A 70,618-nucleotide genomic window follows, 5' to 3' on the forward strand; every position below is an offset into this window, starting at 1 on the left:
TTTAATCAATAATGCATAGGTATTAGGTATGATTTCTTTTGACAAAGCACAAATATTATCAACGGCTTCCAAGGCTAAGAAAATGACACCTGTTACTTTTGGCGGTCAGCAGGATCATAGGATCACTGCAAGTCAGTAGATTACCTGTATTGCTCTGAGGCTCAGCATATTGGAGGGCAAGTTAACGGTGGCCTTGTGACTGAAGACAGTTTATTTGGAGAATGCTTGCATCTACCCTTCATCTATGGCCTTCAACTTACTATGATAACTACATGTCATCTACTAATGGCATTGTTTTAAAGGTCAAATGTCAGGGTCATTATGACTTCTGTTTGTATAGGTCAATATGTCAAGGCCAATTCTAATGATTACTTGAAACTGAAAATACACAAAGTAACCTCCCGCAGTAGTGAAGCAGTACATTAATTTTTAATACCTTCCGCAGAAGTGAAGAGCACATTATTACAGAATAGTACCTGAACAAGCAGGGAGGCTTTCATAGCTTTTAGCATGTTTTCTTATTTATTTTGTTGGGTTTAACGTTGCACCGAAACAATTATGTCATATTGCGACTTTCCAGCTTTGATGGTGGAGAAAGACCCTAGCTGTCCCTCTGTGCATTATTTCATCACGAGCGGGAACCTGTGTAGAACCACCGACCTTCCGTAAGCCAACTGGATGGCTTCCTCACATGAAGAATACAACGCCCCAGAGCCAGGCTCAAACTGCACGTTTTCCATTTGGCTTGAAATACTAGTTTCAATAAGCCTTATTTGCTATACTGTTTTCAATAATGCTTGAATTGTCATAGTGGTTTTAATCTGGTATGACTGCTATAAATGTTTCAGTAAGGCTTCACATACTGGTGTCAAAAAGGTTAGGTCTGGCTTAAATGCCATACTGGTTTCAGTAAGGCTTGATATGCTGGTTTCAAAAAGACGTCTGACTTGACTGCCATACATGTTTCAGTAAGGCTTGACATACTGATGTCAAAAGGCCTTTAGTCTGCCTTGACTGACATACTGGTTTCATTAAGGCTTGACATATTGGTGTCAAAAAGGCTTTCGGTCTGACTTGACTACCATACTGGTTTCAGTAAGTCTTGACATACTGGTTTCAAAAAGACTTTCCGCCTGACTTGATTGCCATTCATGTTTCAGTAAGGCTTGACCTACTAGTGTCAAAAAGGCTTTCGGTCTGGCTCCACTGCCATACTGGTTCCAGTAAGACTTGACATACTGGTTTCAAAAAGACTTTTCGTCCGACTTGACTGCCATATATGTTTCAGTAAGGCTTGACATACTGCTGTCAAAACTCAAAAAGGTTTTCGGGATGGCTTGACTGACATACTGGTTTCAGGAAGGCTTGATATATTGGTGTCAAAAAGGGTTTTGCTCTGGCTTGACTGCCATACATGTTTCAGTAAGGCTTGGCATACTGGTGTCAAAAAAGGCTTTTGGTATGGCTTGACTAACATACTGGTTTCAGGTAAGGCTTGACATACTGGTGTCAAAAAGGCTTTTGGTCTGGCTTGACTGACAGACTGGTTTCAATAAGGCTTGACGTACTGGTGTCAGAAAGGCTTTCGGTCTGGCATAACTGACATACTGGTTTCAGTAAGGCTTGGCATACTGGTGTCAAAAAGGCTTTCAGTCTGGCTTGACTGACATACTGGTTTTCAGTCTGGCTTGACTGACATATATGTTTCAGTAAGGCTTGACATACTGATGTCAAAAAGGCTTTTGGTCTGGCTTGACTGACATACTAGCGTCAAAAAGGAATTTTGATTCGACCTGATTGACATACTGGTTTCAGTAAGGCTGGATATACTGGTGTTAAAAAGTCTTTCGGTCTGGCTTGACTGACATACTGGTTTCAGTAAAGCTTGACATACTGGTGTCAAAAAGGCTTTCGGTCTGGCTTGACTGACATATTGGTTTCAAGCAAAGCAAATACTTTACTCTCTTTTTTATGTACAATACTTCAAAACAAACAACAAACATTTTTATTCTGCTATGCTTTTATTATTGAGAATCAGCGAATAAACAACTGAATTAAATGTTGTTGTTTGTCAACAAATTGGAAAAAAACATAGTCTAGAAATTTTCAACAAAGATGTTTAAATCCATTGAAATAATGTTAACTACTGGTAGTCTGTTAATTTGCACTGAAATTGTAATATTCTTCTGAATTTTCCTGTTTTCAAGTCCTCCAATGTCCTCCTCAGCTAGATAACTGTACGAAAATAGTTAGAACCCATTTCAAACAGTATTTTTATGTTTTGATATACACACATATTAATATCATGATATCACATAAATAAAATTACGTTTCTTTTGTACAGTTTGCAATTTTGGCATAGATTTATAATTAAACAAGCAAATCCGGTGAATTTATATCCCCTGCCAAGTAAGTTGTTTTGTGAATGAGGAGACTATTTAATTTCCAGATATACACAAAAGGACTGTCCAATTCTTTGTTGGTTCCTATTTTTACAAAATCAAAATCCATCAGTAGGTTACTTTGTATAGTGAGATTTTTGAGATTTAAGACAATTAAAGGGCAATAACCCTGCAGCTACTGAAGAGATCTTGATGGAAGATATGCTTGCACCACTGCCCTATAATGAACTGTATTTGTGTGAAATGTCATGAAGATCCATCAATGGACTAAGTACTTTGCTATGTGGGAATTTATGGATTGTATATAATTAAAGGACGGTGACTCTGATTATGATGTAATCCTGAAGAAATTGCACATTCACCACCATGATCATGATCTGCTCTGTTTGTTATTCAGCCAGTATCTTTTTGGTAAGCACCCTTTTTAACAGTTTATGGTAGAGCTACTATCCAAATTAGAAGACGGACAAGTTCATTATAAAAATTTAGCAGGGTTAGGGTGTTAAAACAGTAGATACAATCAAACTTTCTACTATGTTCATCAATATTCAAACCGTTGTCAACCGTTGTCAAATATTAGAAGAAAGAATTTTTAAAAACAGGGTTTAACAAGAAATTAAGATATTTTATACACATAATGGAAACGTGGCAGCAACATTTTAAAGAAAGGCATTTTGAGCCTGTAACATAAAATTTCTGTGGTTCCGCAATTGAACTGTTTGCGTGACTATTTCTAGTCCTTTGGAAATATACCCTCTTTTGTTCTTATGTTGACCAAACTATATCCAGTTTGTCCGCGCAGCGTCACGTGCATGGCATCATGATGTCATATTGTCATGAGGTCAGGATATCTTTGTAGAAAAACTGTAAATAATTCTATCACCTTTCCTGATTTCTTTTACATTTCATAATTATAGAATGTATATACTTATAATCCTGTAAGTATTTTTATACATCGATATCGTTACTGAAGTATTTTTGCAAGTAATTTTCTATCATTTATAATTAAGAAATAATAAATCTGTTCCTATATTTTATCAGTTAATAAAATATGGGCAGGAGTTTGGATGCGTAATAATTAAATCACTCGTGCTACGCACTCGTGCTACGCACTCGTGATTTAATTATTCGCATCCAAACGCCTGCCCATGTTTTATTAATTGATAAAATTATTGGAACATATTTATTATTACGATTCTAACAACGCAAATAATTTGCATTTTTACAGTACTACATTTTCAGCGTAATACGTCATTCGGGTCATATGCTGTTACAATTTCCCCCTATTGTTAGAAAGTGTTTCATAGCCAATGGAACGTATAGATATTTGTTTCTTTTTTATCAGAATTTTGAGAAATATTTATAAATTAGTAATCTAACAGCTCGCAAACTAATTATGAACAGAATCATCAAATTAGGCGAGTTGACCAAGTGTTACGAGTGACGAACTTAACTATTATATTACGTCACATCATTTTGACGTCATACTTTATATCATACATTTATGACGTCACCGCTGAATCATAATTGAGCTAATTGAATTCGCTCGTAGTAGTGAGTAGGTTATAGGAAAAAGATATTTCCTTTTGTGAAGAAAGCACCAAACTTTGTATGTAACTATTTAGAAGTATGCTGAATCCAAAAAAAGGAGGAGACACGCAGTTCGCTAACCTTAATTAGCTTAAAATGAGGCCCCAAAAAGGGACCTATATTTTTTTTATTTTAATCATATTTTTTTGAAAGCAATGTCCAAAAGGTTAAGTTATAACCTAAATAAGTAACTATTATTGACATAATATTTGTTTGGTTACATTTATACATATTTAATACATAGAACACTGTCAAATGACTTAGATGAGGCCCTAAAAGGAGAAAAATTGTTTGAAAATTTCATTTATTAGATAACTTTATTTTTAATTGTGAATATTATATCACTCAGGTAAACAAAACTAATTTTAGAAAACTATTTAATTATATCAACATATTATTTAAACATTCTTTACATTTTGAGGTTCATTAAGGGTATTTTATAAAACAAGTTCACATATACTTACATACTGTAATTCATATAATCGATTTTACAGTGCATGTACCTACATGGGGTACCGATAGTTCGATTTTCCTATAAATATTATTATTAAGCATTCAAAAGAGCATTTAAAGATGGTGTTATTTTGTGTTTTTCTTGTAATTCAATATCTAATTTAAATTCATGTTAAACATATTATACAAAACATTATTTATATGTTTATCAAGACAATCGGTGACTTCAAGCTAAAGCATACGATCATCCTAATTCTTTCTTTACAACAAAAGAAAATGGTATGTGAACTAAATGTATTGTTGTATTTATTATGGCTAATTTATACTATATTCAAAGATACTAATTTATTTGAATTTGATTAAGATTTCAAGTTTTAGAATCAGTCTAAATTCCGCTATCTTGAAAATAGTACTGGTATAGTATAATAGGTTAACCTTTGTACGGTTTAAATCAACGATCTTCCTATTGATCTGACAACATCTTTACCACTAGACGGTCTTTCTCACTGAACCCCTCCACAGAACTTATTACTATAAACATTTCTAAAGTGCAGTGATTTACTGCAGACACCCCGAGAACGCAAATAGTTACATATAAAAACTGTTTAAGATGAAAATAGGATACAGGAATAAAGAAAATTAAACCAGATAGAGTTAGATGTAAATTTTTGAAGGTAAAGATTAGTTTATAAACAATGTCTCCATAAAATATACTCAGCTGCAATTATTTTGCACATTAAGCCTTTTGATAAATAACCAAATAGTGCATTTTCTGTCTTAGATTCCAAATCGGTCTTTATAATGATATCATGTATCTGATAAAGAAATGATCATTCAGAACATTGCACTTGTGGCTCAGAGTTGAGTATACTCAGCATTTCGATATAGCCGATGAAGCTCATTCAGCACGAGTAAAATGACTATAAAAATGGTTATAATCATAGCGTGCTCTGATAGATCTGTTATTTGATTTTAGCCACAAATATGTAAATAAGGAAGGGAAAAAATCTCTACAGAGCAAAGAAGGAGGACTCTTTAAATGCACCACTTTGCGACTTCCATGATTTAAGCCAAGTTCTTTTGACCATTTCCAGTTAACAGGATTAGCAATGTCAATATATGCTATAAATGCCTGTCTACAACCTGCTTGATACAATGTTATTTGCTGCATACGTAAACGTCTCTCAGGGGTTTGCTTTCAATACGTCTAAGTGCTTAAGAAACTATATTCTCTAGCTTCATTTCGATATTTCTTTGCATGATAGAACAACCCATCCTTCCAGTTGTGAATGTGCGCTTCTTGAATCTTTTAACATGGTATAACCATAAGTAAAGATATTCTAAGCCTTGCTAACGTATTGAGACAGTATCACAACCAGATAGTGCATTATAAAGAGTGCTAGCTTTAAGTCTCCGTTCTTTGATGTGTCTTTTCCTGTTGGATTTTTGTCCTTGTTTTTATGCCAAAAAAAAAAAAGACGGCTTACTACGGAATTAGTCAGCATGTGCCAGAACTATTTGGAACGGACAAACGGAGCTACAGCTAACAACTAGCAAACCGTTTTACTACAGAAAATACCAGTGTGTATCAGTGTTGGTTGCTTGTAACTTTATCCCTTTGTGATTTTGTTTTTCATCAGCGGCAAACAATTGTGACTTGTGTACCATGTCGCATACCAGTTTGTGCACCACATGCTGTGACTTCAAACTTTTGGAACAATACATGGTCATTAATTATAAACGAAGGTATCAAGCTGTAACTCAGTAAATGGTGCCAGATAAAATTCTACTTCCTAAACGAAATAGACAGCATGAAAACATGTAAATTACCTGGTGTTCACATTTCTAATATTCATATATGAAGCCATGTTTGGGGAAAGACATTAAGGTATAAACATACTAAATAGCTGGCCTTCTTTATTTTAGATAAAATTGACAAATGTCAAATGGCTACAGCACAGAGCAGGACCCGTTTTAAATGTCTGTAGCTTACATTTTAACACTTTCTTAAAAAATATTGTCAGTGCTGTAAAAAAACATCAAAAGAAAATTGGGGGCCATGTTCTTCAGTCAAACAAACCAATTCCAATATCAACTAAAAATGATACCCCAAATTGTATGACCTACATTTCCATAATACATGTATATCTGTCATGCTATCATGTTATTGCGAAAATGCTTCCTATATGTCAAGGATAGATCTGTTATTTGATTTTAGCCAAAAATATGTAAATAAGGAAGGAAAAATCTCTACAGAGCAAAGAAGGAGGACTCTTTGAATGCACCACTTTGCGACTACCATGATTTTTTCTGCGCTAGTTTTCTATTTAGTGTCTGTAAACCTTAATTGTGACCCTTGATTGACCAGTAATGACACTTGACTTTCATTACTATGTACACTTCATAGATCCAACTAAATGCCAGTGCAATAACATGTCATATTTATGTATAAGAAATATAAATTTATTTGAGAAGTAAACCTACATGTATTACAATTCTTAGATATCTATTGAAAGTGAGTAAATATCAGTTTCTTTTATTTTATGGGTCTTTGGATGAGTCATTTGATTTGAAAACATGATTATGTCATATTATATTGTTATGTAACATATAAAAATGATCCATTGTAGGGACTCTCTTTTTTATATAAATCTATTGCCCTAATAAATGCAGATATATATGTTAACTAGTGGACCTAAACATGTAAATACTTTTTACTTTTTTATATTTTATACATCAGATCCATGACTTCTGTCTAGATATATTTATTTTGAAATAAATAAAAGGTAGTTCTCCTTTGGGGCCTCATGTTTTGGTCTATTCAAGCCAACAAATCATATATGTAGTCCGTTTCTGATCCAGTATACTTTATTATACTTAAATACAACTTTCATTCTTTCTTTATAAGAAACATCTTTTCACACGCAGTTTTGAAATTAAAAATACAGTTAAATCTGATTACCTCCCTTTTCAGTATGTATATTGAGAAATAAGAGTATTTAATAGTAAACTTTGTATATTTGTCAATACCAAATGGTTGTTTGTCTATGCTAGTGATATGTTATCCATGTTTGGATCATATAAAAACATTATTTTATAGATAAATTTCAATTTAAAGGAAAAATTAATATTTTCAAAACATTTTTACCTCCACTTTTTTAAACTGATTTAAAAGGAGGTTCCAGGGCAGCTATAGCGTGTTTCCTCCTCTTGTAGGATTAAGGATACCTTAAAGTAATTTCTTGCAAAATTTGGTGCTTTCTTCACAAAGGGGAACATCTTTGCAATTTTTTGTTCCATATCTTACTTGCTATAGAGATCAGAACGTGTTTTACGGATCTACACATAAGTCAGTATGACTTTTATTGTATTTATGTTTTTGAAATGCTGTTTTCAACTGTTTGGCCCTGAAATAATTCGTATGTAATGGAACTGAAGTAGAATCTCTTATGTTACAATCATAGGGGGGTGAAATGTAACAGCCAACCATATTTTATCGTAGATTCATGTAGGCGATTTCGCTATATGTCTATATAGCAATTGCTGCGGATCGTGTTAGAATTCATATTCTTTCGCATTCACGTGTAGTTCCATACCGAATATAAAATAAATGAAAAATAAAAGAATGTTTGAAACAGTTAAAATATCAATTTTATTTCACTGATAAATTTCAGTATTTCACTGAAGAGCATAAAATATATGACTATCTTAACCACATTCAGAAACAACTGATGGGCTTGAAATAATCGAATAAAAGTCAACATAAAACTAATTAGCAAACATTTCTTGAACTCGCAATTAAATTGCAGCCCTTTCACAGATAAAATTATTAACATTTTGACAAACACTGCCAATCCATGTCCCTTGCTGTGTGCCGTCATCGAAGATGATGATGCATGTTCCAAGAGAACCAGGAAAAAAATTAGAAGGGCTGAAAGTCACTTGGTTCCCTGATCCAGCCCAATGGAGGTCCTCAATATTCGGACCGGTATTTTTCAAGGCAATCCAGAAGGATAAACCTGCAAAATAAATCAGATAATAATACCTTAATCTAGAAAAATTTAAATGAAAAATTACATTGTAATCTTTTTTTCTAAATGTGAGCAACACCAACATTACAGCATTGTGAGCAATCGATTATGCAAATTACCTTGGAGATGAAAGCAGATATTTTACCTACATTTGAAGAGTATTCAATACCTTCCATAAACCTCTCTTTGACTTAGATTTTTCAAGTGGGCATAGGTTCAAGCCCCACTAGGACCAAACTTTTTTTTTCTTTAGGCATATATTACTTTTTTCTAGTAAGTTATGATATTTTTCAAGACTTATTATTGATTTATTTTACTGAAGTGGAAATTCTTGCTGTTCAAAGTGAATTTACCTCTGAAACAGAAGAGGGCCAAGTAAGACATCTTTGAGAATACTGAGTAACATTCGGTAAAAGTTCTCTATTTCGCTTTTAGTCTTTAGATCCAAATTGTGGAAGGAATGTAGGTAGGTTTTACTTCTTCCCCAAGATTATTTTTGAATGAAGCGAGCAAAATTTAAAATTGGTCCCTCTGGACTCGACCTTAATTTTTCAGTGTTGGGAGTTAGAATTCTGTTTCATTAAATCCTTTTACTTGAGACACCCTAGAAAAAATATAATAATGACAGTTTTATTTTGTGTTTTATAATTGTTTACTAATAGCTTGAAGTTTCTTTTATAAAAAACATGGCATAATAATCCATTTTCCAATAAATTGACCAGTAAAGGAAGTAACCCTGTAATGCTTAGGTGGAAAGCGTCAAATCTCAGTACATTCCCTTTATTATCGATTTTATTTTGTCATTAAACACGGACGAGATAAAAAGTTAGACATGAATGAGATACTCTCTACGCATTACCTGACTGAGCAGTATATACTCAATACTCAATACCTGCCTCCACCCCACCCCCCCCACCCCCACCCCCCTCCCCGCTCCCACCCTCAGTCTTTTTTTTACATTCTTAACCAAAGGAAAGTTCTAACAAATAATAATTGAAACATCAATTAAATTGTCTGACTTACCATCATTATCTTGCATAGCCAGGAAATTGTTTTCGGCTTCAGTATCGATCTCCACCAGATAGCCACCAATTTCGTTGCAGATAGCCTATCAAAATCAAAATAATTCCATAAAAGTTATAAATTTGATCATTTGGGAAAATTGTGCAATTATAATGCATTTCATGATTTTATCGTAATTTTATGTTTTTTTCTTTATAAATGTCATGTACAGATAAATTACACTTCAATGAAACAGGTGGTATCGGAAGTTTCACCAGCAGCAGCACTGCTGTGTCTCCTCAGCGGATTTTCGGTGTTAGTGTTTTCAACAACAAATACTTTTTCTAGCCAAATATTAGATACACTTACAACTAATTCTATTTATGAAATAATTTATAGCAAAAGACTGAAAGAGTGTTTTATTACTATTTATGCACGATGGGCGGTTTTATGTCGGGCGTAATAATATCTCGAGGGAGCAGCCCAAGTGAAATTATTTGTACGACGTATCACCGCCCGAGTGTATAAATAGTGTTAAAACACGATTTTGCTATAAATTATTTCGATTCTAATTGGCCCTTAATCTAAAACAGAAGAAAAAATATAGAAGCGCTCTTTCTTTGTCGCAACAAAAACTTTGACGTCACCGCACGTTAACGTGACGTCATTATTGCTTAAGAGTGTTTTAACAGAGACAAACATATTAGAATTGCGTATATATTCAACACATTGACTGTATTCTTTAAAATATCTAATACTTGAAAAAAAAAACGTACTGCGGTATGCAAAAAGGCTGACATATGTTATTTTTTGTGATAGGTATAGTATATTTAATTCATATAATGATAAAAATGAAAAATTTAGAATAGAATATTTAAACTATATTGCGACTCTGTTGGATAGCGAACACTCACCTTAAAAAATATCACAATACTTACTTAATTTAATTATCACTAGTATTCACAACACACATTTTTGTCTTGCTAAAATTAATCATTATCCCACATAAATTGCGCTGAAACATTCTCTCTCATATGCAAACATTATTACTTGACCTGCACAATGAATTATACCAGAAGTACAAAAGCATTGCTGACTTCGAAGTAACCTTTTGGTGTGAAACCAGCTTTTTGGAAGAAAAAATTATTTGATTTTGTTCCAAACTTTTCTTGTCTCGTTTTTACAACTTCTTAGTAAACTTACACACAAAACACTAACAAGAATTTGTTAAAATGATAATCTGTTCGAATTTTTTATGAGCCATTCATTCGACTAAATAACTAAAAGTATAAAAAAAAAAACGCTGCCACATTTTTTGGGACTATTATTTGTTTATCCTTTAAATAGGTAGAACTTTTTGCATTTAACTTGCTAAGGAAATTGTAAATGACAACAGTATATGAGCCGTGCCATGAGAAAACCAACATAGTGGGTATGCGACCAGCATGGATCCAGACCAGCCTGCGCATCCGCGCAGTCTGGTCAGGCTCCATGCTGTTCGCTTTTAAAGCCTATTGGAATTAGAGAAACTATTAGCGAACAGCATGGATCCTGACCAGACTGCGCGGATGCGCAGGCTGGTCTGGATCCATGCTGATCGCATACCCACTATGTTGGTTTTCTCATGGCACGGCTCATATATGTTAAAAAGTTAACATACACGAGCTTCTTCCCAAGTCACTGCAGCAGTTGTATTAAAAAGGTAACAACTACCGGTAGTATTGTACAAGATCCACCCCGCTGGACATGACGGGACTGCTTCTGTAAATAAGGAAAACAATAAAATTAAAAGACCTGTTCTGATAAACATAGTTCAACTGCTTCAGAATATCTAAAAAATAGCTGTCGGAGGACAGCAACGCTAGACTATTCAACAGCCTTGACAACTGAATGAATACAAAAATCGAAAAAGGGGCATAATTATGTAAAATTGGGAAACAGGGTTATGGGACCTGCACAGTGCTTATCAGCTCATGACAATGGATAAGTGTGTGAAGTTTCAATCCATTCAAATTAGCGGGTACTGAGATACCAGCTTACATATAAGAATTTAACAAAAAAAAACTTTGGAAAAGGGGCTTAATTTTGTAAAAATGCAAAGTAGAGTTACTGAACCTTTGCACTGCATGTCATATCATGACAGTGAACAAATAAGTGGTTTCAATCCTTTCCCATTAGTGGATAGTGAGATACCAGTTTACATACAAAAACTTAACCAAAAACTGCTTTAGAAGTAGGTCAGCAGGTCACACTGATGGTCACTGAAAGTCTGTTTAAAGATCGGCATGCAAAACTATACATGTCATCCAATGTCAAAACTGTATCTTAAAAAACAATAAAGTAGGTCAGTAGGTCACATTCATGGTCACTGAGAGTCAGTTTAAGATCGGTGTGCAAAACTGTACATGTCATCCAGATTTCAAGGCCGTATCCTAAAAAACAAGCAAGTAGGTCAGTAAGTCAAGGCAACAGTCAAGTGACCCCAAATTATTTGGGGTCATAAGGTAATTATACCTTTATGATTAAACAGTCTAGGAAATATGATCAGATAATTTTTGAAGTATTTTTTCCTATATATTTCTCACATAAGAACTATGTGACCCTCGAGGCGTGGCCTCTTTTCACCCCAGGGGCATAATTTAAACAACCTTATTGAGAGCCACAAGGCGATGCTACATACTGAATATTAAAAGCCTAGGCCTTGGACTTTCAGTCAAGAAGATTTTTACTATTTTTTTCCTAGGTAAGTCTATGTAAAAGTTGGCCCCCATGGCAGGGCCTCTTTTCACCCCGAAGGCATAATTTGAACAATCTTGGTAAGGGACCTCTAGGCAATGCAACATACCAAAAATCAAAAGCCTAGGCCTTGCAGTTTCAGACAAGAAGATTTTTGAATTGTCTATGTAAAAATTTGGACCCCCGGGGCGGAGCCTCTTTTCACCCCAGAGTCATAATTTGAACAATCTTGGTAGAGGACCACTAGGCAATGCTACATACCAAACATCAAAGGCCTAGGTCTTGAACTTTCAGACAAGAAGATTTAAAAACAATCCTATATGTCTATGTAAAACTTGAGACACCCGGGGCGGGCCTCTTTTCACCCCAGGGGCATAATTTGAACAATCTTGGTAGAGGACCACAAGGCAATGCTACATACCAAACATCAAAGGCCTAGGTCTTGCGGTTTCAGACAAGAATATATTTTTAAAAAATTCTATACAAATCTATGTAAAACTTGGGATCCCCGGGGTAGGGTCTCTTTTCACCCTAGGGGCATAATTTGAACAATCTTTATAGAGGACCATTACATGATGTCAAATGCCAAATATTGAGGCTCTACGCTTTGTGGTTTTGGACAAGAAGATTTTCAAATTTTCCCTATATAAGTCAATGTAAACCATGCGACCGAGAGAGCGGGGCCATATTTGTCACTTGGAGGATAATTTGAACAATCTTGGTGGAGGACCATTAGATGATGCTACATGCCAAATATTAAAGCCCTAAGATCTGTGATTTTGGACAAGAAGATTTTTAAATATTTTCCTTTCGGTTGCCATGGCAACCAGAGTTCTGTATGGAATTCAATTCTTTGAGCAATTTTAAAATAAGACCATCCAAGGAACATCCCTGTGAAGTTTCATCAAAATTGGCATGGTGGTTAAGGAGGAGATGTTGTTTAAAGGAAAGTGTGGACGGTAGGACGGTGAGCGATCACAATAGCTCACCCTTAGCCTTTGGCTCAGGTGAGCTAAAAAAAAACAAAGCAGAGTTATGGGACCTGCTTAGTGCATGTCAGATGATGACAGTGAACATGTGTGTGAAGTTTCAATCCATTCCCATAAGTGGGTACTGAGAGACCAGCTTACATACAAAACCTTAACCAAAAATTTCTAAGTTGAAAAAAGGACATAATTTTGCAAAAAAGCAATTTAGAGTTATGGAACCTGTGCAATGTAAGTCAGTTTATCAAAGTGAAGAAGTGCGTTAAGTTTCAATCCATTCCCACAAGTTGTTTCTGCGATACAAGCTTACATGCAAAAACTTTAAAACATAATCGGGACACCGACGCAGCCGCAGGAAAGATCAATCCCTGTAAACATTGTTCAGCTGCTTCTGTAAATACGAAAATATCAATCCCTGTAAACATTGTTCAGCTGCTTCTGCAAATAGGGAAAGATCAATCCCTGTAAACACTGTTCAGCTGCTTCTGTAAATACGAAAAGATCAATCCTTGTAAACATTGTTCAGCTGCTTCTGTAAATAAGGAAAGATCAATCCCTGTAAACACTGTTCACCTGCTTCTGTAAATATGAAAAGACCAATCCCTGTAAACATTGTTCAGCTACTTCTGTAAATACGAAAAGATCGATCCCTGTAAACATTGTTCAGCTACTTCTGTAAATATGAAAAGACCAATCCCTGTAAACATTGTTCAGCTGCTTCTGTAAACACGAAAAGATCAATCCCTGTAAACATTGTTCAGCTGCTTCTGTTAATATGAAAAGATCAATCCCTGTAAACATTGTTCAGCTGCTTCCGTAAATAAGGAAAGATACATTCAGGTAAACATGGTTCAACTGCTTCTGTAACGAGAAAATATTGTTAAACTGAGGTATGCTTCCCGTAATTTGCATTTAAAAGAACCGATTTAAAGTAGAATTTACCGTCTGGGCACAAATAGTTTACTAATTTAAATAATCAAAGGGCAAACCATTCAAATGGATAATGAAGAAAATATGTGTATCTCCTCTTGAGAGTGAATCATTCTTTGAATTTTTGTTAAATTCCAGGCAATGGTTGCTGAGAAATACCCCTGACTATGACAGCGCTTTAGCCTACTTATGTTGAATAATCAAAGGGTTGTAAGTCAGCGAAAAATCATCTGACCGGAAGACAAAATGACATGGTTCAAATGCTTCTTTGTAAAAAGAAAGATCAATCTCTGTAAACATGGTTCAACTGCTTCTGTAATTAAGGAAAGAAAACAAATAAAGATCTGTCCCTGTTGACATGGTTCAACTGTTTCTGTAAATAAGGTAAGAAAAGAAAAATATTTTTCATGGTTTTAAAGTTACTTATTACAGATAAAGGTATATAGTGATAACAATTTGAGTCATAATCTATAGCACAGTATGCATAATTTGTTTGAAGGTTACAATACAATAAGACATACCACATGTGCATGCACAACAATTAGCCTAATAAGTGCATGTGCAATCACTTGAACAACAAAACATATAAACGTAAATGTTTTGGCAGTTTGGTATAAATCTAAAGTCAATGTTAAAAGGCTATATTTTCATTACAAAATTTAAGTTATTACTTGGTACAATATAGAATTAAAATACAATGTTAGATGTAAATTTAAAGCAAATCGATCTGTCCATTTTTTAATTTTAGAAGATATTAGACACAATTTTTACAATAAAATCAAATAACGAGACCCAGTCAGCAAATAAAATGTAATGTAAAAGTACAAATACTTTCACAGTTTCTCTCTGTGAAACCAACAAAACAACTGCAAGTGTAATTGTTTGCACCCTCTACATACGTACCATTATTTATGCACGGGTCCGTGCTACACCTGCCCATCCGTGCAGAAATTATTCCCAGGTAAAAGAATTTCCTGGAAAATATTTCTATCCTGGTATGAAAATGCTGGTATTCAGGAAAAGCTAGGATCCTTGGATTTTTAGGACCTAGGACCAGGGTAAAACAAAAAAAAATATACAAGGAATTTAATGTTACAATAAAAGTAACAGGGAGACCTAGGAATTTAACATATAAAATACCAGGAAACCAAGAGGAGCTAGGATTTCTTTTTCAGATTCGTAAGCTACAAACAAAAATCAAATTCTTGGTACCTGGGAAAAGTAGTCTTCATACAATTCCCAGTAAAGTCCTGGTAGCCAGGAATAGAAATTGGCAAAAAAAGTTAAAATAATGGGAAAAGTTTCTTCATTTCATAAATTTATCACTTTCCCCTTTTTTATACAGGTACAGGTATTCAAATAAATTGAAATGAAACAAGGAATCTAAATTAGAACAAAAAAAATCACTTCTTATTGTTTGCAAAAACACCTGTTTCTAAATTAATTAGTTAGAGTAATCATTTAAATATAATTGCTAACTTCTTTTCTTTATTATTGAACATCTCAAACAATAGCACAAACACGTATAGTAAAGCATTAAGTTTCATTAGGGTTAAATGTCATATAGCCAAAGAATGGGAGACTTTAGTCAGTTATCTCCCTTTCATACTCCATTAAAGTAAGTAGGTCCTTTCATTTGGATTACTCTGTTGTTATCGCTTTTGATCATCATGACTGCTGATTTAAAAATGCCTTCAACTACATCTTCTATAAACACTCAAGTGTCTAATTTTGACATTCCAGACCTTGTATTTAGCAAAAATACAAGAAATCTCGTACCTTAGAACTGAAATATATCATTAGCAAAACAGCGATGAAGTCAGAGGATTCCAAATGATGGGACCTTCTTACAATTTTATTATCTTGGACATAATCCAATAAGGGAGACAATTTGAAACTCACCAAAGTCCTTCATTGTACTATTCTGCTAGTCGCTGCATCATCATAACTGTTAAAATTGCAATTAATGTTGTGTCTCAAATTCTGCCGACAAAGGAAAGTATCTTGAGTAAAACACAAACGCAAATCGGTATCTTTAGATGTCTTTACATAAAATATATTAGATTAAATATTTTTGACACTTAAACACTTAAACATATTGTTTGAAAATCAAAGGCACCAATCATAATGATTAAATTCAACGCATAAAATGTAGAAAAATCCTCGTGGATTTTACAGATCTAGTAAAATTAACAAGTATTACAGCTTCTACATAAAAATACAAAAGGCCAATCTGCCTCGCAATTTGGCATTTCCAAATCGATCATTTGGTAAAAAGAACCCTCAATGGTTCAAAGAAAACAGTGAATTGCGTTTTACCTTTATAATGCCATTTAATGACTAAAATGTTATAAGGACTGGATTACCCCTTTAAGTCAGGGTCTTGTGCTCGATCACCTACTTAGACATTACTGGTTTTACCCTGGCAAGACATTGTCCGTATCTAACATCGTACCGCCATTACAGTGTTTAAACATAGTAAATAGGGGTGAAAACTCGAAAAAAAAAACAAACGAGTATGTTCAACATATACTGAGCAGTCCAAGAAGTCGCCAGATTACACCATTTACTCTAGCTATATGCAAAATTTTCCAGGGGCCACCCCGGACCCCGTTCATAGGAGGGGGACACCCCCTCCCAAACCAACCCCCTCCGCCGCCCCAATGCTCAAATCGTCCCTACGCCCCTGTAACATGATTAATCTATACATTGACTGATTGACAGTCATTACATATCTAAAGGCCAATAAAATATTCTGCTGTCCAGTTGATGTATCAATAGATAGAGAGAGATATCTCATACCAGATTGTATCTTTATATTTAGAAACCTCACCAAGATAAAAAGCAATGACTATGAAGGTACAATGTTTAGCTGCCGAAGCTCAAAACGTAGTCCCATTTTCTTCTGTTTGTTTTACTATTACAATCATCTTTGCGAATAAAATAAGTAAATACATGAACAAATTCCCCCCTTGTACTGTACATACAGATTTTATTAGCACTCTAAATGTTCAATTCAGTGCTTATAGTATACAAAAGAAAACTGCCCATGAATGTCAAAATTTGAACGAACTGTAAACAGGAAGTTCTTTCTCTGAGGAAAACAAAATGGAGGTAAACTGTGTAGCTAGAAATTTTAAGGTATTGGACCAGTAACAGAGTACCTCCTTTTTGAAGAGGGGGGGGGGGGGGGGGGGGGGGGTAGGTTCAAGCCCCACTGGGACCAAAATTGTTTTCTCCATATTTTCCTTGTTTTGTAAGTTTTTACTTCTTTCAAGACTTACTATGGATGTATTGTACAAAAGTGGAAAATTTTCATTTTATAAGCGATTTCTTGCTGTTCTGAATCAGGAGGGGTAGAGTTCTTTAAAAATACTGAGTTACATGCTCTATTTTGCCTTCATTTTTTAGATTACATATTTTGGAAGAAATGCAGGTAGGTTTTACTTCTGCCCCAAGGTTATTTTTGAATGAAGTGAGCAAAATTCAAAACAGACCCACAGGATTCGACCTTAATTTTTCAATGTTGGAGTTAGAATTCTGTTTCATAAAATCTGTTTACTTGAGGCACCTTAGAAAAAATGATATTTACAGTTTTATTTTGTGTTTTATTATTGTTTAACAATAGTTTGATGTTTCTTTTATCAAAACTTATGCTGTAATGAATTCTCTAGAAACGTTATAGAAAGTGGCCATCACATGGAAATTTGTCTCTACTTGAGCTTGAGGAAATATCATAAATTATACAAAATTTACAAAAAACGGCACGGTAATAGTAATTTGCAAAACAGTGCGAAACATGGTCAAACTTTAAGAATATACCAAACAAATGCCATTTTTTAAACATTACTATTAGGGGTCCAATACCTTAAGATGGCTCTTAGACAGACTTAGCTAATTTATTCCAAAAAGTAATTTGATTCATAACACAACAAGATTTGACAATACCGGTAAATGGAAACAGTACTTTATCAATCACAAAGACTTTCACATAATTACAGGTATTTTTGTAAGGAATTTACTAACATTAATGATAAATTCTTTTGCCTTTCAGCAGCAATATATTTTCTTCTTTTAGACATTTAATGTTTTTTTCCTTGTAGAATTTTTAGATAATTAGTATTGTGATTGCTATATATCTATGGCTTTATAGGACTGTCCAAGCACTTAGGTCATAAAAATATTTTTCAGAAAAAAATGTGTTTATCAGAATTATGTCTAAAACACGCATGCATGAATCATGGTCAGTGACCACACTGTAGAACAGATTGGGATCACAGAGAGATTGTTGGAATAAGGTTCCCGAACATGACTACAGTGCTTCTGAAGCTGCCTTAAGCCAACAGAACTCCAAAAATTACTTTTTTTTGTAATTTTACTATCGATAATTTATCATTAAATAAATTTTGAAAATTATCTTTTATCAAGAAATTTCCTGGGATCCTGGTTTTCTTAGATTTTCCTGGGATCTTGGTTTTCTTAGGTTTTCCTACTCCTAGGATCCTGGTGTTCCAAGACTTTCCTGGTTACCAGGTAGATTCCAGGATTTTCCTGGTTACCAGGTAGATTCCTGGATTATTCCTGTTCCAATACCGCGCCTGATATTTTCCTTGTCCCAGAACCAGGCGTTTCCTGAGAATTTCTGCTCGGGAGTTCTACTAACGGTTTCTCTAATTGCAACAGGGTTGAAAAGCGAACAGTATGGACGCAGATGCGCAGGCTGGTCTGGATCCATGCTGGTCGCAAATGCACTAGGTTGATTTTCTCATGGTGCAGCTCATATCATATTGAAAGTATATTTCAAGCGAATCTGTTAACTTTTATAAAGATATAAAACTTTACACAATTCTTACAATAAAATCAAATATCGAAACCCAATCAGCAAATAAAATGTTATGTAAAAGTACAAATACTTTCACAGTTTTTCCCTTTAAAACCTCCAATACAACTGCACGTGTAATTGTCTGCACCCTCTACATGTGTACCATTATTCATGCACGGGTCCGTGCTGCACCTGCCCACTTCTACCGGTACTTGATAGAAATAAATCATCAATTGATTTTATTGTATAGAGATTCAGTTATGTTTATAATATTTTCAGTGTTTCTGGATTTTGTTATTTCCTTTAACACAATTACCACAATTTATTTCTTAAGTGAGGAAAAAGGCAAAATATCATCTTTTATATAGATATTGAGACTCATTCAGTAAATCAAATGTTACGTAGAAGTACAATTACCTTAAAGTTATTTCTACATATATTTATCTCGATGTAGATTCCTATATTTTCATGAAAACAAGCAGCAATAAGGTATCCGATCCACAAATAAGCAAGTTCTTTATAAAAGCGCTATTAAAATATATAAAATAATGATGCCTGGTAATCTCATATAATTCACGTGTTATTTGAAAGCGTATTATCTATTGAAAAAGCTTGTCTTGATAGTTCAAGAGACAGTTATCACAATGTAAGATTTACCATTTTGGAGTAAAAAAAACATGACTGTAACGATTCTTGCATAATATTTAGGTTACCTCTTATATAATTCTTGTTCAGCAGACACAACTCTTTCAAATGGTACAAAAAATGACGGGTTCGATCACCAGGCATCGAAATTTACCAATTTGTGTATCGGATACGTTAAGGGTAGCAATGTCCAAACTGAGTTCACTCTCTGGGTAGAGAACTACCCTTTGGTGATGATATAACGAACAAGAGGGTCATGATGACCCTGAGTCCTCACCTGAGTAATATGAGCAACATGTTTAAAATGGCAAACTAATGCTAAACAAGAAGATGCTTTTGTAAAAAAGCGCATGTCTCCCCCATTGCATAGTCGTATATGCAAGAAGTCAATAGGGGAGAAGAGCGAAAGTCAAAGAGACACTGATGGTTGGCTGCAATAGGGATCACCTATTTGGCATGTCCAATCATCCCACTAAGTTTCAACATTCTGGGCCTAGTGGTTCTCAAGTTATGGATTGGATACGGTTTTCCATGTTCGGGCTGCTGTGACCTTGACCTTTGATCAAGTGACCCCAAAATCATTTGGGGTCATTTACTCTGCATGTCCAATTATCCTATTAAGTTTCAACATTCTGGGTCATTCTGGGTCAAGTGGTTCTCAAGTTATTGATTGGAAAGAGTTTTCTATGTTCAGTCCCTTGTGACCTTGACCTTTGACGAAGTGACCCCAAAAACAATAGGGGTCACCTACTCTGTTATTCCTATCTCCCTATGAAGTTTGAAGGTTCTAGGTCAAATGGTTCTGAAGATATAAACCGGAAATGGATTTCCATTTTCCGTCCACTGCGACCTTGACCTTTAACGGAGTGACCCCAAAATCAATAGGGGTCATCTCCTCTGCATGACCAATCATCCTATGAAGTTTCAACATTCTGGGTCAAGTGGTTCTCAAGTTACTGAATGGAATTTGTTTTCCATGTTCAGGCCCATGTGACCTTGACCTTTGATCAAGTGACCCCAAAATCAATAAGGGTAATCTAGTTTGCATGTCCAATCATCCTATCGACGGTGAATGCGACACAGTGCTAAGTGACATTTTTTGAAAAAATCACTTTTTTTCATATATCAACTGTTTATGACCTTGCCCATGTCCTGTAAAAATATCAATATTATAGTAAGTCATTAAATGAATTTATAACAAAATGGTCAAAAAGTGCTAAGTGAAAATGATATACAATTTGAATGCGACACAGTGCTAAGTGCCTTACGTCACTTGGCACTTTTTCGCACCGAACTATATCAAGTTTGGCACTCAGTATATGTACCAAGAGACAAATATTTTTCAATAACTGTGCCATTTAGTTGGGTTTTTTTAAGTATGATATCATTATCAGTATCTGGTATAAAGGATTTTTTTTTTGACAAACAGTTGATTTTTATTCTTCTTTTTTTTTCACTTGTTACTTTTCACAGTAAACATGTGGCTGTAAACCAAGTATTGTTTACTGTGAAAAAGTGCTAAGTGACAGAATGCATTTAAAGTTCTTTAGATGAAACTGTATGATTTTTTTTTCATTTCAAACATTTGTCTCATTCAGTAAAGATTTTTTATCTAAATGAGGACAGGGAAAAGTATACATTAGTGAAATATAATTATTTGAACTCAAAAAGTATTTCTATATGTACAACTGCACTAGTTCTGACTAACGTGTTGCCTCTTGGGTCAGGTGTACAAATGAAACACCCCCTGATCCAAGCAGTATACTCGGTTGCAACAGCGTACGGAGAATCTGATCCCACGAAGCCTGCCAAATACAATGACCTTATTGTTATTCCAGCAGCATGTCATGTGTTTTATATGCTGCTACCACACAAAACAAAAAGTACATTACTACATTGTAATATATGAATACTAAAAACAATTGTGTAATTTAGCACACAAGTAATATGAGGAAACTGACAAATCATCATATTTTATTTTCCTTTTGTAAATTAATTATTTATATTATATACAAACGAGTTCTGCAATAAACCCTACAAAAATACCATTTATTCATAAAATACAGATGTATTTCGGTTATGATAATTTCCCGCACGGTTGCCGAATTTCAATCTCTTATTAAATCGTTTTGCGTGAACGTATTATATTTTACTTTCGTATGTTAATTATTTATGATATATATGATTGAATTATATAAAAAAAACCTTCAAAAATATCTCTAATTAAAAAGTGTATTCCGGTTTTTAGGTGGATTCCGGCTTAATGTGTGACCGATCTGCAAGTTATGACTGTACAGTTGTACAGTTCTTGTTTAATGTGAATCACAGTTGTACTGTAGCATTTTCATAGTATATAATTGAATCACAAGAATATAGAATAAGTTCATCTTGGCCTGGAATTTAGATTCATCGCTCATCTTTTTGTCATTTCACAGTTTACTTAAACCTTGTCAGGTGTCTTTTGAAATATACTGTATGTCTCCAGTAACAGTAGATGAATGCATATATCTGAGCTTCTGGTGATTACTGCTCTGGATAAGAAAAACATAGTTTTTTTTAGGAAAATCTGTGTACTTTTTAAGTATTCATAAATTTACTCATATGTTATTATGAGTTTTTAGATTACAAACAGTACAGTATAATACAACTTTTACATCAGTAGTGTACAATGACATTTAACACAGTCATTACAGTAACTGCTATAATGATGAAACTGAAATGATCGACTGCATGACCATGGCTTTCAGCAAATTATTAGGAACACATGTATCTTATCTTACTGTTGGTTAACTGCCGTGTATAATTATAGTGATATCTGGAGAATTTCATAGAACATGTAATGAAATCTTTGGAATCAAAGTTTAATGATATGAAAAGGTTCAGTGTCACCTAAAGTGACTGTTGGTTAATGCCAACATGTCTCAGAGAATATGATTGACAATTCCACACTGAAAATAAAGCTACACCTCTGGAAACTGTTTCATATTTGTGACCAAATAAAAACTCAAAATCATTAATATATCTTGAAGAAACATCCAAACCTAATATTAAAGTGGATTCTATGTTATACAATGACAGTCTGATTTGTAGTGTATGTTATTAGTATGCATGACCTGCACTGCACAGAAATGGCAAAGTGGAGTAGATTGACATTAACTCCTTATGTGTCAGTCACACTACACCGTATAGCGATAACGGAAGCCAAACGTATATAAAAACTGCGACAGAAAGTTATCCGGTGACGAAAGGCATTCCCCGCTGCTGCTCGATGCTCTCGCGATCGGTGTATGGGGCGCATAAAACGCACAATGACCGCAAGATTTACGCATATATACAGGACGAACAACGTTCAATTAACGGATATCACCATACTAGTAACGGACTTGTACCGCGTAAAACAAAAGCGCAATGCATGAAAAACTGTCAAAACGTTCTTGTCAGTTATCGTCCGTTGAACATACGTTACATCCGTTGCATGTTTGGTGGTAGTCCGGCCGTGAATCAGGTCCACCGGACAAGAACGAATGCGAACCGGACAAGAACAGATGCGAACCGGTCAAGTTCAGAATAGGGAACGCACGAGTAACGAACAAAACGCATTTCAGCGCATTGCTACCGTACATCTAACGGACAACTTTGTCCGGTGGTGTACGTTCTAAATTTTGAACATGCTCAAAACCGTCCACCTGACGGAACGAATTTCGCCGGACAAGGAGCGCAGGTGCCGCATGAGAAACGGAAAAGAAACGCATGCGAATGGACACGAACAGATTGAAAATTTTGTTAGACGTTAAACGTCCGTAATGCTATATGGTGTAGTGTGACTGAGACTTTAACTCTTATGATAGATTATTTAGTCAGGTTAAGTTATTTAATTATACTGATTTTTTTGAGAGGCTTGATCTTGAAACAAGCTTTCCAACTTATATGTATATTTCTCAATAAGTAATGGAGTATTGAAGCTTCATTGGGCAAAAAGTAAATTGAAACACTGTTTTCTGTACTCAGCATTAATCTTAGTGCAGAATAGGAAAACGCATGATGATTTAAACTTTATTTATTGTAAACAGTTTTTTACAGGAAAAAAAAACATTTTGATATTGAAAGAGAACTGTTTTCTGAATCAAAGCATTATACTGAACAATACCAGCTGTCCAACATTTGTAAATATTTCTAGAAATATTTAATTCTAGTGATACAGTAATTAAGAAATAATTTAAACCAAAGCAGTGTTTTAACACTATTTATGCATGATGGGCGGTTATACATCAGGTGTAATAATTTTACGAGGGCGCAGCTCGAGTGAAATTATTTCGAACGATTATAACTGCCAGATTGTATAAATGTGATTTGAACATAGTGAAATTTATTTGAGTCACTCTAGTCACCTCGCTTAGGTCCCAGTCTAGAAGGGTGGCATCTCGGACGACAACGATCTTTCTATCGATTCGTTGGTATTCATAATTAGCGTGGGTGCGTCACGTGATCGCCCACTGCTGATAACGGAAACATTGCCGCAGCTATTTAATTTTGAACAAGAATTTGTGTTTTTTGAGACAGTTATCGTCAGGATACATAAAGCAGCTGAGTATTTGTTTCATTACAGAGTAACGGTTTGACTTGGCACTGGTGACTGGGTCCATTCTTGCGAGGAGGCGGTGTATTCAGGTACTTTTGTGTGTAAACAAAGGAAGTCGGAGAGCAAAGAACACGATATGGCCCTATCAGTGGCAATTTTTGGCCACAGTTTTGTAGCACGGCTCGAGAAAATGACTGACAAAGGCATGATGCCGCATAATTTAGGTCTTGATGATAAATATTCTATATGGTGCAAGGGAATCGGGGGCCTTTCTTTATGGCGCCGCATTCAGTTGCACTCGCAGGATAGTTTCCTTGCAGGACGGGACCTAGTCATTATTGACATTGGCTCGAACGATATATCTCTTCCTCATTTGTCAGTAAATCAATTTGCAATTAACTTGACAAGTTTTGCAGCCTATTTGATACAGGGTCTTGACGTTAAAAAAGTGGCTGTATGTCAAATTATTCGGAGGGACGCTGAACCTTTCAGTGGGTATAATGACCGTGTCATTGATGCAAACATTGCAATTGAGGCAGCCATTAAAACGACAGGTCTGCCAATTGTTTTATGGAAACACCGGTGTGGTTTATGGAATCCATCTGGGGATATTTTTGAGTCTGACGGCATCCATTTATCCAAGTCAGTTGGGTATCCAAAATATTTGAGGAGCATCTGGGACTGTATTATTAGGGTGTCGGCATGGAAATTGTAATATCATCATACTGTGTAAATGTGCGTAACTGGGTTGTGCGTTTATACTGCGAAATTGCTGACCGACATTTTTGCACAACAATAGCTTATTTATATGTAATAATTATGCTTTTGTTATTGAGATATAGCTGATTGCTATTTATTGGGGCATGTGAGCTATGCCTTTATATACATTATAGCTGATTGCTATTTTTATGTGCATAACTGAGTTATGCTCTTATATTTGAGATATAGCTGATGGCTATTTTGATGTACATAACCGAGTTATGATTTTACATTGTGATATAGCTGATGGCTGTTTTTGGGTACACAACTGAGTTGTGTTTTTAGTACATTTTAATTGTGCATAATTTTAGTGGGATTCTTTTCGACTTGTGGCGGAAAAAAATATAAAAAAATAATAAATAACATATAGTTTTGAAGAAGTGGTGCAATTTTTGAGGCTAAATAATTCAAGGGGAACAATCCAAAAGGCTTAACTATAATAAAGCTGTTGCAGTTATTTCCCTTTCATTTTTTTTTTTCGTATGTTGGCAGCCAGGCTGTTTGCACATGCAGCAAGAATATGCATTTATTCCTGATCTTATAGGAAAATGAATAAATAAATGAAATAGGTACATAGATAATTCTACAGGAGGCAGACGCTATGTTGCTATTTACTGTTTATTTTATTTCAGACATGGCGAGTTCAGCTAAGAAAAGACGTGAAGAGAGGGAGCAGAACCTTGTACAGTCTACAGTAACGGCTGTATTAAAAGCACTGAAAGAACAGGGGATTGTTAATGAAAAAGCAGATAATCAAAACAATGAAAAACAAACAAGCAAAAAGGCTGCCCAAAAACAAACACAAAAACACAGCAATAAACATGATCATCCTCCTGTTAGTGAAGTGGGATCAAATGAAACCATTGATTATGCCGATGACAATAACACACATAATACACAGCCAAACAATCATATTGATATTGAAATAGACAGTGACATGTTGGATAAGAACAACAGACAGACTGTCGAAAACACACAGGAAGACACAGTGCAAACTATTCAGAGCAATGTCAACGCAAACTCTTCGAGTCAGGGTAAACAGACGGGGGAAGGCGATATCCGTGAAGACATTACAGCCCTACTGACAGGCAGTGGCAATATACATCTTCCCTCCCCAGGTATTGTGCCGCAAACGGATTTGTTTGCTTGTGGTGCCGCTCTGGGGTCATTGATGCCTCTAAAACTTAAACAAGCAATTTGGAACAATGACTTTGTAGAAATGTCTGACATTCTCTCAAAGAAAGAAAATAGAGATCTGAACCTTAAAGTGTCTCCCCAAGGTAGACTGTCGCTGGAAGTCCCGGCACCAAAGTCCCAGAACCTTAATTTTGCTATAGAAAATTTCCTTTCTTATATGTCTTTGTCATAAAATTTAGATCAATATTATGGAACTGTTTCCTCGTGTATTGTATGCATGGCGTGTCATCACGCTCCTTTGTTTATACACACCAGGACTGGAAATGGTAATACGTCCTGCGGAAGAGTTCAATTTGGATGAAAATGATGGCAAATTATTCTGTAAAGCCAATATACCAGATTAGTATGTGCGTAAAGTAATCTAGACAGTTGTGCAATGTTACATTTCGTTTCAAAAATACTATTAAGTAAAATATTTAATCAAATTTGAAAGCACTATTTCTAGATGCATACATGGTGCTAAATATCACGTTGACATAACGTTAACATAATAACGTTGTGATGATTAATGCATTGCTAGTCATATTAGAATGAATTTTAAACTCTGAGGAAAATATCATGTTTGAAATACAGTTTTTATAATTCTCTTAAAACAGATACACTAACTAAGCCAAAGAATATAATTAATAAAGATACATTGTGATTGGCTAGCCATTTTTGTTCAGTGTAATTGTGAGTCTGAGAAATTACTAAAGTTAGAAAGCTTTAAAGAAATAAAATGGACAACAATTATGTGTTGTTTCTTAGTGTGATAAATATTTTCATGTATTATTGAAAAGATAATCAGCAGATAAAGCAGTTTCATTCGTTATGCTATGCTCAGTACACTTTTGATTACTGTGAAAGAAATTAAAGGGCCCACTTCTTGTGTCCAGCCATCAAACGCCATGTTGTTTTACTAGATACATGAAAAATATTTCCTTCTAAAGAAAAATAAGCTCAAAAACAAAAACTTTTGATGACCTATAGATTTTAAGGGCTTACTTATAATGTCACTTAGACTCTTTTCGAGCTCACAAAGTTTTTTAATAGTAAACAAAAATGACTGCGAAAATGTTTTAAGTGACATGGTTTTAGTAAGGTTAATTTTATTCAATGATTTCAAACACTACAAAAAACTGGGTACAAAATGATGAATTTTATGTCCCTTTAATAATAAAATATAAAATCACTCAGAATTTTGTCGCGCTTACCTTTTTGCAAATTTGTATCTATTTGGAGTGCGAAAAAGTTCTAAGTGACATTTTGATTAAAATTTCTTTTCTGTCAGACATTTCTTTAAACATTACACTAGATTAAAAAAAAAATAAAGTAGTTTTCAATCAGATTTAAAAATATTACAACAGCTGCCAGAATTATAAAGCAACAGGAATGTTTTTTCCTTCTCCTTTCATGAAATGCACTTAGCACTTTGTCGCATTCACCCCTCGCTATGAAGTTTCAACATTCTGGGTCAAGTGGTTCTCAAGTTACTAACCGGAAATGGTTTTCCATGTTCAGCCCCCTGTGACCTTGACCTTTATCTTAAAAAAACAAGAAAGTAGGTCACTAGGACAAGGTCACAGTCAAGTGACCCCTAATTACTAATGATCATAATTAAACAGTCTTGGAAATATGATCTGATAATTTTTAAAGTATTTATTCCTATATATTAATACCAGTATAACAAATGACCCCAGGGCAAGGCCTCTTTTTACACCAGAGGCATAATTTGAATAGTCTTGTTAGAGATCCACTAGGCAATGCTACATACCAAATATCAAAGGCCTAGGCCTTGACCTTTCAGACAAAAAGATTATTTCCCTATATCAGTCTATATTAAATTTAGGACCCTCTGGGCAGGGCCTCTTTTCACCCCAGGGGCATAATTTGAACAATTTTGGTAGAGGACCACAAAGCAATGCAACATATAAAACATCAAAAGCCTAAGCTTTGCAGTTTCAGACAAGAAGATTTTTACTTTTTTCCCCTATATAATTCTATGTAAAACTGGAGACCCCTAAGGGCCTCTCTCTTACATCGAACTAGCAGTTTCTGAGAAGACTTTGAAAGTGAACACTAATTTATATATAAATATACAGAGAATTAAAATCTATTGCTTTATACATATGGAAAGTGATAACACTCTGATGGCAATAGATTTTGTTTGATAAACTTGGTAGAGAGCCATCAAAGGAACTAAAAACAAGAGGGCCATAATGGCCCTATATCGCTCAATGATTTTAATTGCTTGTTTGAACAAATTTCTTTGCTAAAGCTTCTTAAACAAAGCAAAAACAAGAGGGCCAAGATGGCCCTAGGTCGCTCACCTGAGAAACATACTATAACAGTGTAAACATGTTTAACCTAGTGATTTCATGGAAACAAATAATTTTGGCCAATTTTCATTAAGATTGGACTAAAAATGTGGTCTCTTGAGTTTAAACAAGTATTTTCTTAGATATGACCTAGTGACCTAGTTTTTGACCTCAGATAACCCATATTCGAACTTGACCTAGATTTTATCAAAGCAATCATTGTGACAAAATTTTATGAAGATCAACTGAAAAATACAGCCTCTATCGCATACACAAGATGTTTCTTTGATTTGACCTAGTGACCTACTTTTTGACCCCAGATGACCCATATTCAAACCCGACCTAGATTTCATCAAGGCAATTATTCCGACCAAATTTCATGAAGATCAATTGAAAAATACAGCCTCTATCGCATACAGTTTTTTCTTTGATTTGACCTAGTGACCTAGTTTTTTGACCTCAGATGACCCATATTCAAACTCGACCTAGATTTCATCAAGGCAATCATTCCGACCAAATTTCATGAAGATCAATTAAAAATACAGCCTCTATCGCATACACAAGGTTTTTCTTTGATTTGACCTAGTGACCTACTTTTTGACACCAGATGACCCAAATTCATATTCGAACTTGACCTAGATTTCATCAAGGTTATCATTCTGACAAAATTTCATGAAGATCAGTTGAAAAATACAGCCTCTATCGCACACACAAGTTTTTTCTTTGATTTGACCTAGTGACCTAGTTTTCGACCCCAGATGACCCATTTTCAAAGTCGGCTTAGATTTCAACAAGGTTATCATTCTGACCAAAATTCATGAAGATCAATTTAAAAATACAGCCTCTATCGCATACACAAGGTTTTTCTTTGATTTGACCTAGTGACCTAGTTTTTGACCCAAGATGACCCATTTTCAAACTCGGCCTAGATTTTATCTAGGCGATCATTCTGACCATAACTCATGAAGATTAATTGAAATATACAGCCTCTATCGCATACACAAGGTTTATCTTTGATTTGAACTAGTGACCTAGTTTTTGACCCCAGATGACTTATTTTCAAATTCCGCATAGATTTCATCAAGGTTATCAATCTGACCAAATTTTATGAAGATCAGTTGAAAAATACAGCCTTTATCGCATACACAAGCTAAATGTTTGCCAGACGACAGACGACAAACAGACGACGGACGCCGGACATCGAGCGATCACAAAAACTCACCTGAGCGAGCTAACTAGGTGAGAAGGTCATGGTAAAGATTCTTCAGGGTCTCCACTTAGCTGAGAAAATGAAATTCCCTGACTTTTCACTGACTAAATCGTACTTTTCATTGACCGATACCAATATTTTTTCGGCCTCCTCCTCCCCTACAGGCATCCAATCCACGCTTTTACATTCATTTTTCTTCAGATATAACAAGCTTTCATTAACAAATACAAAAACATGAGGGTCATGATGACCCTGGATCGCTCACCTGAGTAATATGAGCTCCATGTTTCAAATGTCAAACTGATGATAAAATAATAAAAAAGTCAGTAGGTCACATTCATGGTCAATGTAATTCAGTTTTACGATTTGTATGCAAAACTGTGTATGTCATCAAATTTCAAGGCTGTATCTTTAAAAAACAAAAAAGTAGGTCAGTAGGTCAAGGTCACAGTCAAGTGACATCATATGACTTGGGGTCATCAGGTAATTATAATTAAACAGTCTTGGAAATAGGATCAGATGATTTTTTAAGTATTTTTCCTAATAATTATATAACTCACATAATAACTAAGTGACCCCAGGGCGGGACCTCTTTTAACCCAAGGGGCATAATTTGAACAATTTTGGTAGAGGACTACTAGACAATGCGTCATACCAAATATCAAAAGCCTAGGTCGTACGGTTTCAGACAAGAAGATTTTTAAAGCTTTTTCCTGAATAAGTCTATATTATACTTGAGCCCCCAAGGGGTACAATTTGAATAATTTTGGTTGAGGACCATAAGACAATGCTACAAACCAAATATCAAAGGTCTAAGTGTTGTGGTTTCAGACAAGAAGATTTTTAAACTTTTTTTCCCATATAAGTCTATGTAAAACTTGTGACCCCCGGGGCGGGGCCATATTTGACCTAGGGGATAATTTGAACACTCTTGGTAGAGGACCACTAGATGATGCTACATACCAAATATCAAAGCCCTAGGCCATGTGGTTTTGTACAAGAAGATTTTCAAAGTTTTCCCTATATAAGTCTATATAAACCATGTGACCCCCGGGGTGGGGCCATATTTGATCCTAGGGGGATAATTTGAAAAATCTTGGTAGAGGACCACTAGATGATGCTACATATCAAATATCTAAGCCATAGGCCATGTGGTTTTGTACAAGAAGATTTTCAAAGTTTTCCCTATATAAGTCTATATAAACTATGTGACCCCGGGGCGGGGCCATATTTGACCCTAGGGGGATAATTTGAACAATTTTGGTAGAGAATCACTAGATGATGCTACACACCAGATATCAAAGCCCTAGGCCCTGTGGGTTTGGACAAGAAGATTTTAAAAAAATTTCCTTATGGTTACCATGGCAACCAGAGTTCTGCATGGAATTCAATTCTTTGAACCATTTTGAAAGGGGGCCACCCAAGGATCATTCCTGTGAAGTTTGGTTTAATTCTGCCCAGTGGTTTACAAAAAAAAAAGATTTTTTTAGAAATTGTTGACGGACGATTAATAACAAAATTGATCAAACACATCTAAATTATGTTTATACACAATTACACCAAAATGTGTTTGGAAATACATATAAATAGTGCTTGAAGACTGCCATAGCCACTGAATATTTTAAAAATCGGCACAGAATTTCATTTTTCCCTGACTTTTCATTGACTTTTCTAAAATTTCATTTTTCACTGACCATTATCAAGATTTCCCTGACAATTCACTGACCTTGAAAAAAAATCATTTTCCCGTGACTTTTCAAGGTAGGTGGTAACCCTGTTCTTCAAGATAAGTACTGAAATCTGTTAAAATATTATACAAATCTCTTTGCTGTAGCTTCAAAAACAAGAAAGTAGGTCCGTAGGCCAGGGCTAAGAACATTAAAGAAAAGTATTGAAATCTTTATCGAAAGTTACTGACGTGGTCAAAATTTCTATGCTGTTATGATCCGTGAGCAAAACTGTACATGTCATCCAAATTTCAAGGCTATATGATAAAAAAATTAAGTAGGTCAGTAAGTCAAGGTCACAGTTAAGTGACCCTAATTACTTGGGGTCATCAGGTAAACGTTATTAAACAATCCAGGAAATACCAGATAATTTTTGAAACATTTTTTCCTACATAACTCATAAAAGTGACCCCCATGGCGGGGCCTCTTTTCACCCCAGGGGCATTATTAGAACAATCTTTTCAGAGAACCACTAGGAAATGATACATACCAAATATCAAAGGCTTAAGCCTTGAACTTTAAGATTAATTTTTTATTATTTTTTTCCCTATATAAGTCTATGTAAAACTTGGGGCCCCCGGGGCAGGACCTCTTTTCACCACAGGGGCATAATATGAATAATTATGGTAGAGGACAATTAGACAATGCAACATACCAAATATCAAAAGCCTAGGCCTTGCAGTTTCAGGCAAGAAGATTTTTAAAAGTTTTTTCCTATATAAGTCTGTGTAAAACTTGGTACCCCCGGAGCGAGGCCTCTTTTCACCCTTGGACATAATTTGAACAAACTTAGTAGAGGACCACAAGGTAATGCTACATACCAAATATCAAAGGCCTAGGTCTTGTGGTTTCAGACAAGAAGATTTTTAAAGTTTTCTTCCATATAAGTCTATGTAAAACTTGGGACCCCCGGGGTGGGGCCTCTTTTCACCCCAGGGGCAAAACTTGAATAAATTTTATAGAGGACCATTAGATGATGTCACATGCCAAATATTGAGGCTCTATGCCTTGTGGTTTTGGTCAAGAAGATTTTCAAAGTTTTCCCTATATAAGTCTATGTAAATCATGTGACCCCGAGGGCGGGGCCATATTTGACCCTAGGGGGATAATTCTAACAATCTTGGTAGAGGATCTCTAGCTGATTCTACAAGCCAAATATAAAAGCCCTATGACCTGTGGTTTTGGACAAGAAGATTTTTATTCTACATGGAATTGAATTCTTTGAACAATTTTTAAAGAAGACCATCCAAGGAACATCCTTGTGAAGGTTCATAAAAGTTGGCCTGGTGGTTTAGGAAGAGATGTTGTTTAAAGGAAAGTGTGGACGGACGGACGGACGGACGAACGAACGTACGGACGGACGTCGGACGGTGAGCGATCAAAATAGCTCACCTGAGCCAAAGACATAACGTTAACATAATAACGTTGTGATGATTAATGCATTGCTAGTCATATTAGAATGAATTTTAAACTCTGAGGAAAATATCATGTTTGAAATACAGTTTTTATAATTCTCTTAAAACAGATACACTAACTAAGCCAAAGAATATAATTAATAAAGATACATTGTGATTGGCTAGCCATTTTTGTTCAGTGTAATTGTGAGTCTGAGAAATTACTAAAGTTAGAAAGCTTTAAAGAAATAAAATGGACAACAATTATGTGTTGTTTCTTAGTGTGATAAATATTTTCATGTATTATTGAAAAGATAATCAGCAGATAAAGCAGTTTCATTCGTTATGCTATGCTCAGTACACTTTTGATTACTGTGAAAGAAATTAAAGGGCCCACTTCTTGTGTCCAGCCATCAAACGCCATGTTGTTTTACTAGATACATGAAAAATATTTCCTTCTAAAGAAAAATAAGCTCAAAAACAAAACTTTTGATGACCTATAGATTTTAAGGGCTTACTTATAATGTCACTTAGACTCTTTTCGAGCTCACAAAGTTTTTTAATAGTAAACAAAAATGACTGCGAAAATGTTTTAAGTGACATGGTTTTAGTAAGGTTAATTTTATTCAATGATTTCAAACACTACAAAAAACTGGGTACAAAATGATGAATTTTATGTCCCTTTAATAATAAAATATAAAATCACTTAGAATTTTGTCGCGCTTACCTTTTTGCAAATTTGTATCTATTTGGAGTGCGAAAAAGTTCTAAGTGACATTTTGATTAAAATTTCTTTTCTGTCAGACATTTCTTTAAACATTACACTAGATTAAAAAAAAATAAAGTAGTTTTCAATCAGATTTAAAAATATTACAACAGCTGCCAGAATTATAAAGCAACAGGAATGTTTTTTCCTTCTCCTTTCATGAAATGCACTTAGCACTTTGTCGCATTCACCCCTCGCTATGAAGTTTCAACATTCTGGGTCAAGTGGTTCTCAAGTTACTAACCGGAAATGGTTTTCCATGTTCAGCCCCCTGTGACCTTGACCTTTATCTTAAAAAAACAAGAAAGCAGGTCACTAGGACAAGGTCACAGTCAAGTGACCCCTAATTACTAATGATCATAATTAAACAGTCTTGGAAATATGATCTGATAATTTTTAAAGTATTTATTCCTATATATTAATACCAGTATAACAAATGACCCCAGGGCAAGGCCTCTTTTTACACCAGAGGCATAATTTGAATAGTCTTGTTAGAGATCCACTAGGCAATGCTACATACCAAATATCAAAGGCCTAGGCCTTGACCTTTCAGACAAAAAGATTATTTCCCTATATCAGTCTATATTAAATTTAGGACCCTCTGGGCAGGGCCTCTTTTCACCCCAGGGGCATAATTTGAACAATTTTGTAGAGGACCACAAAGCAATGCAACATATAAAACATCAAAAGCCTAAGCTTTGCAGTTTCAGACAAGAAGATTTTTACTTTTTTCCCCTATATAATTCTATGTAAAACTGGAGACCCCTAAGGGCCTCTCTCTTACATCGAACTAGCAGTTTCTGAGAAGACTTTGAAAGTGAACACTAATTTATATATAAATATACAGAGAATTAAAATCTATTGCTTTATACATATGGAAAGTGATAACACTCTGATGGCAATAGATTTTGTTTGATAAACTTGGTAGAGAGCCATCAAAGGAACTAAAAACAAGAGGGCCATAATGGCCCTATATCGCTCAATGATTTTAATTGCTTGTTTGAACAAATTTCTTTGCTAAAGCTTCTTAAACAAAGCAAAAACAAGAGGGCCAAGATGGCCCTAGGTCGCTCACCTGAGAAACATACTATAACAGTGTAAACATGTTTAACCTAGTGATTTCATGGAAACAAATATTTTGGCCAATTTTCATTAAGATTGGACTAAAAATGTGGTCTCTTGAGTTTAAACAAGTATTTTCTTAGATATGACCTAGTGACCTAGTTTTTGACCTCAGATAACCCATATTCGAACTTGACCTAGATTTTATCAAAGCAATCATTGTGACAAAATTTTATGAAGATCAACTGAAAAATACAGCCTCTATCGCATACACAAGATGTTTCTTTGATTTGACCTAGTGACCTACTTTTTGACCCCAGATGACCCATATTCAAACCCGACCTAGATTTCATCAAGGCAATTATTCTGACCAAATTTCATGAAGATCAATTGAAAAATACAGCCTCTATCGCATACAGTTTTTTCTTTGATTTGACCTAGTGACCTAGTTTTTGACCTCAGATGACCCATATTCAAACTCGACCTAGATTTCATCAAGGCAATCATTCCGACCAAATTTCATGAAGATCAATTAAAAATACAGCCTCTATCGCATACACAAGGTTTTTCTTTGATTTGACCTAGTGACCTACTTTTTGACACCAGATGACCCAAATTCATATTCGAACTTGACCTAGATTTCATCAAGGTTATCATTCTGACAAAATTTCATGAAGATCAGTTGAAAAATACAGCCTCTATCGCACACACAAGTTTTTTCTTTGATTTGACCTAGTGACCTAGTTTTCGACCCCAGATGACCCATTTTCAAAGTCGGCTTAGATTTCAACAAGGTTATCATTCTGACCAAAATTCATGAAGATCAATTTAAAAATACAGCCTCTATCGCATACACAAGGTTTTTCTTTGATTTGACCTAGTGACCTAGTTTTTGACCCAAGATGACCCATTTTCAAACTCGGCCTAGATTTTATCTAGGTGATCATTCTGACCATAACTCATGAAGATTAATTGAAATATACAGCCTCTATCGCATACACAAGGTTTATCTTTGATTTGAACTAGTGACCTAGTTTTTGACCCCAGATGACTTATTTTCAAATTCCGCATAGATTTCATCAAGGTTATCAATCTGACCAAATTTTATGAAGATCAGTAGAAAAATACAGCCTTTATCGCATACACAAGCTAAATGTTTGCCAGACGACAGACGACAAACAGACGACGGACGCCGGACATCGAGCGATCACAAAAACTCACCTGAGCGAGCTAACTAGGTGAGAAGGTCATGGTAAAGATTCTTCAGGGTCTCCACTTAGCTGAGAAAATGAAATTCCCTGACTTTTCACTGACTAAATCGTACTTTTCATTGACCGATACCACAATATTTTTTCGGCCTCCTCCTCCCCTACAGGCATCCAATCCACGCTTTTACATTCATTTTTCTTCAGATATAACAAGCTTTCATTAACAAATACAAAAACATGAGGGTCATGATGACCCTGGATCGCTCACCTGAGTAATATGAGCTCCATGTTTCAAATGTCAAACTGATGATAAAATAATAAAAAAGTCAGTAGGTCACATTCATGGTCAATGTAATTCAGTTTTACGATTTGTATGCAAAACTGTGTATGTCATCAAATTTCAAGGCTGTATCTTTAAAAAACAAAAAAGTAGGTCAGTAGGTCAAGGTCACAGTCAAGTGACATCATATGACTTGGGGTCATCAGGTAATTATAATTAAACAGTCTTGGAAATAGGATCAGATGATTTTTTAAGTATTTTTCCTAATAATTATATAACTCACATAATAACTAAGTGACCCCAGGGCGGGACCTCTTTTAACCCAAGGGGCATAATTTGAACAATTTTGGTAGAGGACTACTAGACAATGCGTCATACCAAATATCAAAAGCCTAGGTCGTATGGTTTCAGACAAGAAGATTTTTAAAGCTTTTTCCTGAATAAGTCTATATTATACTTGAGCCCCCAAGGGGTACAATTTGAATAATTTTGGTTGAGGACCATAAGACAATGCTACAAACCAAATATCAAAGGTCTAAGTGTTGTGGTTTCAGACAAGAAGATTTTTAAACTTTTTTTCCCATATAAGTCTATGTAAAACTTGTGACCCCCGGGGCGGGGCCATATTTGACCTAGGGGATAATTTGAACACTCTTGGTAGAGGACCACTAGATGATGCTACATACCAAATATCAAAGCCCTAGGCCATGTGGTTTTGTACAAGAAGATTTTCAAAGTTTTCCCTATATAAGTCTATATAAACCATGTGACCCCCGGGGTGGGGCCATATTTGATCCTAGGGGGATAATTTGAAAAATCTTGGTAGAGGACCACTAGATGATGCTACATATCAAATATCTAAGCCATAGGCCATGTGGTTTTGTACAAGAAGATTTTCAAAGTTTTCCCTATATAAGTCTATATAAACTATGTGACCCCGGGGCGGGGCCATATTTGACCCTAGGGGGATAATTTGAACAATTTTGTAGAGAATCACTAGATGATGCTACACACCAGATATCAAAGCCCTAGGCCCTGTGGGTTTGGACAAGAAGATTTTAAAAAAAATTCCTTATGGTTACCATGGCAACCAGAGTTCTGCATGGAATTCAATTCTTTGAACCATTTTGAAAGGGGGCCACCCAAGGATCATTCCTGTGAAGTTTGGTTTAATTCTGCCCAGTGGTTTACAAAAAAAAAAGATTTTTTTAGAAATTGTTGACGGACGATTAATAACAAAATTGATCAAACACATCTAAATTATGTTTATACACAATTACACCAAAATGTGTTTGGAAATACATATAAATAGTGCTTGAAGACTGCCATAGCCACTGAATATTTTAAAAATCGGCACAGAATTTCATTTTTCCCTGACTTTTCCCTGACTTTTCTAAAATTTCATTTTTCACTGACCATTATCAAGATTTCCCTGACAATTCACTGACCTTGAAAAAAAATCATTTTCCCGTGACTTTTCAAGGTAGGTGGTAACCCTGTTCTTCAAGATAAGTACTGAAATCTGTTAAAATATTATACAAATCTCTTTGCTGTAGCTTCAAAAACAAGAAAGTAGGTCCGTAGGCCAGGGCTAAGAACATTAAAGAAAAGTATTGAAATCTTTATCGAAAGTTACTGACGTGGTCAAAATTTCTATGCTGTTATGATCCGTGAGCAAAACTGTACATGTCATCCAAATTTCAAGGCTATATGATAAAAAAATGAAGTAGGTCAGTAAGTCAAGGTCACAGTTAAGTGACCCTAATTACTTGGGGTCATCAGGTAAACGTTATTAAACAATCCAGGAAATACCAGATAATTTTTGAAACATTTTTTCCTACATAACTCATAAAAGTGACCCCCAGGGCGGGGCCTCTTTTCACCCCAGGGGCATTATTAGAACAATCTTTTCAGAGAACCACTAGGAAATGATACATACCAAATATCAAAGGCTTAAGCCTTGAACTTTAAGATTAATTTTTTATTATTTTTTTCCCTATATAAGTCTATGTAAAACTTGGGGCCCCCGGGGCAGGACCTCTTTTCACCACAGGGGCATAATATGAATAATTATGGTAGAGGACAATTAGACAATGCAACATACCAAATATCAAAAGCCTAGGCCTTGCAGTTTCAGGCAAGAAGATTTTTAAAAGTTTTTTCCTATATAAGTCTGTGTAAAACTTGGTACCCCCGGAGCGAGGCCTCTTTTCACCCTTGGACATAATTTGAACAAACTTAGTAGAGGACCACAAGGTAATGCTACATACCAAATATCAAAGGCCTAGGTCTTGTGGTTTCAGACAAGAAGATTTTTAAAGTTTTCTTCCATATAAGTCTATGTAAAACTTGGGACCCCGGGGTGGGGCCTCTTTTCACCCCAGGGGCAAAACTTGAATAAATTTTATAGAGGACCATTAGATGATGTCACATGCCAAATATTGAGGCTCTATGCCTTGTGGTTTGGTCAAGAAGATTTTCAAAGTTTTCCCTATATAAGTCTATGTAAACCATGTGACCCCCAGGGCGGGGCCATATTTGACCCTAGGGGGATAATTCTAACAATCTTGGTAGAGGATCTCTAGCTGATTCTACAAGCCAAATATAAAAGCCCTATGACCTGTGGTTTTGGACAAGAAGATTTTTATTCTACATGGAATTGAATTCTTTGAACAATTTTTAAAGAAGACCATCCAAGGAACATCCTTGTGAAGGTTCATAAAAGTTGGCCTGGTGGTTTAGGAAGAGATGTTGTTTAAAGGAAAGTGTGGACGGACGGACGGACGGACGACGGACGGACGAACGAACGTACGGACGGACGTCGGACGGTGAGCGATCAAAATAGCTCACCGTGAGCCTTTGGCTCAGGTGAGCTAAAAACCAATATTTTTTTGTGTGCGTATGTGTGAAATTACTTTAAAATAAGTTTCTAAACAGAAAATTTTAAAGGTCTCCGCTGTAAATATGTTGGGAAAATCATTTAAGGTTTAGAATTAGGCCTTGAGAAACAAAAATCAAATAACTCCAAATCATAGAAAGAAAGAGTTGTTTGACACGAAAATTGAACAGCATGTAAAACATGTATGTTATTTTACGAAACAAGTGTCAGTATACTGATATAAACATTGAATTCCAGAAAAGGACTGCCTAAAGGGGCCCCACTTCCAGACAGTCAAACGCCTTTAAAAACTCACCTTTTTCAAAGAACTGTTACACGTGATCGTTCTGATGCATTTGCAATAGCGTGCTAGTGGTGAAAATTCACATAACAAGGTGGAACACAGTTTTCAGCGATTGTTTATCTTTATTTCTTTACAAATGGTATTCATTTTCAAAGGGAGGCAACTTTTTCCTAATATTTTAAGTACAAATGGCATTCAGTTTTCAAAGGGAGACAACTTTTTCCGAATATTTAAAGTATTCGTTGAGAAAAAGTTGTCTCTCTTTGAAAGTGAATGCCATTTGTAAAGAAATAGAGATAAACAATTGCTGAAAACTGTGTTCCACCTTGTTATTTGAATTTTCGTAACTCGCACGCTATTGCAAATGCATCAAAACGAACATGTGTAACAGTTCTTTGAAAATAATGAGTTTTTAAAGGCGTTTGACTGTCCGGAAGTGGGGCCCCTTTAGGCAGTCCTTTTCTGGAATTCAATGTTTATACCAGTATACTGACACTTGTTTCGTAAAGTAATATACATGTTTTACATGCTGTTCAATTTTCGTGTTAAACAACTCTTTCTTTCTATGATTTGGTGCTGTTTCACTTTTGTTTCTCAAAGCGTATTTCTAAGCCTTAAGTCCTCTGCCCACATCCCAATGCCCCTGAAAATCTTGAGGAGCACAAAAAAGTCCCGATTTATGTAATGGGGCCTCCATGGCCGAGTGGTTAAGGCTGCTGACCTCGAATCACTTGCCCCTCACTTATGTGAGTTCCTGCCTCACTTTGGACGTTGGCTTCTTCATGTGAGTAAGCCATATGGCTTACAGAAGGTTTTCGGTTCTACCCAGGTGCCTGCCTCTGATGAAATAGTGCATGGAGGGGCACCTGGGGTCTTCCCCCACCACCAAAGCTGCAAAGTTGCCATATGACCTATAATTGTGTTGGTACCAAACAAAAAATAACAAAAAAAACTTTATGTAACACATAGAAAACATAGAACCAAAACCATTAATCGCTATGTTTTGATGCATCTGAATAATTTGAAGTGAAAAACATCGTTAAGAAGCTTTAATGCATAAGACAAATTTTTGTGAAATGATGGTGAGTGTTAACATTAACTCTACCCAAACACGTTGAGAAAATAAAATTTTCTTTTCAAAATAAATCCTCACACTCACAAACTTTAATGTAAAAATTAACATGGTTACAAAACAAGAAACTATCGATAAAACCGATGGATGTTCCCCAAAAGTATGGTATTGCATATTACAAGCAAAGAAGCAGGATTTATTGACTGGACACATGTCCTATTAGTAGTGAAACTTCCAAAGATGTTTCTTAAAACTGCAGCAAGCAGTTGACGAGAAAAGGTATACAAAGGATATTGGTATCTCCTCTTCGGAGTGATTTAGCTTTGTATTAATTTTTGCTATCAGCCAGAGGTTGCAAAGGAATACTTTGGTTAAGGATGTCACTATAGTGTACGTAGCTAATGTTGAATCATTATAAGGCAATAACACCGTGAAAGATCGTTCGTAAGAAACATGAAAATAATATTTGCATCTGCTTTTGGGAGTGAAACTTCCTATGAAGTTTTGCTCAATTCCAGCGAGAGGTTGCTGCAGAGTATTATGGACAAAAAATGGTACTTAGTATACTTATATTGAATAATCAAAAGACATAACTCAGTGAAAAATCATTGGACCTGAATATGAAGATAATATGCGCATCTCTTCCTATGAAGTTTTGTTCAATTCCAGCAAATGGTTGCTGGGAATTATTCCGAACAAGATATGACATACACATGGACAGACGAAGTGGCACCTGAGAAACACACCATAACAGTGTAAACATGTTTGACCTAGTGATTTCATGGAAACAAATATTCTGACCAAAAATCTTGAGGGTAAACAAGTATTTTCTTTAATTCGACCTACTGACCTAGTTTTTGACCGCACATGACCAAGATTCGTGCTTCTCCAAGATTCCATAAAACAAACATCTGACAAAGTTTCAGAAAGATTTGAGCAAAAAATGACCTCTTAAGTGTATATACAAGCTTTTCCTTTGATTTGATCTAGTGACCCACATTCGAAATCTTCCAAAACTTTAAACATCAATATAAACAATTTGACCACATTTCATGAAGATATGGTCATAGACGTGGCCTCAAGTGTTATCAAGTTTTTCATTTGATTTGACTGGATGACCTAGTTTTTGACCTAACATGACCCATATTCAAACCTGACCTTGAAGTCATTATGACAAACATTGTGATTAAATTCACCTTGCGACGAAGTTTTTGACCACAGATTACCCATATTCAAACTTGACCTATATTTCATCAAAGGAGCCATTCTGACTAAATTGTATGAATATCCAGTGTAAAATGCAGCCCCTATTGCGTACAAAACGTTTTTCTTTGATCTGACCATGTGTCCTAGCTTTTGACCATAGATGACCTATATTCGAATCTGACCTAGATTGCATCCAGTCAAATATTCTGATCAAATTTCATGAAGATCCGGTGTAAAATGTAGTTCCCATTGAATGCACAAGGTTTTTCTTTGATTTGACCTAGTGACCTAGTTTTTGATCCCAGATAAACCATACTCAAACTTGACCTTAATTTTATCAAGGCTATCACTATGACCAAATTTCATGAAGATCAATCAAAAAAATACAGCCTGTATCGCATACACAAGGTTTTTCTTTGATTTGACCTAGTGACCTAGTTTTTGACCCCTGATGATTCATATTTTAATTTGACCTAAATTTCATCAATACAATCATTTCTGACTAAATTTTATGAATATCCAGTGTAAAATGCAGCCCCTATTTCGTACACAATTTGATTTGATTTTGGTTTTACGGCGCACCAACACAGTATAGGTTATATAGCGCCAAACAGGACTACAAATTTTGATTTCACATCTCATTTACATCGAAACAAAACATGAGATATGGAATCAAAATTTGTATACCAACTGGAATCACAGAGTTACAGCAAAACCAAGTGTTAAGACCATATTAGTCGCCTCTTACGATCATGCAAGGGTAAGAAAGTGGTTCCAATTTTATTCATACACAGATCGCCCCAGAACCACACGGGGTATTTCGTACACAAGGTTTCTCTTTAATTTGACCGGGTGACCTAGTTTTTTATCCTAGATGACCCATATTCAAACTCGACCTAGATTTCATCCAGACAAATACTCTGATCAAATTGCATGAAGATCCGGTTTAAAATGCAGTCCCTATTGCATACACAAGGTTTTTCTTTGATTTGACCTAGTGTCCTAGTTATTGACCCCAGATGACCCATATTCGAACTTGACCTAGATTTCATCAAGCAATCATAATATGGTTAAAGAAAGAAGACAACTCAAGTTTGCAACGCGTTTCGTATTAAGATACTTCTTCAGGCAAACATACAATGTATCAATGTATACAAACATATGTATGACGTCATGACGTCAGTTACCATGACATCATAACGTAAAAGTATGACGTTACGTTTGGCGCACTATTTCAATTATATACAGTCCAGAAAAAAAGCAAAATAACCTATAGTTTTAAGAACAATATTAACGTAAAAAATATATCATACATAATTCTTATGTATTTTTACAAGCAATCATGCAATCATTCTGACCAAAATTTATGAAGATCAATTGAAAAATACAGCCTCTATCGCATACACAAGGTTTTTCTTTGATTTGACCTGGTGACCTAGTTTTTAACCCCAGATGGCCTAGTTTTTATCAAGGCAATCATTCTGACCAAATTTGATGAAGATAAATTGAAAAATACAGCCGCTATACAAGCTACATGTTGACAGACAGACAGACAGACGACGGACGCCGGACATCGAGCGATCACAATAACTCACCTGAGCATTGCTCAGGTTAGCTAATAAAACCAAAGGGTTAATACAAAAACTTTCACTTTCCAAAATAAAACAAAACCTTAAGACTGTAACCTCCTTTTTTCCGAAATTAAAGCGCAAGGTAACCATTTTAATTTTCTTCCCTTTACAGAATTAAACTTAAACCTATATTAATTCTCCTTCTCTGGAATACAACACCATGGTTAAAATCTCAACATCTTCCCTTTCCAGAATTAAACTTAAGCATACAACCTATATTTATTCTCCTTCTCTGGAATAAAACCCCATGGTTAAAATCTCAACTTTCTTCCTTTTCCAGAATTAAACTTAAGCATACAACCTATATTGTTTCCCTTTTTCCGGAATAAAACTCCATGGTTAAAATCTCAACTTTCTTCTTTTTCCAGAATAAAACCTCCTGCTTACCTAAAAATTCAATTTTCTCTATGGAAATCAACCTAATCATTATTATGAAAATGCTTTCCAATTGACTTGTTTAAGAAAAGCATTTTATGATGTTTATCTGAAACATACATTACTAATTTCATTTCCTCTTTTGTTATCCTAATACATTCTTACACAGTTTATATCTGCTAACATTATCTTTATATATTTTGAGATATCAGCTTACCGTCTGAGTCCGAGTCTGATGAATCTTCATCTTGGTCCGAGTCTGATGAATCTGAGTTTGATGAATCTGAGTCTGATGAATCTGAGTTTGATGAATCTGAGTCTGATGAATCTGAGTCTGATGAATCTGAGTTTGATGAATCTGAGTCTGATGAATCTGAGTCTGATGAATCTGAGTTTGATGAATCTGCGTCTGATGAATCTGAGTCTGATGAATCTTCATCGCTTGATGCACTTCTACGCTCAACTTGACCCAGCCCTTGCCTGTGAAACATTTTCACATAATAAGTTTGTTTGGGCAACTGTTATCTTCTACATACAATTATTTTAGCATAACTTTAAAATGTTTATCAGATTACTCCTTGCAAAATCGTTTGGGAAACAACAAGACTGAAATACCAATGGATGAACACAAAATAACAAGAAAACATCCATTTACATCTTAAAGGGACCACAATTTTAGGCGAAAAATAATTTCTCTATTTTTTTTCTTAAAAAGTGATCACGTACTCTGAAAGTGACTACTAGTACAAACATATTGATGAAAGATTTTTGAATGATATACTTATAATTAACAAGTATATTGTGCAGATGGTAGTTAACGTTTCAATGTTTTTGAAACTAGAATTGTGTCCATAGGACATGGATGCCCTTACATACTGTGCCATCCTCTAGCAAAAAAGATTTAAGAGCCATATATTTCGGGACATACGGATGGACAGTAGAAAATTAACATTCTTCTTGCATTTTTACTAATACTTAACTTCTTAATCACTTTTCAGTGTCACATATACATTCTATGCCAAATTTGGAGGAAATGAACATATTGAAACATTTCACCTCAACTGTGGGCGGATAGCACATAGAAAATGATGACTAAAACAAGGCAATTTCACACGACAGAAAAGGCTTGATTAATGAACTATTTGCTTCATATAATTAATATATATTTCTCGCTTTTACAAGACTAGTCTGGACAAAAAACAATATATATTTTTCAGAAAGTTTTCATTGTAATACTGAATAGAACCCATCTATCTTGGAATAGCTGTACCATGATATAATATTACCTAATTTGATTTATATTTATCTTTGACCTTGTAAATGGTCTTCACATTTTACAAACTTATTTGTGGGAAATAAAAGACTCGCAACTAGGCTTGTAAAAAGCAACTATAATATTTATCGAAGAGAAAATGCTCTAAATATCATTCATGTTGGTACTTACTTGGAGATACACATCCCCATACTACAGAATTCTCCTTGATTACACTGAAGTATAACATAGTATGAGAGACTTTAGTACATTTAAATAAATTAATAAATCAATGCTTTATTTAGTTTATACAGAATTTATTTTAGGTTGATTGTGAAGGAAATTCTACAACTTATATTAATCACTCCCGACACTTCATTCCTGATGGAATCCATCACCGCAAGGGTATGAGAGAAGAGAAGCCAGTTTTCCTTTTAATGCTGAGCGTCCAGCTAGGGAGCAACTGGTATCATTTTTCACGTCTTTGGTATGACGCGGCCAGGGATCGAACCCACAACCTCCCGTACTCGAAGCGGACGCTCTACCACTAGGCTATCGAGGCGGTTAAATACTTTATCTAAAATAATATGTCTTAGTCAGTGGTGAAAGGCCGTTCTATTTTATAGAAATGATTGTGAGGTTTTAAAATGCTTTTTCAAGCAATGCTGCTAGTCATTAACTTCAGTTCATAAAATCCTGTGACAATGTAAGTGCGTCATTCTTTGAGCATATTGTAGAAATATACCTGCTCGTTTGAGTCACAGTCACCCACGAGCTTGGCGTTTGCCACAATCGTAGGACCTGTGAGAAAGGTCATAGCAAATGCCAAGCATACAACCTGAAATATGATTACATAAAAATATAAAAAGCAAAAAGTAAATTCTGTGCACTGGTATCTCTTGCCATAGCAGATAAATGTTTTACCCTTGAAACAGCATTCTCTGCTGACAAAAAGCACTTCAAGTCTTGAATGCACCTGAATTTTGGCCTCCATGAAAGTTACATATTATAGAAAGTTTGGTTGCAATAGCTTATTGCTTACTATATCATTCATGGAAAACCATTTCCTACTTTTAGTAATCACGACTTTGACACAAGCTACCTAAACTACAATCAAAAACATTAGTCACTATAAAAGCCTTCTATTTTTGTATTCTTGACCTTGACCAAGCAACCCAAAATACAAACTATCAGTGGGTCTTTAACCCTCCCCATTCGTCACACATGGGTGGTTCTTGGGAGAGGTTGATTGGGATAGCTCGTAGAATCTTAGAGTCAATGTTAAGAACAGTCACTACTTTAACACATGATGTGTTAGTCACCCTCATGGCCGAGGTCACTGCTATAATCAATTCCCGACCACTTGTTCCAGTTTCTAACGACCCAGATAATCCGGAAGTATTAAGTCCTTCTATGTTACTTACTTCTAAGGTTGTGTATGATACCACTAGTGTGGGTGATCTAGATGTTAAGTCCCTTTATGGTGCACAATGGAAAAGGGTCCAGTACCTTGCTGAGCAATTCTGGGGTAAATTGAGAAGAGAGTATTTGAATACTCTACAAAATCGTAGGAAATTGCCTTTATGCAAGCTTCCTAAATTCCCAATTTAATCACAATACCTTATTCCTTACTGAAGTTAGGGAAAGGCACTGAAAGTCAGTCTTAAGGTCCGTGTGCAAAACTGTATATGTCATTTATATTTCAAGGCTGTATCTTAAAACAAAAAAAGTAGGTCAGTAGATCAAGAAAAAAGTCAAGTGACGTCTAATTACTTAGGTCATCAGGTAATTATAATTAAACAGTCCAGGAAATATGACCAGAAAGTTTTTGAAATATTTTTCAGTATATAACTCATATAATACGTGACCCTCGGGGCAGGACCTTTTTTCACTCAAGGGGCATAATACTCCGGACAAGAAATGGTACTACAGTATACTAATGTTTAAGCATTTGCAACAGAGTAATGTCAGAGTTACCAACGTCCCCTGCCTGGGGACATTTTTACAAGACATATTGCATGCCAATACAACATATTCTAAGTAACAGGGCAACAAACTAACAATGTACATTAGTCATAACTATATATCATATAATTCATAAAGAAATTATGAAGTTTGAAAATATCTGGAAATCTATAATTGGTAAATGCTTTCAAATTTTAAAGTTTTTTTTTAATTGATAAGGAAACATAAATAAAAATATGAATATTTTATCATATTAAAGGGAGGTAATTTATAAACAAATGAAAAGCATGACACTTATCTATGGTACTAAAATAACTTGTTTTAAATCTTGATGTAGAGCTGCACTACATTATTAACCTAATGCGTTGCAATCATAGTATTGCTGCAATTACCTATATATACCATTAACTTACAACTTGTGCCCGGGTTTGCATTCTACAAGCTACAATTGTTAACAACAGCTTTTTATATCTATCAATACTAAACATAATTTCTTTTTTAAAACAGTGGGAAAAACTGATATAAAACATATGTATTGAGTATTGTACTTTTTCATATAAAAGGGAGGTAATTTCATGTATATAAAAACAAAACAAAACAAAAGCTGTCACTATTAGTTACAAATGCCCCCAAAACCTGCCTAAGAATGCTACAGTTGTCTGCGCAAAATATGCCAAAATAGTTTAGGTGTAAATCATTTTGTGACCTTGACCTGAGAGACCCGGGTCATAAGCGTGAAACACCTTAATATAGTTAAAATTTGTGTCAAATTATTTTCAAATCACTTAATAAATGGCAGAGTTATGAACCAGACAAGAAAGAGACCATCTTAAACTACATCTCATTATGGTAAACATTAATGCCAAGTTATTCCAAAATCCCTTCATGGATGACAGAGTTATGGGTCGGACACAAAACAGACCCCGTTAACATCTGAAGTCTAAGTGTGACCTGACCTTGGAGCTAGGGGTCTAAGTCGTGCGCATGATATGTCGTCTTATTATGGTGAACTTTTATGCCAAGTAATTTTAAAATCTCTCTATGGAGTTAAAGCCCGGACAAGAATTAACAGGGACTCACGGACGGACTGACATACACACACGGACGGTCAGTGTGTTTTTGATATGTCCACTTTCCGGGGCATAAAAAGAAAGTAAACATAGTTGCCTGTGACCTTGACCTTTGCATCTGACACAATGTCTTGTAATGGTCAATATTTGTGCCAAGCTATCTGGATATACACCAATGCATAAAAAAGCTTACAGACCAGACAATTAGAGGGCCAAGATGGTCCTAGGTCTCTTACCTGAAAAAAAAAACCAAAAAAAAAAAAAAAAAAAACCCATACCATAACAGTGTAAACATGTTTGACCTAGTGATTTCATGAAACGAATATTCTGACCAATGCTCATTAAGATTGGACCAAAAATGTGGTCTTTTGAGTGTGAACAAGTATTTCTTTGATTTGACCTAGTGACCTATTTTTTGGCCCCATGTGACCTAGATTTCATCAAGGCAGCCATTCTGACTAAATGTTATAAAATCCAGTGTAAAATGCAGCCCTCTTTGCGTACAAATAGTTTTTCTTTGATCTGACCAAGTAATCTAGTTTTTAAACCTAGATGGCCCATATTCAAACCTGACCTTATTTTCACCCAGACAAACATTCTGATCAAATTACATGATGATCAGGCATAAAATGCAGTCCCTGTTGCATACACAAAATTTGTTTTATTTGATTTGACCTAGTTTTTGACCCGAGATTACCCAATTCAAACAAGACCTAGATTTTATCAATGCAACCATTCTGACTTAATTTCATGAAGATCCGGTGTAAAATGCAGTCCTATTGCATGCACAATTTTTTCTTTGATTTGACCTAGTGACCTAGTTTTTGACCCGAGATGATCCTAGATTTGATCATGGCAATTATTCTGACTAAATGTCATGAAGATCAGTTGAAAAATACAGCCTCAATCACATACACAAAGTTTTTCTTTGATTTGACCTAGTGACTTTGTTTTAGACCCCTGATGATCCGTATTCAAACTCGACCTATATTTAATTAAGGTAATAATTCAGACTAAATTTTATGAATATCCGGTGTATAATGCAGCCCCTATTGCATATACAATGTTTTTCTTTAATTTAATCGTGTGACCTAGTTTTTGACGCTAGATGACCCATATTCAAACTTAACCTAGATTTTATTCAGAAAAATATTCTGATCAAATTTCTTATGATCAGGCGTAAGATACAGTCCTAGTTGTATACACAATTTTTTAAAATTTGATTTAACCTAGTGACCTAGTTTTTGACCCAATATTAACCATATTCGAACATGACCTAGATTTTATCAAGGCAACCATTCTGTCTTAATTTCAAGAAGATCCGGTGTAAAATGCAATCCCTATTGCATACACAAGGTTTTTCTTTGATTTGACCTAGTAGCCTAGTTTGTGAAACCAGATGACCAATATTCAAACTTGACCTAGATTTGATCATGACAATCATTCTGACCAAAATTCATGAAGATCAATTGAAAATTACAGCTTGCACTGCATATACAAGGTTTTTCTTTGATTTGACCTAGTGACCTAGTTTTAGACCCAGATGATGCATATTCAGTCATGATTTAGATTTTATTAAGGCAGTCATTCTGACTAAAATTTATGAATAACCGGTGTAAAATGCAGTCTTTATTGCGTACACAAGGTTTTTCTTTATTTCGAACGAGTGACCTAGTGTTTGACCCTAGATGACCCATATTCGAATTTGACCTAGATTTCATCCAGCTAAACATTCTGATCAAATTTCATGAAGATCTGGTGTAAAATGCAGTCCCTTATGCATACACAAGTAATTTCAAAATCCCTTTATGAATGGACCCTGTTAATCTCTGACCTCTAATTGTGACCATGACCTTGGAGCTAGGGGTCTGTGTCTTGCACATGACACGTCGTCTCATTATTTGTAACAATTTTTGCAAAGTTATTTCAAAATCCTTTCATGGATGGCAAAATTATGGAACGGACACAAAGTGTGACGAACAGAAGGAAGGGCAGTGAAACGCACCCTATTTCTATGCCCTTTTTCTAAAAAGGCGGGGACCAATAATCAAAGGGCAATAACTTAGTGAAACAAGAACACTAACTAAGGCGGCGGCCATCCCTTGTCTACAACTGCTGGACAATATGTGAATAGTTATCGTTCAGATTTTTTAAGTACATAAACGGCCCCAATTTCGACAAAAATGCATATCAGAGTTATGTTTCTTGTCCCATATAGTCAACTAATGATGATAAACAATTAAGTTTCAAAGCTGTACCTCTTACAGCTTTTGAGAAAAGGTTGACCTAACAAAAATTTTAGCCAAGGAACTCAAATTTTCTAAAAATTATCTGAAATTCTGACCAGTTTCTAATGACTAAATGCTTATTGCTTGCAAATTCAGTGTAACAGCAAACATTAAGAAAAGCGCTGCAATCATCATCATATAACTCTAAGACTAGAATTTTGATAAATCAATATTCAATTAATAATTGTTACTGATAATGTTCATTGTTTGATAATACTGTTCATTAATCAAATTATTTACATAAAACAAAACTTACTGCACAAGATAATATCAGATTCATGTTCTTTCAGAAAGTGAACTACCAGACGACTGTAGGATATTTCTGAAAATAGGAAAACTATATACAATACTGCTAATAGCATTTTTCTTATGGGACTGGCCTCCAGATCGTTCAACAAAAAAATAAATATTTTTTTTACATACCGGTATCTGGAAATAAATGCTATATTTCTTAATGGCCTAGATTTTGGCAGTGGGCCAAGGGGTTTCTGTCTTCGCCAGCACAGTTGGGGCTAATGACCATCACAGTATGGCTCCAATAAACAAGGGTCATTGTGTATTGGAGAGTCAGTCTACCTTACAAGTGTATCTATTTGTGAGAAGGGGAAACGATGTAATTTATTTTAAATTAATGAATAACTGATAACTTTTAAAGTTATACTAGCTTTTTTGGCATTTCTATGTAAAGAAAAATATTTGTTGATCAAACACAAAAATAAATAAAATAATCAGAAACTTATTTTCACAATAATGAAATAATGAGAAACATACTTAAAGAAACATGCAAGTTTTTATTTTTTTCAAATTCTGTCTGGAGAATTGTGATTTTTCTGAAAAATGTGACTTTCACTCATCTAAAGCTTGTAAAATACTGTAAATAACATTTGTCTAAATTGAAAACAGAATGTGAATTTCAAAGTTACAAAGCAAAGCATGAAAAAAGTCCCTTTAGGCAACATACTGAAAATGAAAATTGAGTATAGATGGAACACAATAATTTTATATTCAAATAATGTTGATTACATGAATACATAAGAACTCAGGAAGTTTTCACTATACTGGTGTTTGTCATTATTATTTTCAATATTATTACTGTATCTTTTATCATCTTATATGTAATAAATAAATCATATAAGTTATTTATAGTACCAACAAAAGAAAATTACTCTTAAAAAAAAAAAAAAAAAAAAGAAATCTATATAATATAAGTCCACAAGAAACTCTTTACCAGGTAGAGATAGGTCAAAATACACCTAAAAATTGGATGTAACATGCATGTTGTACCACAGAAAAGTGGTCTCGATTTTTCTCTACGGCCAATAATAAAAAAGTTACAATAAAATCTATTTATAGTAAAAACAAAGGGACAGGGACGTAATTCTAAAAACAAGAGTGCCTCATGGTGGTGAACATTTGGTCCAAGTTACATCAAAATCCCCCAATGCATGAAGAAGAAACGCTCCAGACAAAGTCATTCTTGAATTTGACCTTTGACCTCTAAATATGACCTTGACCTTAGATCTAGGGACCTGGTTCTTGCGCATGACAATCCGTTTTATGTTGGTGAACATTTGTGTCAAAATCCCTCCATGCATGAAGAAGAAATGCTCTAGACAAAGTCATTCTTGTGTCTGACCTTTGGTCTCAAGTGTGACCTTGACATTAGACCCTGGGCTTGGGTTTTGCGCATAACATGTTGTCTCATCCAGGAAAATATTTGTGCCAACTGATATTTAAATCCTGTTTTGCATGACAAAGTTATAGACCGGACAGGAAAAAAATCCTACTGACCTTTGATCTCAAAGTGTGACCTTGACCTTTAAGCTAGGGTACTGGGTGTTGCGCATGACACGTCATCTCATCATGGGGAACATTTATGCCAAGCAATAATGTAATCCCTTGATGGATGACAGAGTTCTGGATCGGACAGGAAAAAAACCTTATTGACCTTTGACCTCCAATTGTGACCTTGACCTTTGAGCTAAGGGTCCGGGATTTGCGCATGACACGTCGTTTCATCATGGGGAACATTTGTGCCAAGTAATATTAAAATCCCTTAACGAATGTTATGAATGAGTTATGGACCGGACACGAAACAGACCCTGTTCATGCTATGTTAACATTTGACTGATAAGTGTGACCTTGATCTTTGAGCTAGGGGTCTGAAAGCTGTGCATGACACATCGTCTTATTATGAGGTACATTTGTGCCAAGTTATATTAAAATCCCTTCATGGACGGCAGAGTTATGGACCGGACAGGAAAAAAGCCCTGTTGACCTTTGACCTCCAATTGTGACCTTGACCTTTAAGCTAGGGGTCTAGGTTTTGCGCATGACACGTCGTCTCATCATGGGGAACATTTGTGCCAAGTAATATTAAAATCCCTTCATGGATGGGAGAGTTATGGACCGGAAAAGAAAAAAGCCCCGTTGACCTTTGAACTCCAATTGTGACCTTGACCTTTGAGCTAGGGGTCAGGGTTTTGCACACGACACGTCGTCTCATCATGGGGAACAACTGTGCCAAGTAATATTAAAATACCTTCATGGATGGGAGAGTTATGGACCGGACAGGAAAAAAAGCCCTGTTGACCTTTGACCTCCAATTGTGACCTTGACCTTTAAGCTAGGGGTCTAGGTTTTGGCATGACACGTCGTCTTATCATGGGGAACATTTGTGCCAAGTAATATTAAAATCCCTTCATGGATGGGAGAGTTATGGACCGGAAAAGAAAAAAAGCCCCATTGACCTTTGAACTCCAATTGTGACCTTGACCTTTGAGCTAAGGGTTCGGGTTTTGCGCATGACACGTCGTCTCATTATGGGGAACATTTGTGCCAAGTAATATTAAAATCCCTTCATGGATGACAGAGTTATGGACCAGACACGAAATTGCGGACGGACGGACGGACGGACAGACGGACGGACGGACGGACGGAATGACGGAAAAGCGCATTCCTATAGTCCCCGAAACTGGTTTTCAACCAGTAGGGGACTAATAATGATAATAATATACTAATGATAATATAATAACAATGATGATAATAATAATAATGATAGTAATAATAATAATAATGATTATTTCTATTATTATTATTGTCATTATTATAACATTAAAGTAATAGTTATTATCATCTACATAATATCAAAATAATAATTATTATTATTATCATTCTACATTTACTGAAGAAAAATTAATTTCTTTCAACTCCACTGCACACATCTTCATGGTCTAGTTGGGGTCCCTGCTGTGCTAATTGCCCTCTAATCAGCTGCTGTTACATAATTGCTGATAAGCAGTAGATAAGATGGGAGTTGTATATTGGATTGTGGGGGGGTGGTTACTGATACAATTATGTTACAGAAACACATGAGAATTTACTGTTTTTACGATGAAAATCGGGGTAAACTGTCTCGATAATAGATATCTATATTTTGAAATCATAATTTACTAATTCCGCTATAGCGCTATTGGTTACGACGACGGGAAAATGTCTTTATTGCCGTATGGGGTCCGTGGTTCAATTCCTGACATTTTTCTTGATTTTGAATATTTAAAATATTTTAGAAACAAAAACACATTACAACATTAACAAGTGAATGAAGTATTGCCATGTAATACAAAGTCCCCTACTGGAAGGCACCTAATTTTCTCTACTGCAGTATAACATAATGAACTGATATCTGTCAATGATGTATAAACAATATTGTACTACATATACAATATTTTATAACAACACACTTGGATTGAAATGTGCATATATAAAAACCCACAGTTGTTTTCATATTGAATTTTTTTGGCTGATTATAAAAATGTTATCATGTAAGTTATTTATAGTAACAACAAAGGGAAATTAATCTTTAAAAAAAAAAAAAAAAAAAAAAAAAAAAAAATCTATATAATGTAAGTCCACAAGAAACTCTTTACCAGGTAGAGATAGGTCAAAATACACCTAAAAATTGGATGTAACATGCATGCTGTACCACAGAAAAGTGGTCTCGATTTTTCTCTACCGCCAGTAATAAAAAAGTTACAATAAAATCTATTTATAGTAACAACAAAGGGACGTAATTCTAAAAAAAGGGTGCCTCATGGTGGTGAACATTTGGTCCAAGTTACATCAAAGTCCCTCCATGCATGAAGAAGAAATGTTCCGTACAAAGTCATTCTTGAATTTGACCTTTGACCTCTAAATATGACCTTGACCTTAGACCTAGGGACCTGGTTCTTGCGCATGATATGCTGTCTCATCCAGGGGAATATTTGTGCCAGCTGATATCTAAATACTGCTTTGCATGACAAAGTTATAGACCGGACAGGAAAAAAATCCTCTTGACCTTTGACCTCAAAGTGTGACCTTGACCTTTAAGCTAGGGTACTGGGTGTTGCGCATGACACGTCGTCTCATCATGGGGAACATTTATGCCAAGTAATATTGTAATCCCTTGATGGATGACAGAGTTCTGGATCGGACAGGGAAAAAACCTTATTGACCTTTGACCTCCAATTGTGACCTTGACCTTTGAGCTAAGGGTCTGGGCTTTGCGCATGACATGCTGTCTCATCATGGGGAACATTTGTGCCAAGTAATATTAAAATCCCTTCATGGATGGCAGAGTTATGGACGGGACAGGAAAAAAACTCTGTTGACCTTTGACCCCCAATTGTGACCTTGACCTTTGAGCTAGGGGTCCGGAATCTGCGCATGACACGTCGTCTCATCATGGGGAACACTTGTGCTAAGTGATATTAAAATCCCTTAACGAATGTCAGAGTTATGGACCGGACACGAAACAGACCCTGTTCATGCTATGTTAACATTTGACTGCTAAGTGTGACCTTGACCTTTGAGCTAGGGGTCTGAAAGTTGTGCATGACACATCGTCTTATTATGAGGTACTTTTGTGCCAAGATATATTAAAATCCCTTCATGGATGGGAGAGTTATGGTCCGGACAGGAAAAAAGCCTTGTTGACCTTTGACCTCCAATTGTGACCTTGACCTTTAAGCTAGGGGTCCAGGTTTTGCGCATGACATGTCGTCTCCTCATGGGAAACATTTGTGCCAAGTAATATTAAAATCTCTTCATGGATGGGAGAGTTATGGACCGGACAGGAAAAAAGCCCTGTTGACCTTTGACCTCCAATTGTGACCTTGACCTTTGAGCTAGGGGTCCGGGATTTGCGCAAGACACGTCATCTCATCATGGGGAACATTTGTGCCAAGTAATACTAAAATCCCTTCAAGGATGGGAGAGTTGTGGACCGGACAGGAAAAAAGCCCTGTTGACCTTTGACCTCCAATTGTGACCTTGACCTTTGAGCTAGGGGTCCGGGTTTTGCGCATGACACGTCGTCTCATCATGGGGAACATTTGTGCCAAGTAATATTAAAATCCCTTCATGGATGACAGAGTTATGGACCGGACACGAAATTGCGGATGGACGGACGGACAGACGGACAGACGGACGGACGGACGGAATGACGGAAAAGTGCATTCCTATAGTCCCCGAAACTGGTTTTCAACCAGTAGGGGACTAATAATATGACAACCAAACTTCAATTTGAAAGAAAGATTATTTTTAGCCAAATCTAGAGGTCAGTCCCTTTAAGGTATATAGAAGTACCTTTAGTCAAAAATACAACTTGCATCTCACAGGTAAATACAAACAGGCAGAAAAACAAATGCTCGTCGAACACGAAAAGCCTTGCCACCCCCCCCCCCCCCCCCCCCCCCCCCCACTGATGCATTCAGTAATTGTACAAGGAACAGAAATTATTTGCTCCGTGAAAACAGAAGTTCTACTGTTCTGGTTCAATGTGACCTTGATCTTTGACCTAATGACATCAAAACCAACAGGGGTCATCCGCTTGTCATGTTCAACCTCCCTATTAAGTTTCGTGATCCTAGGCCCAAACATTCTCAAGGTATCGTCCGGAAAGTGTTTAACTGTTTTGGGTCAATGTGACCTTGAACTTTCGCCTACTAACCTCAAAATCTATAGGGGTCATCTAGCAGTCATGACCAACCTCTCTATCAAGTTTCATGATCCTAGGCCCAAGCATTCTCAAGTAATTTTCTGGAAACGGTTTAAGTGTTCAGGGTCACTGTAACCTTGACCTTTGGCCTACTGACCTCAAAATCAATAGGAGTTATCTGCTGGTCATGATAAACCTCTCTATCATCTTTCATGACCCTTGGCCCAAGTTTTCGTCCAGAAACCGTTTAACTGTTCCCGGCCAATGTGACCTTGAACTTTGACCTAATGACCTCAAAATCAAAAGGGGTCATCTGCTGGTCATTACGAATCTCCCTATCAATTTTCCTGATCCTAGGCCCAAGCTTTCTTGAGTTATCGCTCGGAAATTGTTTTACTGTTCCGGGTCACTGTGACCTTTGACCTACTGACCTCAAAATCAATAGGGGTCATCTGCTGGTCATTAACAATCTTTCTATTAATTTTCTTGATCCTAGGGCCAAGCATTCTTGAGTTATCACCCGGAAACCGTTTTGCTGTTCCTGGTCACTGTGTCCTTGACCTTTGACCTACTGATCTCAAAATCAATAGGGGTCATCTGCTAGTCATGATCATCCTCCATCTTAAGTTTCGTGATCCTAGGCCCAATTGTTCTCAAGGTATCGTCCAGAAAGTGTTTAACTGTTCCGGGTCAATGTGACCTTGACCTTTGGCCTACTAATCTCAATATCTACAGGGGCCATCTACTGGTCATGGCCAACCTTCCTTCCAAGTTTCATGATCCTAGGCCCAAGCATTCCCAAGTAATTGTCTGGAAACGGTTTAAATGTCCAGGGTCACTGTAACCTTGACCTTTGACCTACTGAAGTCAAAATCAAGAGGGGTTATCTGCTGGTCATGATAAACCTCTCTATCATCTTTCATGACCCTTGGCCCAAGTTTTCGTCTAGAAACCGTTTAAGTGTTCCTGGCCAATGTGACCTTGAACTTTGACCTAATGACCTCAAATCAAAAGGGGTCATCTGCTGGTCATGACCAATCTCCCTATCAATTTTCTGATCATAGGCTCAAGCGTTTTTGAGTTATCGCCAGGGAATTGTTTTACTGTTCCGGGTCACTGTGATCTTGACCTTTGACCTACTGACCTCAAAATCAATAGGGGTCACCTGCTGGTCATTACCAATCTCCCTATTAAATTTTATGGTCCTAGGCCCAAGCGTTCTTGAGTTATCATCTGGAAACCGTTTAACTGCTCAGGGTCACTGTGACCTTGACCTTTGACATACAGATCTCAAAATCAATAGGGGTCATCTGCTGGTCATGACCAGCCTCCCCATCAACTTTCATGATCCTAGGCCCAAGCATTCTTGAGTTATCATTCGGAAACGGATTGGTCTATAGAACGACCAACAGACCGACCGACATCTGCAAAACAAAAAATCGGTATTGTACCTTTTGTGTTGCATGTTGCTGGACTACTAGATTAGTTTACTGGATCTAGATTCACTTGTATAGCAGCGGATCTAAAACTTTAAGATTTATATTGACAAAACCTGCCAGTAGCACTAAAATTAAAGACTTTTTAGGGGCAATGTTTGGGTTACAAAGTTTAAAAAGAGGACTGGAGGAGGGAAGATAATGTACTGCTGAAACCCCTCATAATAATTTTGTAAAATTTCTTGCAAAACTTTAGGCCTCTCTGACAGTTTAACTTTTGAGTGAGTTAACCTAGCTTGAACAAATTTGGTAAGCAGTACAAATAAAGCTAGAATCACACGGACTGGCTTGTTGGTGAGTTCCGGATTCCCATCACCGGACTGCTCTATATTTATTTTGGGCATGTTTTATTATTTTTTTTTATCAAAAGAAAAAATACTAGTTGTTTAATGGAAACTTACTCAGGAATATATTACAAATTTCACCATGTTTATAGGAGGAAATGTTTTTCAAGTTATATTTGACTTTTTAGAAAAATGTGACGTACACCTGACCAGACCAGACGATACCTAAGACCCAACCAAACCGGTCCAGACCCGACCAGACAGATAGCTTATAAGAGAAAATCATTTTCTCATTCTTTTTGTATTGTATATACATATAACAGTAAGATTACTTTTGCAGGTAAAACGTTTTTTTCATTATTATATTAGCAGATACTGTTTGTCAATACAATCACTATAATTTTTATTACTATTATGGTTATTATTATCCTGATTATTATTTTAGATTCACTTATGGAAAATAAATTTATTTCAACTCTACCTGCACAAATCTTTATGGTATAGTGGGGACCCCTGCTGTGCAAATTGCCCTCCAATTAGATACTGTTACATAATCGGCGATAAGCAACAGATAAGCCAGGGTTTGTTTATTGGATTTGTGGGGAGGGGAGAGGAGGACACTTATATAGTAGTGGATCTAAGACTTTAAATCTTGGCAGTGTACCAAGGGATGTTTTTCTTGATTGGCACAGTTGGGGGCTAATGACTTTCACAGTCTGGTTCCAATAAACAGGGGTTACTGTCTATTGGAAAATCAGTCTACCTTATAACTGTATCAATAATAGGAGAGGTCGTGTTTGTATACAAATCTGTAGCATTTTCTATTTTTAGAACTGAAAGGCATTGATCAAGCGGGCAGACGCCGAACGTCCGTGTTTTGTTTTTGTTGTTGTAAAAAGTGATGTTTTACTAACGACCTAAAATTTCTTAAAACACAAATTATATCAATATTTTTCTTTTATCAATACAAGCAATTTATTATTTAATTTTGATTATTATTTTGAAATAAAATAGATAAATTATGAACGCTTAACTTACAGTGTTTTCTAAAAGTTCTGAACGTCACTACGCCGCTATTAAAATTTAATGTCATCTGAAACGGTTATTCATTTAAATTTGAATATGAAAATATGAAAATTGTTAGTATTTCAACAGTTTTTAAATTTTGAAAATCCATAAATGTGCGAAAAAGTTATTACAAGACGGCCATAATGGCCCTATATCGCTCACCTGTTATCATTGCACTTAAGGACAAGAAGGTCAAAAAATCATAATCAAAATCAATCAAAAGAATCATGAGAAAGTATAGTTCAAATTTTCTTAAAGGTACAGATATGTCAAAATACATCTATAAATTGGAGGTACCATCCATGTTGTACCACAGAAAAGTGGTCTCGGTTTTTCCCTACAGCCAATAATAAAAAAGTTACTAAATAAGGTATTTATAGTGACATAAAAGGGAAGTAATTAAAAAAGCATTATTGTAAGTGAAAAAAAGGATCTGCCAAATAAAAAACAAGAGCACTGCAATGCGACGCAAATGCAGAGCAATATACACACAAAACAAAGCCATATGACATTTGACCCCTTAGTGTGACCTCGAACTTGAAGTGAGCCATCCGAAACATGCGCTCTGCACATCGTTTCGATGAGGTGAACATTTGTGTCAGGTTTCTTTGAAATCCTTCAAGGGGTTCAAGAGTTACAGAGCGAAAGAGAAACTGCTAACCAACAGACAGACAGACAGAGGGACACCGAGGCAATTACAAAATACCTCCCTTAGATAGATAGATTTATTTCGATAATTGAGCAAACATAACATAGTTACAATACATGCATATAATAAAATTTATAATCACATATAAAAGTTGTCATATGAAGTAATGTGTTATGAACTATGTCAGTCACATCAATATCAAGGATGACACAAGAAAGAGAAAAAAAAATCTCTTATTTCCATTGTGGTCCTTGGTACCAATGGTCTGACGTAGAGAAGCATGAAACATTAACATGAATATATATATAAAAAAATTACTGAGTTCTTTATTATAAAATAACGTATATGTTATGCATATGTAATTATAATTGCTCAAACTAATCAATTTATGATTCTTAATTAAACGAAAGACAGATGAATAAATAGACACCAATATCACAGTACATTGTAAAAATATAATTTCTTAAAAAAATGCATTACAACCAGGGACTAGATAACAGAAAGAACACATAAGTTCAGCAACGATGCTTATCGTTAAGAAAGTGGTCCTTTACCGCCCTTTTAAAACTAGATATGTTGTGCAATTGTCTTATGCGGGGAGGCAGCATGTTCCATAACTTGCAGCCCAAGTAGGAAAAAGACTTTAGGCCAAAACCTTTAACTTTCGGTGGCACAAATGACCTATTTTGGCTAGATCTAGTTTGGTATGCGTGAACAGAATCCTGTTTAACGATATGATGACCCATGTAATCAGGGGATTGACCATTTTTTATTTTAAAAACATGACAAAGAGTAATTTGTTGAACTCTTCTGGAAACGGGTAACCAGTCTAGGGAAATAAAATGATGTTGTTCAATATGACATCTGTGTTCCAAGTTCAATACAAATCGGATCAATTTATTTTGTGTAACCTGTAGTTTATCCTTCCAAAATTTTGTTAAACCAGGATACCAAAATGAACAAGCATAGTCAAAATAGCATTGAATAAGGGATAAAACCAAAAGTCTTTTAGCATGTTCATTAATATAGGCCTTCTTTCTATAAAGAAATTTTAACCTGGCATTAGCTTTCTTAATAATGGAACTAGCCATAGATTCACCAGTTAAACTCTGATCTAAGGTTGCACCCAAGTATTTGACAGCTGAGGTAGGATTAATATTTTGACCATTAGACTTTATATTAAGGTCCCTATTAGTCCTAAGTTTAGGCTTGGAACCAAATATAATAGATTCAGTTTTACCCAGATGTAGAGACAATTTATTATCAATTAAGCATTGACTAACCATTTCAAGATCTTTAGCTAGATCATTTTCAATAGATGACTTAATTTTACCAGAGACCATTAGAGCAGAATCATCAGCATAGAGTAACAGTTTATTTTAACCACTGCATACATATCATTCACATAAATTAAAAACAAAAGAGGTCCTAGTATTGACCCTTGCGGGACACCACAAGTAATTTTACAAGGCTTAGAAAAGGTTCCAGAGACATCTACAAGTTGTTGTCTGTCAGATAAATATGATCTGAACCAACGTAATACATCAGGGCCAAGACCAAGGCCTTCAAGTTTCATAAGGATAGAATGATCCAGTGTCAAATGCCTTCTGGAGATCAAGTAAAATCATGCCTATGAGATGACCTTTATCCATTTCAAACTTGATATAATCAGAAATATGTATGAGACATGTATCAGTTGAAAATCCTCTTCTGAAACCAGACTGAAACTTGTACAATAAATTTTTGTCATTGAGATAGGAATCAACTTGGTCATAAACAACCCCCTCAAAAATCTTGGAAATTATACTAAGTATGGACACAGGGCGGTAATTACCAACATTAGTTTTATCATTTTTCTTTAAAAGGGGAACAACTCTTGCAGATTTCAACTCATCTGGTTCTACCCCTTGAATTAAAGACAAAGTTATGATATGTGTGAGAGGACAAGCATTAATAGATGCACTATCTCTAACAAACTTACAAGGAATACCATCCAGTCCAGTAGACTTACTTACACTGAGTTTACTTAAATATTTTAAAATTTTATTCTCAGACATGACTGAAAAAGAAAAATTATTAGGAAAAACACCTTTTTGTGAGTAAAAAGAAAAAACAAAATTCCTTCCATATCTTTGGAGGGACCTAGGCAATTTATCTACCAATTCAGAAGCAACTGTTGTGTAAAAAACATTGAATTTCTCAGAAACTTTTTGCTTATTAAAACATATCTCATTATCATCATCCATTTTAAGACCATCGTTAGAACGAGATGATGTATTAGACTTCTTAGATGGCAGGCCAAGGTTCTTGAGTGCATCCCAAAGAGACTTAGAATCAGACTTGTTTTCTTCTATTTTATCTTTAAAACAATTTTGTTTTGCCTTATGAATTAAGTATTGAGTTTTATTTCTGAGCTGCTTAAAATTTTCCAAACTAACATCTGACCTGTCCTTTTTATACACATGAAACGACTTATCTCGTTCATTTATACTTTGTAGAATTTCTTGGGTAATCCAAGGCTCAGTGCGTTGTTTTATTCTAACCTGTTTGACAGGTGCTACGTTATTTACAGCTGTTAAAAATATAGATTTGAATGATTCCCAAGCAAAAGAAACATTATCACACAAACTAACAGAGCTCCAGTCTGCATTCAATAAAATATTCTGAAAATCTTCTCTATTATAATTTTTCATGGATCTTACTTTAACATTATTATGCACACCTATAAAACTTTTACTAACTTTTCTTGTACAATATGTCATTTGATGATCACTTATACATGTATTTATCACACCAGACTGTATAATCTTGTCAATGTCAGACACTAGAATGAGATCAATTATAGTAGATGACAATTTACCAATACTTGTAAAATCAACAATTAACTGTTTAAAATGAAACATGTCAATAAAAGTTCTCAAAGTAGATGATAAAGTACACTTTTTGTTATTTTTAGACACATCAGTGTTGAAGTCTCCTAAAATCACTGTTTCAAATGAAGTAAGATGTGATGTATTCAAACATACTGATTCTAAAATATTATAAAAGTTCGACCGTTTTGGAGGACGGAAGATAACGCCAAAAATGATGGGTGTAAAAAAAAAGATCTTATAGTGATACAAGTTGTGTGCAAGTTTGGTTAAAATAAAATCAAATATGAAGCTGCTATTGTGCAGACAAGGTCAAAATAGCTAATTTTGGCCCTTTCAGGGGTCATAACTCTGAAACCCATTATGGGATCTGGCCAGTTCAAGAAAGGAACCAAGATCTTATGGTGACACAAGTTGTGTGCAAGTCTGATTAAATTCAAATCATAAATGAAACTGCTGTTGTGCAGACAAGGTCAAAATAGCTAATTCTGGCCCTATCAGGGGCCATAACTCTGGAACCCATACCGAAATCTGGCCAGTTCAAGAAAGGAACCAAGATCTTGTGGCGATACAAGTTGTGTGCAAGTTTGATTAAAATCAAATCATAAATGAAGCTGCTATTGTTCAGGCAAGGTCAAAATAGCTAATTTTGACCCTTTCAGGGCCCATTACCCTGAAACCCATTAAGGGATCTGGCCGGATCAAGAAAGGAACCAAGATCTTATGGTGACACAAGTTTTGTGCAAGTTTGATTAAATTCAAATCATAAATGAAGCTGCTATTTTGCAGACAAGGTCAAAATAGCTAATTCTGGCCTTTTCAGGGGCCATAACTCTGGAACCCATGATGGAATCTGGCCAGTTCAAGAAGTTTGGTAAAAATCAAATCATAAATACAGCTGCTATTGTGCAGACAAGGTCAAAATAGCTAATTTTGGCCCTTTCAATGGCCATAACTCTAGAACCCATAATGGGATCTGGCCAGTTCAAGAAAGGAACCAAGATCTTATGGTGATACAAGTTGTGTGCAAGTTTGGTAAAAATCAAATCATAAATAAAGCTGCTATTGTGCAGACAAGGTCAAAATAGCTAATTTTGGCACTTCCAGGGGCCTTAACTCTAGAACCCATAATGGGATCTGGCCAGTTCAAGAAAGGAACCAAAATCTTATGGTGATACAAGTTTTGTACAAGTTTGGTTAAAACAAAATCATAAATGAAAACACTATCGTGCAGACAAGAAATTGTGGACGGACGACGGGCGATCACAAAAGCTCACCCTGTCACTATGTGACAGGTGAGCTAAAAGTAAAAAAAATGTCCGATCCTATACACAAAAGATGGAAAAACATGGTACCATATAAACAGATGTTAATGCGTGATGTCACGGCGGCCTCTCTAATAAGTGAAAAAAGGAAAAAGTTTTTCATTATCAAACTCTTATTTAATAAATATGTGATAACTTAAAAAATTATATCTATTTTTGGCATTTCTTTATATTAAAAGGAAATGTTCGTTGTTCAAGAAATTGAAACTTATTTAGGTATATATCATAAAATTCGTCATGTTTTTAGGAAGAAAAGGAAGTTTTTATTTTATTACAAGTTCTATCTGGAGATGTGCACACATTCAAATTTGATATTTAAGGAAAGTGTGACATTCGCTAATCTACAGTTTTATTTCACTGCTTTCTGAATATTGTAAAGGACATTAATTTTGTCTCGGAACTGGAACAATGATACGGGGACTGGAATACGGCAATTATCTTAGTTTGTCTTGTCCAATCGAAGCGTTTGTCGTAGATTATTCCACCACTATCCACACGCTTACGCCATACAGTTTAAATCGTCTTTTCAGTGAAAGTCTTAGAAACCATTTCTTGTATTTTTTTTTTTTTTGGAAACAAAAGTTCTATCATGAAATTATTGCCTGCATCAGTTTTTGAATGGAAAATATCTACATTTATGTTATATTTTGCCGTGTGAAAATGGCAAAATCTAGGCTTGTTTTACCAAATGAGAAAGCTGTCGTTTTTTTATGCTTATTGCCTTGTTGATTCAAAGTACGTAGATCAAAGATATTGCCTCTGCCCTGGATCCGGGCTGTCAATCAAACTAATTGTAATCTAATTTATTGACCAAAAAGATAACGCGGATTATTCAGTACGCATCACTTGTTGCTAACCAGCCATTCCTTCCCACAAGCTTTCGCTTAGAAACTGTTACTGATTAATTCTGATAAGTTTGGTACACAACATTTTTTGTAGGGAATATGTAACGCTGACGAGCGGTACCCGGAAAGGCTAGAAGGGGGAAGATTTATATTGTTCCCTAAACGGTTTACCTAAGGCAGTAAGCGTTGAATAAAAGTATGCTGACGACTGTTGAACGTTGAACGAATAAATAAACACAAAGCAATCTGTTCATTGACAAATGTGATTCTGATAATCTCTATATTAAAACATGTGTGTCAATAATGTACATGGTATAATATAATAACATACATAATACATTAAGTATCGTCTGTCTGCCTTTACTCATTCGTCTGTGATCTGTTTTAATTTGAACAAGCAAATTCGATGAACTGGTATCCCTCGCCGAAACGGTCTGTGGTGAGGAACGGCAAAAAATATATCCAGCAAAAAGTTAAGAATGTTACAAAGAAGCAAATAATTTCATTAATCAAAATCGAAGTAACGGAAAATGAATGGTTTTTGGGGGGTGGGGTGAGCTACAAAACTTTACATGTTGATTATAAATATTGATGGAAAATTAAAAATGAAAAAAAAAATTGGGCGGGAATGCATGATCGGAGTGGCGAGCATGACTTGGTTGGAGGAGTGAAGTGAGAGAATGGTACAACTTTGCATGTTGATAAAAATTCATGGAAGGTTTGAAAAAAAAAAAGAAATAAAAAAGGAATGAAAAAAACATTTTGGAGATTGGGGAGGGGTTGGGGTTGGGAGGGGGAGGGGTGTGACCAAGGCAAGGAGGCGACCAGGTGTGGGTACACAACTTCACATGTTTATAATAGATGTTCATGGAAAAGAATGAAAGAAGTTTAATGAAATTCTTCCAATATTGGTTGGTTTGTTATGTACAAATCTGTGGATTTTTAACAATTAAAGGGCAATAACTGTATGAAAAATTAACCAATAAAAAAAGAAAATGACGTGCATCATCAAAGTATGTTGGTTCATATTTATTTCAAGTTTCATGAAATTCTACAAACTTGTAACTGAGAAATGGCTGCAGACGTGTATTCTTCATTAAATTAAGGGCAATAACTCTAAGGGAAATTGACCAATCCAAAAAGAAAATTGACGGGCATCATTGCAGTATGTTTATTTCAAGTTTGATGAAATTCTACCAGCTAGTTACTGAGAAATGGCTGCGGACGAACATTTTTGTGTATTTTGCATTAAATCAAGGGCAATAACTCTAAGGAAAATTGACCAATCAAAAAAAAATAAAATTGAAGGGCATCATCGCAGTATCTTGGTTCATGTTTATTTCAAGTTTGATGAAATTCTACCTGCTAGTTACTGAGAAATGGCTGCGGACGTGTATTTTTCATTAAATCAAGGGCAGTAACTCTAAAGGAAATTGACCAATCCAAAAAAATACTCGAAGGACATCATCGCAGTATGTTGGTTCATGTTTATTTCAAGTTTCATGAAATTCTACCAGGTAGTTACTGAGAAATGGCTGCGGACGGACGGACTGACAGAATGACGGACAGACAACGTCATTTCAATACCCCTCTCCCGATTTCATCGGCGGAGGATAATTAGCTCAATTTATTTTAATTTAGGCCGATCGCATAATTATTCAGTTCAATACATTAGATATATATAATATAGGCCTAAGTCATTTATATCTTAATTAATTCAAAAGTAACAGCTAACCTTCTTCAACAATATATTCTCGCAGTTGAAATTATCATCTTTATTTTCGCAAATGACTGTATGTTAATTATATATATATATGAAATTTTGTTCAGCGACCTATTTATTCTTACTCAAGAAATTGCCGAGCATAGAGTGTACATCGAACGTGTCATTAATAAAGTCAAAACATATGAAATAATTTCACATGAAATACCAACATCATTATTCAAAAATATAAATAAGATCTGGACACTGTGTGGCATATTAACTTTATTTCAAAATGTTTTTGTGAAAGATTAAACGTAAGCTCATATTAATCAGACATTAAATCAAGAGCAGACAGACAAATATTCGGAGCTGATTTTAAGGGGACGCATATTGCTACATTCACAGTTCATACAGAAATGAGGAAGGGGTGCATATTCAAGAAATCGATGGTGGGAAGATAAAAAACTTATTCCTAAACTGATATAATACTGATGGACAACTGTTATATTCAGTACTTTGTGGATAAGAATGTGGTACTATGAATGTAATAGGAAAACAGAGGTCTTTGTGAAAGTACATTCAACACAAAATATTAAGCTTTTGTATAAGGAAAAAAAACAACAGTTTTTTTACAATAACAGTGTTACAAATAATGTTGAAGGGATGGAATTTTCTTTGTAACACACCAGGTTTGCTTAAACATGTAAAAATTTAACGCCACGTCATTTCAGCTCGGGATGGACGCCATATTTTTCATTGATAAAAAATGTAAACAAAAAAATCAAAGTGGGATTAGCATTGCAAGGGCATAACATGACATTCTACACAATGAATACCTTAGAACAGATATCTAAGATGCTATTGTCCAATTTATTTGACCTGTCAAAAAATGGGCCCGGCTTTTATTAAATTCTGTTCGAGCCTATATAAGATTAACATGAAAGCCGGGAACATGTTTTGACAGGTCAATTAAATAGCACAATACACAGGTCAGGCGGGTTAAATGCATAATGTCGATCACTTGAAATTAATCTTGAAAATGTGGTAAATTTTAGTTTATTTGCATGGTTTTTAATTTTCCCACGACTTCTCGGCGATTCACTGCAAAACTATTACTGCGTCGGACGAAAGGTAACTCTAATAAACAACGGGAGGCAACTTAGGTGTCAGCACGTGTATGATTAAAAAAAAATGTCGATGATTACAATTTCTTATCAAATAATGAATCCTATTCAGATCTTCGTCTTTAATATTAGAAAATTATTAATTTATGTGGACATTTATCAAAAAATATTACTTACAGTGGACTACTTCGCGCATCAAACTGGTTTCCGCTTCAGTTGTGAGGCACTTCCGTTATACTTTTTGACAACAATAACAAAACACAAAATGAATCAATAAAGTCACTTATAAACCGACTGCTACTTACATCCGTGTAAGTATAGTTGTTGTTACAACATTATACTTGTTCATTACGTTATGAGATAAAGATTATCTTAAACTGCATAATCCATTAATGACGTTTAGATGATATTGCATTTACAACTTATCTGACCCCGTTTTTTTACGTGAATGACAGCAATCTCGTGCAAACAGATTTATGAAAAGTATGGTGGAGAATTCAACTTTCCTGCTGTATATTAGTAAGTTTTGTGAACAAGATTAGAATGTTACTTTTGCACATATACACATTGATTGGACCTCTCAACCAAATTTTATACCTTATTTTAGGGATTTTTAAGACAATACATTTTCAGAAGTTTGTTGAATGTGTTTTGGTATTTAAGTGCATTGTAGTTCATGAATACCATCATTGAAAATTAATAATGGCAACATTTCTAGGCCCTTATTGTAAGCCGTTCAACTTCTGTAACGATAAATGTTTAATGTAATAAGGGGAATATACTCTTTTAGTTTTGGAATGTGGCATTCCTTGACCACCGTATCTTTTCTTATGCACTACTTTGTAAACAAACTAAATAATGTATTTTAGTTTACATATGCAAAATAAAAAGCAAGACAGTGAACTTATTTCACTTTTTTTCTTTAAATTAGAATCTGTAGGAGATTGATAAATGTTTGGATAAGGTGAAGCACTATTTTTTTCGCACAAAATAGTATTGATTGTTGACTTTGAATGTACACAAGAAGTCTTATGTAATTCAACAATAACTTTCTTGTTTCAGTTTTTCTCATTTTTATTTTAGTGAGCAATCCTTTGTGCACTTATAACAGTTGTAACAGTACCCATTTCATGTACCAAAACCTTGTACTTTTTTGCAGGTAAATTTTATCATACCCCACCCACTTTTTTCTAATTTCAAAGTATGCGTCCCCTTAATACTTTGCCATTATTTATTATGTACATGTAAAGATGTAAAGATAGTTATTTCATATTTGTATACAGCAATTATGACAACGGTATCCCCTCTGTGCGCCGCGAGGTTTGGACATCATTCTTTTCTATCCAAGAAAGTCTTAAAATTGATTAATTTAAACTGATTTTCCTGTCAGTTGTTTTAAATGCAATTTAAAAATCAAATATACGCATATGTTAAACTGTCACTGATTTTTTGTTACATATATTCATTTTAAGTTACGACTATCATAAACTATTTACAACTACCATTGATACCGTGATATAATAAATGCAAATGGATCTGTTTCTTTTCTATTTTTTTTATTTGAAATAGTGGAGTTTAAACCCTTGAAAAGATTTAATCAGCCCTATGATATGCGAGCAATGTCCGTCCGCGCTGAAAAAATTATTAAGACTACCATGTTCAAAATTTTGGAAGTTTGCGCGCAAAAATTAGTACTGAAATAGCACCAAGCATGGACATATGTTTATTTTTAAGACAACTGCGTGGTATTTTACATTAATATATATTACAATATAATGGGAATAATTAACTTAATTGATATCATCACAGCGGTGATCGAAATGTCGCAATCAATTGCAGCGCGAGCGCAATACATACTTGTAAAATAAGCTAGGGTATTATGCAACGTTGATAAAAAGCTATTGAACAAATTAATGAATTTCTTTATCTAATGAAAATATTATCTTGATTTAAGAAATCACACCATATGTGACAACACATGGAGTTTTAATATTTTTATCACATGAGCCTAGCGTGGAATTACTGTCTCTTCGACAGAAGTAGGCCTAATAGTTTAACCAGATAATTTATTTAATAATCTAAGACGTAGTCTCTTTTAAAAAATTGCTTAAAAGATAATTAACATTATAATTATATATGCCAAATCATGCACCTTCATAAGAACTCAGCAATTTTCCTGTCAGCAATATCTAGTGATAGTGTCCACGTTTTTTCACTCTTTCTTTGAGAACGCCAACATTTAGCGCTAACTTTTACAGTGGTTTCTTCCGAGTTAATTTTAATGTCACGTACATATCCTTGAGTAAAATAATTAGGTACTTTTGACAGCTTTCTTGGTGCATTTTTTTCACAAAAAATCATCTGTAATACTTTCTAACGAGTCCATTGCAAATGTGCATGAATCCGCCATTTTGAAAGAAGCTTGTGGGAAGTAAGGGGCATTTATTGATCGGTTAACGGATCCATGCAAGGTCAGAGACAAAGGTCAGATTCAGCTGAGATTTTACAAACTGCCATATAACTGATTACTTAATGTAAGTAATTCACATAAATATTTCACTTAACTTCAAAAATTAAAATGTCTACAGAAATCGGACACTTTTCCCCCTCAAAAGGTGTAGATTATAATTATAGCAGTAATTATTCATAATTTTAACATGTCCAAAACATTGCGGAATGCTACTTATTTCACTTGGGTATTGATTACATTTTACTCGGACTTTATCATAGATTCCCTGTGTAAAATCTCAAACTTTTAACTAAAATAAAGGTATTAAATCGGTACAATATTTTAAAGAAACTTCAAAGTTTTGTTGTTTGTAGCATCATCTTGGCCACGAGCAGTGAAAAATCTTAATTTGATTGCTAAAATAGTGTGATATTTATTTCTAAAATCACTATATGTTCATTGTAAATATACTTCGTTACACCAAAGTGGTAACTGGCAGGTACTCGAAAATGCAGCTCTCTGATTGGTCAGTTAGAACCCCAAATGTACTGTGATGTCATGATAAAGTTGTGAATAGTAATGATTGTTTAGAAATAATTGGTTTTGCGCGTAGAGAATGACTCAAACGTGACTGCTGTTTAAACTCAAACAATTCAATCGTTAATGATGTGTGAAATATACAGTGTATTTAAATTGTATTAACAAT

The 70,618-nt window shown here is 35.2% G+C and overlaps 1 protein-coding gene across 2 annotated transcripts; it reads right to left on the reverse strand.

Annotated features, from left to right (window-relative positions):
• Positions 1–8,079: 8,079 nt before the first annotated feature.
• Positions 8,080–50,446, reverse strand: LOC128552865 (uncharacterized). Of its 2 annotated transcripts, XM_053533936.1 has the most exons (8): positions 50,374–50,446; positions 45,540–45,632; positions 44,987–45,030; positions 43,828–44,022; positions 43,760–43,770; positions 11,139–11,239; positions 9,500–9,584; positions 8,080–8,464 (listed from the first exon to the last, which is right to left on the reverse strand). In XM_053533936.1, the coding sequence occupies exons 1-8, from the start codon at positions 50,395–50,397 to the stop codon at positions 8,244–8,246; spliced, it is 774 nt and encodes a 257-aa protein (XP_053389911.1). In that variant the 5' UTR covers positions 50,398–50,446; the 3' UTR covers positions 8,080–8,243. The 2 variants fall into 2 exon arrangements, with proteins under 2 accessions (XP_053389911.1, XP_053389910.1); XM_053533935.1 differs by having other exon boundaries at positions 43,760–44,022.
• Positions 50,447–70,618: the final 20,172 nt, after the last annotated feature.

The sequence above is a fragment of the Mercenaria mercenaria genome, unplaced genomic scaffold (assembly GCF_021730395.1).
Source record: "Mercenaria mercenaria strain notata unplaced genomic scaffold, MADL_Memer_1 contig_3243, whole genome shotgun sequence".
NCBI lineage: Eukaryota > Metazoa > Mollusca > Bivalvia > Venerida > Veneridae > Mercenaria > Mercenaria mercenaria.

Bases quoted from the DNA above. Each gene is read 5' to 3' on its own strand.
- LOC128552865 (XM_053533935.1), bottom strand. From the start codon at position 50,397: ATGAATCTGATATTATCTTGTGCA. The intron at 44,023-44,986 runs GTAAGTACCAAC...AATGTTTCACAG, and splicing joins ATGGGGATGTGTATCTCCAA to GCAAGGGCTGGGTCAAGTTG. The intron at 9,585-11,138 runs GTATGTTAACTT...TGATTTTGATAG, and splicing joins TGACTTGGGAAGAAGCTCGT to GCTATCTGCAACGAAATTGG.